The sequence below is a fragment of the Phyllostomus hastatus genome, unplaced genomic scaffold (assembly GCF_019186645.2).
Source record: "Phyllostomus hastatus isolate PE091 unplaced genomic scaffold, TTU_PhHast_1.1 phas_scaffold_1224, whole genome shotgun sequence".
Lineage (NCBI taxonomy): Eukaryota > Metazoa > Chordata > Mammalia > Chiroptera > Phyllostomidae > Phyllostomus > Phyllostomus hastatus.
In genome coordinates, this window is record NW_025334008.1 from 275948 (window position 1) to 332251 (window position 56304).

At 56.0% G+C, this 56304-nt stretch overlaps 2 protein-coding genes across 2 annotated transcripts; one reads left to right on the forward strand and one right to left on the reverse strand.

The window, feature by feature from the left end:
- The first annotated feature begins 871 nt into the window (after positions 1–871).
- CYTH2 (cytohesin 2) lies at positions 872–8534 on the forward strand. The gene is made up of 12 exons (XM_045856484.1): positions 872–1072; positions 1833–1980; positions 2074–2140; positions 2820–2938; positions 4091–4171; positions 4669–4781; positions 4900–5048; positions 5512–5623; positions 7641–7717; positions 7855–7926; positions 8026–8180; positions 8273–8534. Exons 1-12 carry the CDS (start codon positions 1054–1056, stop codon positions 8358–8360), a joined length of 1200 nt encoding a protein of 399 aa, XP_045712440.1. The 5' UTR covers positions 872–1053; the 3' UTR covers positions 8361–8534.
- A 3989-nt stretch (positions 8535–12523) lies between these two features.
- On the reverse strand, positions 12524–33013 carry LMTK3 (lemur tyrosine kinase 3). Its single transcript, XM_045856386.1, has 16 exons — positions 32919–33013; positions 30833–30945; positions 29810–29943; positions 29396–29546; positions 28834–28910; positions 28174–28292; positions 25079–25166; positions 24636–24784; positions 24305–24389; positions 24087–24208; positions 23814–23963; positions 20778–23314; positions 17534–17940; positions 16233–16368; positions 15942–16079; positions 12524–12982 (listed from the first exon to the last, which is right to left on the reverse strand). The coding sequence occupies exons 1-16, from the start codon at positions 32945–32947 to the stop codon at positions 12966–12968; spliced, it is 4452 nt and encodes a 1483-aa protein (XP_045712342.1). The 5' UTR covers positions 32948–33013; the 3' UTR covers positions 12524–12965.
- Positions 33014–56304: the final 23291 nt, after the last annotated feature.

Below are 56304 nucleotides of genomic sequence, written 5' to 3' on the forward strand. Positions count from 1 at the left end.
GAGGGGTAAACCTCAAGTGAGGTGAGCTAGGGAGGAGGGAAAGGACTCTGAGAAGGTGGGAGGGTGCTGAGGAAAGGGGAGTTGTCCTAGGGGGTGGGGGGAGGATGCTAAAATAAGGGGAGGAGTTCCATGAGGAGAGGGAGGGGCTTGAGGTACGAGCGCCAGAAAGGCCAGAGCCTGAGCTTTCACTATATTTGGCCTGCCCCTACTGTCCCATTCTCCTTGACAGATGCCAAATAGCGTAACATTTCAAAGTAAGAATGTCTTTGTTCCACCACTTAACTCTGAAGAGGCTGGGGTAGATAGGATGATGGGAAGGGGTAAGAAAAGGGTCTGCAGATCAGAGAAGCCAGAAGGCGGAGAAAGGAGGCCGAAGCAAGGTGAGCCAAAGCTGCTCCCGGTTGCGCGGCAACCGCTGCGGTCAAAAGGCAGCTTGATCGCTAGGAGGTGTGGTTCATGGGAACAACTCCCAGCTGTGGCCCTGCCCTCTGGCAACAAGACTAATAAAGTACCGACCCCCAGCAACGTATAAACTAGCAGCCGGGCTCGGCTGAACTAGTATCCAAGTGTCCATAGGTCTGGCACGGGTGCAAGCCTCTACGCTCCCGCGTAGTCCCACCTCCGTGCAATTCCTTTCCAAGGCTTATTATGGACGTGTAAGCCAGCCAAGTGGACTTCTTTTGTTTCGGAGGCGGTGCCCAGCTCCCGGCCCGCACTCCGATTGGCCCCACAGACCGTCTTCCTCCGGCCAGACCCCGCTACGTCTGCTCCTTGAGCGCTTATTGGCCCTGGTGAACGGTCCTTTGGTGCTGAGGGCGGAGCAAACGAGAGGGTCCGCAGTGGATTGGACAGTGTCAAAACGAGGGGCGGTCCTTACTGGCGGGGCGGTTGGGAGGTGAAGGGAGAGTCTTTTCAGCGCTGAGGACTGGCGCTGAGGAGGCGGCGGTGGCTCCTGGGGCGTTTGAGCGGGCTCACCCGAGCCCGCGGGCCAACGCGGATCCAGGCCCGACTGGCGGGACTGCCCCGGACTCCCCGCGGGCCTTTCTCGCCGCCATGGAGGACGGTGTCTATGGTAGGTCGGTGAGGGGTGGGGCCGGCTAGATGCGGATGGAGCCCTTCGTACCGAACGTTCCACCGCGAACGTTTCTGTTGGCGCGCGCCTCACGGAGCTATTCGGCCACGTCGTCGCTGCCTCGCTTTTGTGGGGCACGGGATGGGCTTCCGGCGGGGCCCGAGAGCGGGCGTTCCAGGCCATTGTTTGGGCCGATCCTGTTTCCGGTGGCGGCGGGAGGGGGCGGGATGGAGCGGTGGAGTCGAGGAGGCCGGGCTGAACCATTCCCCGAGGAGGGGCCGGGCGAACCCAGTGCCTGCTGGGAGCAGGGAGGGGGGATTCTGGGGGTGGCGGGGTGAGGGAGAAATCTGGGGTCTACAGAGATCACACTAAGACCGTGGCCTTTGCTGCCCCGCCCCCTTCCCCAACTCTTAACAAGCTGTCATCAGCTTCCCCTGACATAATTACTTTTCATGGACCCAGGCGTCCTTGCACCCAGGCCTCCAGCTACACCACCAGGAATAGAAGCAGAAATCCAGGGCCTCAGCCCCCTTTCCAAGTAATGAACCAAGAGTTCAGGCTTCCAGCCCATTCTTTCCCAGACGTAAAGAGTTAAGGCCTCTAGTCCCTTTTCCTGGCAAACATAGGAGGCTCGACCCTGATCTTCATCCTCCCCCTAAACCTAGGAGTCATGCCCTCCCAGTGCTGTAATTCCCCAGATTACAGGAAAACAGGCTCCCAGTCCCCAGAACTGACCTCCAACCCCTGCCCCCCCCCCCAGAGCCCCCAGACCTGACCCCAGAGGAGCGGATGGAGCTGGAGAACATTCGGCGGCGGAAGCAGGAGCTGCTGGTGGAGATCCAGCGCCTGCGCGAGGAGCTCAGTGAAGCAATGAGCGAGGTGGAGGGTCTGGAGGCCAATGAGGGCAGGTGAGGGCTAGGGTGGAGAACCTGGGGGTCACTGGGCCCGGCCAGGGATGCCCAGGCATTGACACCCCTATCCCCTGTCTTTCTGTTATGCAGTAAGACCTTGCAGCGGAACCGGAAGATGGCAATGGGCAGGAAGAAGTTCAACATGGACCCCAAGAAGGTGCTTAGGGCCACAGGGCTGGGGTCAGTCAGGCAGACCTCCTGATGGGGTTTCTGGCACCTCGAGGTTCCAGAAACATGATGGTGAAAGGCCTGCTTTAGGTGGACAGACTTGGTCCTAATCCCTGGAATTAGATAGTGTTCGTCTGTTCTCTGAATACTGACCAAGTTCTCCAGCCTCCTGACCTTTGCCTGTGCTATGCCCTCTGCCTGGGAAATGCTCTTTTCCCCTTTTGTTCATATTTCTGGACCCACTTGGTGCCACCTAGAATTTCAGGAGGAGCTCCTGTCTGGTAGGGAACGTTTACAGTGATGTGCACAAAGGAGGGTTGGCCACGGCCATCACAGGGAGGGACAACAGCTGTGGACTCTCAGCGGAGCCCTCGCCGTACTTGAAGGACTGCTGTTTACTAAGTTTCTTGCTTTATTCTCCCTGCCCCAAGCAGTGTAGTTTGTTCATTCAGCAAACATCCACTGAGCTCCTGCTCTAGGTGCTGGAATTAACCAGGCAAAGGCAGAGGGAACTGTAGGTGCAAAGGCCATGAGGCAAGAGGGATGGTATTTAAAGACCTGGGAGAAGCTTGCAAATGACACGTGGCCCTGCTCTGGTGGCACGGGGGCAGGTGGTGGGAATCGTGGTCTGGGCACCTTAGCACTGAGGCCTGGTCCCCACCCACCAGGGGATCCAGTTCTTGGTGGAGAATGAACTTCTGCAGAACACACCTGAGGAGATCGCCCGATTCCTGTACAAGGGCGAGGGCCTGAACAAGACGGCCATCGGGGACTACCTGGGGGAGAGGTGAGGTCTGCGCAGCCCCTCTGTGCCTCCCCCAGCCCTGCACCAGCTCCTGCCTGCACTGCCAGCCCCTCCCCCAAGGAAAGGCCCTGATAGACTAGCCTTCCAACTGGGCTGCGATAGGGTGGACTGACCCAGGGGTGTGGGGAACCTGGGGACTATTTGTGAGCATCTTGCTGGGTGAGGACTGTCCATGGACATCTGGGAAGTGGGGGGCCATCCATTCATGACTGAGGACAGCGGAGGAAATCAGGGTTGTGGGAGTGTGAGAACCAGGTGTAGACAGCCAGTGCGCATGGGAACTGGACAGATAGGGAGTATGGGGATCACCGGGGGTGCCATGGAGATCTGGGAGCGTGAGAACCTCTGTGGACTTGGGTGCATATGGGGACTGTCTACACGTCTAGGGTGCATGAGACTGGATGTGAGGATTGTAGGGGGTCATCTTTGGGCATTGCGGATGTGGGGACTGTCCAGGCACCTAAGGTGCATGGAACCTTCCGTGAAATCTGGAAAACTTGGGGGCCATCTGTGAGCGTCTGGGGTGTGTGGAGACCGTCTGAACATCTGAGTGCACAGGACCACCTGTGAAGCTCTGGGGGGCTTAGGGATTGTGTGGACAGCTAAGGTGTGTGGAACTTTCTGGACATTTGAGTATGTGGAAACTGTTGATGTCTGGGAACCTTCTGTGGGCATCTGGGGTTGGGGGGCGCCCTCTGGAGGTCCCTGGGGACCGTCTGTGGACAGCCAGAATATGTGGAGACTGTCTTTGGACATCTGGTATTTGGGGGATCGTTTTGTAGGCATCTGGAATGCAGGGCTGTCCGTGGATGTCGGGGGTCTGGGGGCCATCTGTGGACGTCCGAGGACCCTGGGTGTTACCCGAGAGAGGTGGCAGTGGGCAGAACACACGTTTGCTGCATCTCTCCCAGCGGTGCAAAGGACCGGCCAGACCGGGGTTCTTGCCACAGATGGGCCTCCCAGGAGCATGTTCTGAGTGCCCATGCCCTGGTGCCAGGCCTGTGATGAGGCCAGGCCAAAACTGCCACCCGCCACGGAGGCCACTGAGGTGCAAAAGTGGTGACACAGCCTCCCCAATGCTTTGTCTCCTTCCTAAGCTACTTTTTGTGAATGACTTTGTCCCTGTCCTCCCAGGGAAGAGCTGAACCTGGCCGTGCTCCATGCCTTTGTGGATCTGCATGAGTTCACCGACCTCAATCTGGTGCAGGCCCTCAGGTGAGAGGGCCTGAGTTGGAAGGGCAGGAATGTACCTGTCAGGCCTTTCTTTACAAGTGGTGATGCCTACTCAGAACAAAAACAGAAACAAAAACTAGGGGGTTGCCTCATGTAACACAAAAGCCCATGGTAAGACCTTCTTCAGGCATAGCTGTATCCAGGTGTTCAGATGGTGTTGGAAGGTCAGCCTTCTCTGTTTTTTGGTTGTGTTCACCACTGTGTTGACATTGCCCTCTGGAGGCCCTCCTCCCAGATGATATCAAGCCTCGGGCAACCTCTAGGCCTGTTTAGCAACCTTAGCAGAAAGAGTGCTTTCCTTAAATGCACCGCAAGTCCCATAGTTGGTGCTCGTTGGTCAGATTGGATCATGTGTGTACTTGAAGCAGCTGCTGAGGCTGCAAGGTTTGGTGCTCTTATTGACCGGTTCCTAACACAGGACGAGCGTGGGAAGGGGCTCTGTCTGTCCCAGCAGCCACACCGGCCCCTCTCTAACCCAGGCAGTTTCTGTGGAGCTTCCGCCTCCCTGGAGAAGCCCAGAAGATTGACCGGATGATGGAAGCCTTCGCCCAGCGATACTGCCTGTGCAACCCCGGGGTTTTCCAGTCCACAGGTGGGGGCCTGATGCTGGGGGCTCGGGGAGGACACACTGGGGGCCTGGATTCCTGGGGCCTTGGGGCAGGAGGCGGGGTGCCAGGTGCCTGTGTCGTCACTGCCTGACTGTGCCGCAGACACCTGCTACGTGCTGTCCTTCGCCGTGATCATGCTGAACACCAGCCTGCACAATCCCAACGTCCGGGACAAGCCGGGCCTGGAGCGCTTCGTGGCCATGAACCGGGGCATCAACGAGGGCGGGGACCTGCCTGAGGAGCTACTCAGGGTCAGACCCCCTCTACTGGCCCCACAGTGCCGCAGCCCTGTCCTCCCACCAGAGGCCATGCCCCACAGGTCTCCCGGTGCCTAGGCTGTCCACCTGGGGTACCGCCTTCCCACAGACACCGTGTCTTTCCTCTCTCTCTCCGGCTGCCTCTTTGTTTCTCTGTCTTTCTGGCCCTCTGACTTTTGGAGTCTTGGTCCATCTCTTCCTCCACCTCTCCACTTCTGTCTAAAAACTGAGCAGCTGCTTGCAACTGTGTCTGTTTCCTCTCCATCTTTCCTGTCTCTCCTCCTGGGGGCTCCCTCCACTCTTCTGCCTTCCACTTCCCTTCCCTCCGTAGCCTCCTCCCTCCCTTCCTCTCCCTCCATGGGCTGTCCCACCTGTGGCCTTATCACCTCCTCACCGCCAAATAGCCCCGGCAGGGTCCCTGGGGCCTGGAATTACTGACCAGGCCCTCGACCCCCAGAACCTCTACGACAGCATCCGAAATGAGCCCTTCAAGATCCCGGAAGATGATGGGAATGATCTGACTCACACCTTCTTCAACCCGGACCGGGAGGGCTGGCTCCTTAAGCTGGGTACGTCCCCTCCTGACCCCACTGGCTGCCCTTGCAGTGGGGATTCAGTGGGCCTGGGCTCTGGACTCAGCTTCCACACATACCTGCTGTGTGACCTTAGGCAAGTGACTTGACCTCTCTGGACCACTTTCCACATTTGACTAGTGAAGCTGAAAAGATCGGGCCTGTGCACTGGGCCCAGGCCCAGGGCCCCGCATAGAGGGGCTCCATAGACATTTGTAGGTGAGGAGAAGGGGCTCAGGAGCACCAACTACATGCCAGGCCCTCTGCTCAGGAGTAGGATCCCTGGCCGGGATGGGAGGGGTGGGGTGGCACCAGCAAACTCAGTCAGCAGGAGTCGTGCAAGGGCCTCTTCCTGAGGACAGCAGTGGTCTCAGTCCTGGCTGCGCATGGAGGCACCTGGGCCCCTCCAAAACCCCAATGGCCGGGCTATGCAGCCGGGCACCGGGGCAGGAGAGCCGTCAGGACGAAAGCTCTCCAGGCGGTCAGATGCAGCACCAGGGCTGAGAGTGCCCGCTGGCTCAGAGCTGCGCCTGGTAATGGAAGGTGCCATGGGAGTGTTCACTGTGGTTTTTTAATGGAGAAGCCATGAATAGCCGCTCTGGGAGACAGACTGGCGAGGAACTACAGCCCAATGGGGACAGCCAGGGCAGCGGGGGCAGGGCCCAGTGTGGGACCAGGACAGCGCTTTGCTCCTCCGAGTCTCTGTCTCCTCCCCGAGTGTGGGACTGTCCTCTGAAGCCGGGGCATCCTCCAGCACCCAGAGCAGGCCCCTTCCTGGGGCACGTAAAAATGCAGATCCCCTCTTCCAGCCAACATGCTGGGCGGAGGGGCTCCAGGGGGGGACGCAGGTGCTGCTAGGCCTGTGGTGCCCGGCAGTGAGGGCGTGCTGAGGGGGGAGAGGCACCAACCTCACCAGGAATGGGTTCCCCTCCCAGCCACCCCGACTTCGGGAATCGTTCCGTTGCCCAGATGAGGAAGTCCAGGCTCGCTCACCGTCCAGCAGCCAGAGGGCAGAGGTGGCCTCGGACCGAGATCTCTGACCTGAGCACTTGTCTGCTTTGTGGCCATCAGGGGAAGAAAAGGCGCCGCTTAAAACACTGAAATACAGGAAGGGGAGCCTGGTGGTGGCTGTTTTCACAATGGTTAACAGGTGGTTGACAGAAGCCGTGTTACCATTACTGTTTAATCCTGCATCACAGGGAACACAGAAGCAGGAAGGTGGCCTAAGAGGCTGTCCTGAGGTCACACAGCCAGCTTGTGCAGGAGCTGACGCGAGTCCTCAAGCCCACCTTGGGCCAAGGACGGGGATTTTGGCTTCTCCCTTGTGGGGATGACACCCAGGGGAGAGCCATGCCCACCGAGGCGGTGGAGGGCCCTCCGGGCCCAGGACCTGTCTGGGGGGCGGGCTGGAGTGGGCGCTGGTGGAAGAGGTGCTCCGGCCACTCTGCCGGGGCTCAGGGCCTTCCGCTTCCCCGGGAGGGACAGGGCCTGGATGATCCTCCCTCGTGTGGATGTAACTGGTTTTCTTCCCTCTCTCTCCCTCCCTCCTTCCCTCTCTGCGTGTCTCTCTTTGCTGTCTCTGTCTCTCCGCCCTGCCCCCTGCGCATACCACCCCTCGCCCGCCTATTTCTGTTGCCTGCGGCTCTCGGGGGCACCCCATTCTTCCGCCTTCCCTTCTCGCCTGGTCCTGCCTGCTTTCTCGCTGTCTGCCCCAGGAGGTAGGTACACGGCCGTCCTAGCTCCCCGCCACCACCAGGGGAGGGGGCTGGAGGCTCAGACTCCCGGGCCGTGGGCTGACAGGCTTAGAAAGTGTGAAGCCCCACGAGGGGGGTGGACCGCTGGGGGTCAAGCACGCCTGCTCCTGCTTGTCTGTCTCTTCCCGCGCACTGCTTCGTCCCAGGCCCCGCCAGCACCGCCTCCCACACTTGCTCTGCCTCTCACTCCCCTCTGCGCCCCGCCAGAGGCCCTGTCCCCAGTGCTGAGCCCGGGCCCCCTCCCACCCCTTCCCTTTCAGGGGGCCGGGTGAAGACGTGGAAGCGGCGCTGGTTCATCCTGACAGACAACTGCCTCTACTATTTTGAGTACACCACGGTGAGCAGGAGCTGAGCCACACTCTGGGTCCCCGGGGATGGGCGGGGCCTGAGGGAGCTCTCCCGGGGCAGGGCGGAGGGAGTGTGAGCTGGGGGTGAGGCCGGCAGGGCTGAGGCCTGCCCGACTTGCCCTTTCAGGACAAGGAGCCCCGAGGGATCATCCCCCTGGAGAACCTGAGCATCCGGGAGGTGGACGACCCCCGGAAACCAGTAAGACCCTCCCGTATTCCTTCCTGCCGCAGCGGGGCCCCGCTGGCCTTCAGGCCGGCCCTTACCCGCCACCACGCCTCCCGTTTGGTGTCTCCCCAGAACTGCTTCGAGCTTTATATCCCCAACAACAAGGGGCAGCTCATCAAAGCCTGCAAAACGGAGGCAGATGGCCGAGTGGTGGAGGGGAACCACATGGTGTACCGCATCTCAGCCCCCACACAGGAGGAGAAGGATGAGTGGATCAAGTCCATCCAGTGAGTCCAGGCTCCGGGGACCTTGGGGAGGGAGGGTGCAGGGGGGGCCCAGATCCCTTGGCCCTCACCCTGAGGTCCCTCCCCTTCTGCAGGGCCGCAGTGAGCGTGGACCCCTTCTATGAGATGCTGGCGGCCAGGAAGAAGCGCATTTCTGTCAAGAAGAAGCAGGAGCAGCCCTGACCCCTTGTCCCCAACCCCGTTATTTATTACTGAGCCTCCCCGCCCGGGCGGCCGGCCCCCTGGGACGTGGCGCTATGGATCCTGGTTCCCTCTTTGGAAAATGCACCACCTCTAGTTCCTCTCGCATTATTTGTAATTAACACGCTGTTGGTAATCTTATTAATTATTGAAGCACTTACAGCCTGCTGACCCCCTCATTTCTTGGGGCTGACAGAGTTGATGTGCTTGGCAGAGGCGGCCAGTCGGCCCTATCTGTGATGGTGACGGTGACTGTGACCAGGGCCGGGAGTGCTGGGCTCTGCTGGGGGCTGTCAGTACATGAGGGAAGTGCTGTCCCAGCGGGTGGCCCCATGGGGGCCCCTTCAGGGCAGCCCATTTCTGGTTCCGCCCCACACCTGCAGGGATGGGGCAGAGGGAGGGGTGAATGCGGCCGTAGTTAGAGGTGCACTGGAAGGCAGGCATTCCCAGGTGAGGGCTCGAGTCCATAGCACACATTCGTCCCCCCAGCAGCAGCCTGGCTGCTGCTGACCCCTGCCTCTGCCCTCATGGGGCTTGTGGCCTTTGATAGGTGGCAAATAATAGCCGACAGGATTGTGAGCTGGGCTCGTGCTGGTGGGGAAGCCGGCGAGCTGGAGGGGCTATGAAGCGGACCCACTCTGGGAAGGAGGAAGCATGAGAAAAAGGAGGAAGCCCCATATTGGGCACAGCAGATGGGAGGCCTTGCTCTTGGGATCTCCCTGGGGCTCTGCAAGAAGCTGCTGGAGTTGGGAGTGGGTGGCCCAAGAGGGCTGGAAAGCCACCGGGATCATCCTCCTGGAGAGCACATTTTACACCAGGAATATCACTGAGAACCTGCGTTTCCATGACGTCCCATTTGCCAAAAATCAGTCTCCAGAGATGTAAGAACCACATTCTTTGAGTATGGCCCTGAGCCCCAGGTCTGGGCCTGTTCGCTTGGGGCATGCGCAGTGTCCCACGGGGCAAAGAGATGGGTTGGCAAATAGGAAGACCCTATGGCATTCTACGCGCGGATCTGCAGCTGGGGTGACAGGAGAAACCACAGCTCTGGCAGGCCCCTGGACTCAAACCCAACCAGAATGGAAGCCCCGCCCCCGGACTTGCTGGGTGCAGTTCCCTTGCACGCTGTGTCCTCCAGAAGTTGAATCCTTAATTGTTGAGTACTCACGGTGGGATGGGTAGCGTCTGGGATCTCGGGCCTAGGTCCTGGCCCATCCTGTGATCACAGGCATCTGTCCCCGTACAGGGCTCTGGAATGCAGTAACACTGACACTCTCCTAGGTGGCGCACCCCGCTCCTGTCAGACCATTGGACTACAATTCCCAGCAAGGTATGCGGTGCCAGGTGCCCCAATGACAGGAAAACTGTTCTCGAGGTCTCCTGGGAGTTGCAGTTTCTCAGGACAACGCTGTCAGATTTACCATATCCTGGTCCCCAACTCGTGTGTGATTTGGGAAAAGAGGCCCTAACAGCTTCGACCCCCAGGGGCTGATGGGAATTGGAGTTTCCAACTCCTCCCAAAGGTTGCATGGAAATGGAGTCATCAACCCAAGAAGGTTCTGGTAAATAAGATCCCTGAGCAAATAAAGGGTCCCATCACTACCTCACCCTATCCTGCGCCCCTCCATGGAATAAATCCATAGGTACTGAGTGCCTGCTAGTGGGGAAGTTCCTGGCTCAGTGGAGATGCCTGGGAAGACCATTCAGGGCCAAAGGTGCAGAGGCAGGAAAAGGCATAGTGCATTGGACTAATGGACAGCAGACCGGTGTGCCTGTCTGGTGGTGGTGGGAGGAGGGGGACAGAAAAGGAAGGGGACGGATGGGCCTGATTGTTTGGGCCTCAGACTTTGAAGTATTCTCAGCTGATGGAAGCCAGCCAAGGGTGAAAAGCAGCAGAGTACGCATTTGGATGGAGGTTGTAGAAGCCCCGGGCTGCTGCAGGGGGAGAATTTGGAAATGAGCCCGACTGATAGCAGGCAGATGAGTTAGGAGACTGTGGAGTCATCCAGGTGTGAGAGGGTATGGCTGCAAGGGGAGAAAAGTGACCCCGTGGGAATCACTTTGGAAGAGGAGCCGGGCGGACATGTTGAGAGCTGGGTCAACTCTGGGACTCTGGCTGGAGTATCTGGGGAATGGCAATGCATTTCCTGAGATGATGGAAGAGGGAAAGTTTTTTTTGGTGGGGGTGGGGAATCAATGGTTCTGTTTTAGCCAAATGAAGCCAGATTGTCAGTGGAACATTCAAGCTAGGCGCCAGTCACCTCAAAATTGTCCTGCACACCCCCCAATTCACTTCTCCAAGGACTAAGAATTCTAGCTTCTAGTCCCCTCCTCTTCTAGGACCCTAAGCTCCCAACTCCCTTGTTACAAGTGTCCCTCCAAATTCCATAGGTTAAAGTCCGAGCCCCCAGGGCCTCAGAATTTGAAAATAGGATCACTGCGGGTGAAATTTGTGAAGATGAGGTCATCGACATGGACCCTACTCCAATGTGACTGATGTCTGTGCACAAAGGGGAATTTTGGATGCAGAGACACCCGCACGGGAGGACGTATAAAAATAAAGGCAGAGATTGGGGTGACGCATCTCCACACCAACGAACCTCAAAGACTGCCAGCAAAAGCACCAGCAGCTGGGAGAGAGGCAGGGAACAGACTGTCCCCTCACAGCCTCAGAAGGAACCAAGCCTGCTGGCACCTTGATCTTGGACTTCTAGCCTCCAGAATTATGAGACGATCAGTGTCTGTGGTCTAAGCCACCTGATTTATGGTCCTTTGTTAGAGTAGCTCTGCCACACTGATGTGCCCTTCCTCACGCAGACGGAGGAGTCTGGCCCTCACTGCCTTGTCTGGCTCAGGTCCATGCAGCCCCCACCCTGGGCAGGCATGTCCCAAGACCAGTCCAAGCACCATGGGTCTCCTAGCGGTACAGCAATGGGAAGAGGCAACAACCTCACCCTCTGTCTCCCTCTCACCATCGCCCAGACTCAGATGTGACCCTAACGCCCTCATCCTCTTGTGCTTGGAGTCCACAGCTTCCCAGCTGGGTACCCTCTCCTGGCCTCTTCCCTCCTCTCACATCCAAGCGACATCCCTCAGATATGCAAATGAACCTGGTCCCAAGGTGATGGCTGAAACCAGGAGGCCAGGGACAAGAAAACAAAACAGCCCTGGCTGGTGTGGCTCAGTGGATTGAGTGCCAGTCTGGGAACCAAAGGGTTGCTTGTTCAATTCCTGGTCAGAGCACATGAATGGGTTGTGGGCCAGGACCTCAGTAGGGGGGCACATAACAGGCAACTGCACATTGATGTTTCCCTCTTTCTCCCTCCCTTCTTCTCTCTCTAAAAATAAATAAAATCTTAAAAAAAAAAAAAAACAAGACAGGAAGGTAACTGGGAGACACAGACCAGGGGGAAAAGCAGAGACAGAGAAACTCAGATAGACAGAAACAGATGGAAAAAGCAGGCCGAACAACAAAGACACATATGGAGAGAATGGGAACCTCCAAGACAGGAGGTGGCCAGAACCAGGCCGGGGGGACGGAGTTAAAAGGACAGAAGCGAAGGGGGAGACGCCAATGGAGAGAGGTAGTTAGGGGAAGGTGAGGGTGAGAACCTCAGGGAGGTGGGTGGTCACCTGGAAAACAGGTAAACCAAGGCAGAGCCATGGGGGGCACGTAGATCGTGACCTGAGAGGCCGCAGGCAGTGCCATTCCGAGGGGCCATTGTTAGGTGTTGGCAGGTCACTCTGGGCATGCCCTCACCAGTCCTGGCCCTGGGACAGCAGCTTCTGGCCACGGCCACAGGTCTCTGACCACAACCTGTGACCTTCTCCAACCCTCGCCAGCACCTCGTCGCTGCATGAACTGTAGGTTGAGGCTGCAGCTGAAGTCAGTTGGGCAAACACCAGATGTGAAGCGGGGATCTGGAGAAGCAGAGGCCCAGGCGTCTCCCAGCGCTGCGTGGGTGTTTCAGCCTTTCTGAGCCTCGACATTCCCACCGGTCAAGCCAGGTGCTGAGGATGCAGGCTTCTCCTGGCTGGCACCTTCTCCTGCATCCTCCCCTCTTCGTCCCCGGAAACACACACAGACCCCGCATTCCTCCAAAAAGTTGTTTTTGTCTTTTTTAAATAATGTGAAAATGCCACGCGAAGGTTTGAACCAGAGGCCCCTCCAGGGGCCAGGCTGGGGCGGGGAAGGGAGACGCGAGAGGGGGGTCCAGGTCCCCGAAGCCTGCGGCCCCTGTCTGAGGCGGGGGGTGGGGGAAGCAGAGGCCTCCGCTGTGCCTAGGGGCGCCGGGCCCAAAAGAGTTCAGCTCAGTTCCGAGAAAGGCGGCTCTCCAGGGAGGGGAAGGGGCTTCCTGCCTCATTTGGCACCGAGGGGGTCAGGAGGGTCAGGGGAGCCATCCGGGGGGCTGAGGGGCAGGGGGCCAGGGCCTCCCGTTTGGCACATGGTGGGGGAGGGGGAGGGCCCAGCCTCGGGGGCCTCCCCGGAGGCGGTGTCTGTGGTGGTGGCAGTGGCTCCGTCGTCCACAGAGGATTCTATTCTCAACCCCTCTTCTGGGGGTGCAGGGGGGTTGGGTCTTCGGGGGATCAGTTCTCCACGGGGCCTGGCGATAGAGGGGGTGGAGAGAGAAACAGAATTAGAGGGCGGATGGGCTCACGGCTTCCGGTCACTGGGAGTGAAAGTGAAGCCCTTGCTGTGGCCCACAGGCCCCACCATCCGTGGGTCCCTTTTCCGGCCTCACCTTGTGCCTCCCCTCCTGCACGTCGCTCACTCTGCTCCAGCCACAGCGGCTTCCTCCAGTTCCTTCCAGGCTCCAAGCACAGTCCCACCCCAGGGTTCTTGCACTTGCTGCTCCCACCGCATAGCACCCCCTTTCCTGAGGCCCCTGCTGTAATTGCCCCTGTCTCAGAGGCTGCCCTGGCCATTTTTTCAGTTAAGCAGGTGCCCCTCCCCCACCAGCCATAGTCACCCTGTCACCCTGTGCTCTGGTTATTTTTCTTTTCCTCCCCTGAGATAATCCCAGTCGTTGTTGAAGAGCTTCCAATCTGCTTGTCCCTCTAGAATGTAAGCTCAGGGAGGACAGGCCTGCGGTCACTGTCACATCCCAGCGTCCAGCCAGGGCCTGCCACACAGCACCCTCTCACCAAGCTTTCCCATGACCCCTCCTCTCCCACTGGCAGGAACAACACCCCCTCTTCCCACACATCCAGAAAGACAAGGTCTCTCGGGGCGGAGGATCACTGGGCACCCTCACTCTCCACCACGCACCTCTTTCCTGAGTGGCTTCATTCCAGTCCCTGCCCCCATTCCCCATCCCTGAGCTTCCGTTTCCTTCTCTTTAAATTGAGAGCACGACCCTCGTGTCTTTTTCAGAGGAGTGGGGAGATTCTGGGAAACCTGGTGTCACTCAGCATCCAGGCGGCACGTGCTAAGTGGGCAGAGCGGAGGAGGCAGAGGGTCCCTTCCTTGGCCCCCGGCCACGGTCCCGCATCGCAGCCAGGCTCCACAGCTTCCCAGCCCAGCTGCAGAGGGCGAGCTGCTGATTGCATGGAGGGACTCTGGTTTCAGGCGATCTGGCCCTCCCTCTCCCTCCTGGTGAGTAACAGTGAAGTCATCCCCTCGGCCAGCCCTGCCAGCCTCAGCCCTGACTCACCACTTGGCCCCTGTCCCCACGCCTTGCAACCCACCCCGCCCTGTCCTCACGGGGGACCTCAGAGAAAGCCTCTGGAAGGAAGTGCCATTTGGGGCAAAACCTGAGAGTCAGCCCCCCTGCCCTTGGCTTGATGTGCACACACACCTCCCTCCTAGCCTGTGACCCCGCCTCCTTCCCAGGCACTAGTCAGCCCCTGAGGCCGGGGGCGCAGGTGGCCCTTCCTCTGTCACAGCCCTCCCGTGATTGCCTAATGCCCCCCAGGACTCAGCCCCCACCCCCAAGCCCTACATGGTCTTCCCTGGCCCCTCTCAAACCACCCCCTCTACCCTCCACCCTCTCTAAGCCACCCCCAGACATACCGCTTCCCTTCTGTCCCTTAAGTTGGCCAAGTTCTCTCCTGCCTCAGGCCCTTGGTGCAAGCTGTTCAGTCTGCTAGCTCCCCATCCCCTTCCTCTTCACCTAGCTAATGACGTCCACCCTTCAAGTCCCTGGTTCAATGGCACTTCCACCAGGGAGACAAAGCCCTTTCCTCTTGTCATCTGCTTTCTCAGAGGACCCTGGGGTCTGTGTCTGGGGGCGGGGCGGGGCGCACTGATCTCGCTCCGCGCGGAATCCCGCTGCCCAGCACAGCGCCTGCGCACCACCAGTGCTCATAGACACTTATTTATTGAAGCGCGGCAACAGCTGCCAGTTATAGACTGTGCACCGCCTCGGGCTCAGGCCCGTGCTTCGTGCACGGGGAGAATTAAATGACACAACCCCCTCAGCAATCTTCTGAGTCTCAGCTTGTTATTATCCCCATTCCACAGATGAGGAAGCCGAGGCACAGAAAGGGAAAGCGAGTCACTTTATGTCCCTTAGCCAAGAAGTGGCAGGGCCAGCTCCTGACCTCGGGCACGGTTTGCGAAAGCGGGAATGGAACGCGCCCTGAAAAGGCCCAGTTGCACCTTCTCCCTCCTCAGCCCCGTCAGGAGGAACACCTGTGCCTGCCTGGCGCCGGGCAAGCCTGGCATCCAGGGGAGTTCTCCGCATCCGCAGCAGGGGGCAGCAGAGAGTCCGAGTCTCATCCCTCCAGCCCCAGTCCCGTCCTGAGACAGCGCTGTGCCCGCCTCTCTGTGAGAATAGCCTAAGCTTTGGGACAGTCAAAAACGAAGGGTGACATGCCCCTCTCCCAAGGTGGCGGTGAGGACGAGCGGCGTGGCGTATGTGAAACACCGCAAGAAAGGAACTGGACAAACACTGACCGCTGGAGAGGGCATGGGCGCGGGCCAGGCAGCTGGTGTCTGCATCGCGGCTCCTCATTCCCCTCCACGCCTGGGTTTTCTCTTCTGTAAGGTGGGGCTGAGGCTAGCATCCACCCCATGGGATCGTAGTGAGGATTAAATGGGTTAAGATGTGGCAAGCACATGGTAGGTTCTCTCTGAGTGCCTGCTCTTCCTCTCAGCCGCGCACCGTAGTGGATACTGACGTGGGCCCCCCGGCCAGGTGCGCTCTGCTCAGGTTCGCACCAGCTGGGAGCCTGCTGGAGTCTCTCTCCTAGTCTGTCTGCCTCTGAGCGGGATCCTCCCCAAGGGAGGCTGGCTGAGGATGCTGCAAGTGCCAGGGAGGAGCCTGACCCGGAGATAGGGCAAAGACGGGGAAGACTTCCAGGACGTCCTTACAGAAGGGAAAACTGAGGCTTAGGGAGGCCCATCTGATGGACACCGCCCGGTATGCGCTGGTTCCAGAGTTGGGCGGGGTCTCAGGGACGAGCAGAGTGTGCACAGCGAAGGGAAGGAGACTTGGGAGGGGACGGCAGAGAAATTCAGAGGTGGGGACAAGAATGTGGAGAGAGAGAGATGGAGACAGACGGGGGCGGAGAAAGCTTGATAGAGGTCGAGGCAGGCCCTAGGATCTGAAGCACACGTACCTGCGGGCCTGGCGTCGGGGGCCCGGGTGGGGGGCCCCGGGGTCTCCAGCGCAGGCGAGACGGAGAAGCGGGAGAAGCACAGGGGGGGGCCTGGCGGGGGGAGGAGGGGGAAATCCTCCGCCCACTCGAAACTGCCTCCTAGCCGAAGGGGGTGAGGGGTAACAGGAGAGGATGAGGTCAGACCCTCGGACATCTCGGGAGTCCGCTTCAGCGGCCTCCCTCAGACCCCGCCCCCTGCTCAGGCCCCACCCTCAACTCTGCCCCACCTCCGGGTCCCGTTCCACTCCTCACCAAAGCCGCTGTCGTTGCTGGGAAACCCATCGCCGGGGGTGGCGGGGTGGGGAGGCGTCGGGGGCGCTGGCGGCGTTGATGGGTCCGTGTCCCCCTCGGGGGGGCCCTGGACGCTCAGCTCGTTGGTTGGCGTCTCCTGTGAAAACAGGTTAGGGGAGGCGAGAGGGGGCGAACGGTCACAACCTACCACTGCATCCCAGCCAGCAGCAAACCTCTCTAACATTTCGGAGTTTACTATTTCTTGCTGTGGAGATGGCCGACCCCCTAATCTCCCTAACCTGCCTTAGAAACCTCAGTTCAGCCTTAACCCCAGCCCCGCCCGAGGCTCCTTCCCCGACAGTGGAGCCCCGCCCACACACACCTAAGCAGCCCACCACAGGAATTCTCTCCTTGCTCCTTAACGTGATGCCTGCATGAGAGCCCCAAACCCAGAACTGTCTCCGTAAATCCTGCCCCGTCTCCTGGACCCCAACCTACCTCCGAGATCTCGACAGCAAAATCCAAATTCGGGCCCCAGAACTACCTGCTGCTGCGGGAAGTTCGGAGAACTACTTCCGAACCCCTATCCCATCTTGCACATCTCCCGACCCTCCCCTGGGCCCCTAAGCCCGGCCTTCCAAGCCCTATCCTTTAGTTTCAGTGGCTCAGGTCCCAGCTCTAGACCCTTCCTCACGCATCCCAGGACCTCAGCCCGTTTGGCCCGTCTCAGGTTCATTTATTTAGAAACAGCCCTAGTCCACAAGCACCACCCCTCCCTCCCTTTTTCCCTTCTACACTACCTGCCGCCTCCCCAAAGACAGTTACACAATCTTCAACCTATTTCTTTAGGCCCCGCCCCAGTCCTTTAGCTCAGCTCGTCCTTTAACCTGCTCCAAACCATTTTCACACAAGCCGCATCTCTTAAGCCCTACCTGCAGGCTCTCCGTGGCCCGCCCCTAGTGGGTAAAATCCATCCTGAGCCAGCCCCTTGGCCTCTGCCACTGGAGCGCTGGCGTATAAAACCCGCCCCAAACTTCACTAGGCTCCGCCTCCCATCAAGCAGCCCACCACGCCCCAATCTTTTCAAAGCTTTCTTCCTGGCCTCCTTCCAGGCTCCGCCCTCACAATCCTCCTTTCCAGATCCACTCTCACTCTCCACCCTCGCTCTGGGCTCCGCCCACTCCCCTGGCCCCGCCCCATGGTCAGGCCCCGCCTTCACACTCAAGGCCTCATCTCATTCTCCAATCTCGCCCCATTCCCCCGCCAGTCGGTCCCCAGGCCCCGCCCCCCGCACGTGCTCCCCGCCCCCCAACCCCGCGCACCTGGTCGAAGAGGTAGACGGTCACGTCCCCGTGGAAGGAGACCATCTTGCGCTTCCTCTCCAGTTCGCTGTCCTCGGGCTCGTCGGCCCCGCGCGGAGACTTGAGCAGCCCCCGCAACGGGCGGGCCGCGTCCGCGTCGGCGCTGCTCACCACGACCGGCACCGGGGCTGCCCGCGACCTCCCGGGGCCCCGCGGCCCCGCTGCCGCGCCCGACGCCGCCTCCTCGTCCTCCTCCTCGTCCTCGTCCTCCCCGTCCTCCTCCGCCGGCCCCGGTGCCCCCACCCCGCCGGCCTCCCCGCCAGCCGCCCCGCCGTCCGCGCCCTCCCACGGGGGCCGCCGCGGGCCCGGTCCCGGGAACGGCGTGAGCGTGAGCGGCGGCAGCGCCAGCGACAGCCGCGAGAGCTTGGCTGCGAGGAGAGAGACCAGGTGAGCCCCTGTTCCTGGGGAAATTGAGCAATGCCCTCCCCCCTAGCTATGTGGTCCCAGGTCATGTCAGACCACAATCTGAGCCTCAGTTTCTCTCCTTGTGAACCCGAGGGCTGCACTGGGACCTTGCTCCACTCAGAGCGGGAGAGATCTTCCCCTGACCGCAGTGCTTAACCCTCCCCATGGCTCTCCAGTACCAACTTCTCCCCACGGCCCACGGGGCCCCAGAGCCCTGGCCCTGCTGACCTCTCCAGACCCTTCCCCACCTCATTCTGGCTTGACTTTCATGCAGCCACACGAACCACCTCCCTGTTCCTGCCACCTCTGAGCCTTTGCATGGGCTGTTCCTTCTGCCTGGAACTTCCTGTTCTAACTCCATTCCTATTCCTCGTCCATCTATCTCTGGGCTTTCAAAGCCTTCAGAGATCTGCCAGGTCATCATCAGGCCACCAGCCCTGCACCCCATGGCGCCAAGCACCTCTCCTTCCGAGCAGATTATCTCAGTGTGTAACTATATTGTTGTGGGGATGTGATCCACTGAACAGAGACTGAGCCCTGCCCTGCTGGCCACATCCCTGCGCCCCAAGCACACGGAGGTACTCAGTCAATGTGTGTAGAATCACTGAGTGAGTTAATCCCTGCCGTGTGATGTTGACCAAGGTGCTTTCCTTCTCTGGCCCTCACTCAGTCAGGAGACAAAATTGGGTTGTCTAACCACCTCTTAGGCCCTTCCCTGCCCTTGGACTCCCTGATCTCATCCTGCTGGGAAGGAAGGGCTTCGGAGCCCCCAGAGGAGGAGACCTGGCCTTGAACCCCAAGCCCAGCCTGCTCACTTGCTCTGTGCCCCTGGACAAGGAGATCCACTCTCTGAGCCTCTGTTTCCTTACTGGTAAGCGGACAGGGGCCACTCACCCCACTAAGGCATGTGTGAACTATGCGCCAGGCCCTGTGGGGGATGACAGTGAGGACCAAGGAGGGTCAGCATGAGGTGGAGAAAGATGGATGTGGACCACTCCTCCCCTCATTCACTACTCCAGTGTCACTGGCCTTTTGCTATTCCCTAAACGGGCCAAGTTAGTGCCCATTTCAGTGCCCTACTCTTGACGTCCACAGGGCTCATTTCCTTCATGTCTGCTCCAAAGTCACCTCCCTGACCACCCATCTCCGGGTGATGGGGTGGGGGGTGCTATATAGCTATCAGGGCCCGTGAATACCCAGAGGAAGGACAGGATGTGGCCTTTGGAAATCAGGAAGATTTCCCAGGGCAGGAGAATTTTGAGTGGGGCGTTGAAGGAAGAATAGGAGTTCACTGGTTAAAAAACAAAAAGAAAAAAAGCAGCCCTGGCTGGCGTGGCTCAGTGGATTGTGTGCTGGCCTGTGAACCAAAAGGTCACTGGTTCGATTCCCAGTCAGGGCACATCCCTGGGTTGTGCGCCAGGTCCCCAATAGGGGGCATGTGAGAGGCAACTGGTTTATGTATCTCTCACACATCAATGTTTCTCTCCTTCCCTTACCCTCTCTCTAAAAATAAATAAATAAAATTTTTTTTTTAAAGGAGGCTACTCCCAAACTCTTCTTACCCAGCAACACAAACCCCCCCATTCCACCCCAGATCCCGTGAGGCATCTTAGCTGCCCATCGCCTGCCATTTTCATGCTGCCCTGGGTCTTTCCTGACACAGGTGGTGGTAAGCTCCCCACAACAGCCTTAAGGAGTGTGCTTATACCATGGGCTTTGAGGAAGGAGCCTTCTCTGCTGAGACCTCTTCCTGACCTTTCTCTCCTGAGCCACAGGCTCCCCCAGTAGACGGAGATGTGACCCTTCACTCCAGCGTGGCCGTGAGTTTGCCAATATGAAATAGGGTGCATCACTTACAACTTTCATACCAGCATTTAAGGAAATCCGGCCTGTGGGTGGTTCCAGTGGAACCAGAGTCCCTGTGGCTACATCTGGGTAGGGGCTGGACGTCCATCCGGCCACATGGACCACCTCCCCATCCCCCCACCTCTGAGCCTTGGCACAGGCTGTTCCTTCTGCCAGGAACTTCCTTTTCTTACTTATCTATACTCTTCATTTATCTTCGCCTAACGCACCCCCTCTGTGATAAAACACCTCCTGTGTTCCTATCCAAATTCAATGCCCAGAAAAGGCATTTCTGCAGCTTCTGGGCCCCCAGCCCCACGGAGACAGGGCAGGTCTGAGACTCCCTGGGTCCCAGCCATGGGCAGCTCCGGGCCTGGCACACTCCACAGATGCCTCAGCTTGTTGGAAAGCTGAAACCAGAGTTCACACAGATCAGCTTCGTTTGAATTGGTTTCAACCTTTGAGACACCGAGAACTCTGGTATGAGAGGGAGAAGCAGCAGGTTTGGCAACCCTGAGTGGACACCCCTGAATGGGGCCGAGAAGTGGCTGCATTTCCTCTGTAACGCCCACCTCACCTCTGCTCGCTGACCTAATGAGGTCATTTTTCAATACTGTCTGGCCCTTGTGAGCACCTGAATTTAAGGCTCCCGGTCTATGAACTGCAATAATAAGAGCAGGTATTTAGGAGGCACTGAAAGTCTTAACTTGCAACCCTACTAGGTAGGTGCTGTGCTTGTCATCCATTTTTTGGAAGATAGGAAAATCAAGGCCCAGAGAAGTAAGGTCATTTGTCCAAGGTCACAGAGCTAGGGATGTGAGCCCCAGCGCTGTGGCTCCAGTGTGTCTGCACTTGTCACCGCCAGCCTGACTTGCCTGCTACCCAGGGGCCGGAGATTCTCAGCTGCGCTCCTGAGGCCCCAACCTCACTCCCATGCTCCCAGCGGCCTCCTCACCTTTGATCTGCTCGCTGTTCCCCTGAGGGGGTCCCAAGTCCAAGAACAGTCGTGGCATCTCGGGGCCCTTCCTCTCGAGCTTGGGGGGGTCCCCGCCTCCGCTGGGTGCCGGGTCTCCGCCGACCCTGCTGTCTAGGGCCCCGGGCTCTCCCTCGGAGGCCACCTCCGGCCTGGCTCTCTGGGGCGCTGGCTCCGGCCTCCTCGGCTGTGCTTCCGGCGGCGGCAGAGGAGGCGGCGGCGGCTGTGGCCTCGTGTTGTCTACCCATCCGGCCTTTGCGTCCACGCCGTTTCCGAGGCCGCCGCCGGGGGCCATCCCCATGCCCACTGGGGCTCGGCCCCCACTCCCGAGGTCCAGCCTCCCAGCCCCGGGGGCTCTCAACGCCCCCCCAATCTCTGGGGCTCTCCTCTTGGTCCCCAGTTCCGGCGCCCCGCTCCTGGGGGCTTGGCCAATGGGGCCAGGGGCTGTCTCCCCGCCGTTCTGGGGCAAGGCCACTGCTCCGGGCATGGGGGCTCTCTCCAGTGAGGTCTCTGGGGCTGGCTCCCCGATCGTGGGGGCTGGACCGCCATTCTCGGGCATCTTCTCCCAGGGTCCTGGGGCTCTCCAGGGCCCAGTCTCTGGCAGCCTCTCGGTGCTCCTGAGCAGTCTCAGGCCCCCATTCTCGGACACCGTCTCCTCCGCCTTTGGGGGTGTCGGGCCCCCATTCACCAGCACTGTCTCTTCTCTCTCGGGGGACCTCAGCTCCCCATTCTGCAGCACTGTCTCCTCCCTCCTTGGGGGCGTCAGCTCCCCATTCACCAGCACTGTCTCTTCTCTCTCGGGGAACCCCAGGCCCCCGTTCTCCACCACCTTCTCCTCGATGTCTGGGGCTGTCTGCGCCCTGTTCTCCGGCACTGTCGCCCCGTTCACAGGGGGCCTCGGGTCCTCGCTCGGGCTTGAGGCTTTCTTCCCGCTGCCCGGGACTGTGGCTTCCCAGCTCAGGCCCGGGGCTTTCTCTCTGTGGCCGGGGCCTTTCCCTGCCTTCCTGGGCCCCGTCTCTGTCTCTCGGGGGGGTGTCGCCTTGTCCCCCAGGAGGTTCCTGGTCACGTCCTCCCGCAGGGACATCAACAGCTGCTCGGTGCTCACTTGAACTACGAAGGTTGGCTTCTCCCGGGTCCCCGGAGGTGGGAGGGGACCCGGGTCTGGGGGCGGCCGGGGCGCTCCCGGGTCGGGTGGCTCGGGGGGAGCCCGTGGCCGAGGGACCCCTTCCTCCTCGGCCGCCCCCCCACCTGGGAAGGCTCCCTCGGGGGAAAAAGGGGTCTCGGTCTCGTAGCCGCTGTCCCCCGGCTTGGGGCCCGGAGACGACAAGCCTGAGCCGGGACTGGCCACGGCCGAAGGGGGGTCTGGGGACACGGCGGGGTCCGTGGAGGCCCGGGGAGGTGGCGGCGGGGGGGGGGGAGCAGGAGGCGGCCCCCGCCCGGGGTACTGGGGCGCCGCCGCCCCCATGAGGGGGTCCAGAAACTCGGGGGGGACCGAAGAGGGGGGGGCCAGCGGCAGGTCGGCCAGGGAGCCCCGCTCTGCCCGCAGGGACGAGTCGTCCTCTGGGGGATGGGAGCAGCCAAGAGCGGGGTGGCCCCCCCAGCCAGAGACAGCGTCCCCCCGCTCCAAGGGCAAGCAGGAGCAGGCCCCTTCGCGGCTGCACAGGGGACAGGGCAGGGGTCCTCGGCGGCTGGGGCCGCCTCCGAGGCTGCTGCTGTCCTCTCCTGGGGAGCTGCCCTCCTCCTCCTCCTCTTCCTCCTCGGCCCACGCGGCCCCCCGCTCCCCCAGCACCTCGGCGGGGTCTCCCGCCAGGGTCTCCCCAGCGCCCCGGCCCTCGGGGTCCCAGCCGCTCAGGAGGAAGCTGCCTGACGCCGAGGACTGGGCCGGGAAGGGCCGGGGCGTGGGGAAAAGGGGGGAGGCCCAGGTCTCGGACACCAGCTGGGGGACCTCGGCGGGGGCCTGGGGGGCCTGGGGAGCCGGCACCCCTGTGTCCAGGGGGTCCCAGTCGTTGGGGAAGAGGGGCTCAGGTGGGGAGCCATGCTCCTCCAGGCGGATGTAGTACTCGCTGCTCACGGAGGGGCTGCGGGCGCTGATGACCGGCAGCACGCTGGGCGCGGACAGCGCCTCGTAGAACGGGTTGGAGGGGTTGGCGTGGGGTGCCGGGGGCGCAGATGCCGGCTGCCAGGGCGGCGCACCCCCACCCCGGCCGGCCCCCCGCCTCGCCTTCTCCCACAGGCACTCGAGGTTGAGGCCACGGCTGCTCTCGGTGACCGTGAGCACGTCGTCAGGGTCAGCCCCGGGGAAGCCATCCAAGAGGGGGAACGGCGAGGACAGGGTCCCCGGGCGGGGCGCACTGTGGGTGGCGGGCCAGGGCCACGGGAAGGGGCCATCTCGTGGCGGGGGGGGCGGGGGTGGGGGCCGAGGGGGCCGCTCGGAGAGCAGGTAGGTGAGCTGCAGCTGGAGGTCAGAGGCCGAGGGGCGCTGGGCAGGCGGCCGCCAGCAGGACTGCAGGATGTCGTACCTGAGGGGATGGAGGAGGCAGGCAGCAGTCGGGCAGTGGGGGCGGGGGGGGCCTCTGGTGTGGGCAGACACCAAGAAGAGAGGGGGACCAGAGACCCAGGGAGGGAGAGAGAGACACCCAGTAGAAAAGGACAGGGACCCTAAGAATGGAGGGACAGAGTCCCAGAGGGAGAGAGGACAGCGAGGCCGACAGGAGGCAATGATGGCGAAGGCAGCCTCCCTGTGCGGGCTTTGAGCTCTGGAGCCAGAGAAAAGCAAGCGGCCGGGCCCTTCTTGGACTGAAGAAATGCGGGTTCAAACACTAGCTCCACCACCTGTGCCCCAGCAGCAGATACCAAGCACCAGATGGTGGCAGAAGGGGTAGGGATGTGCCTGCACCACTCCAGGGGCAGTGGCAGGGTGGTGAGGTTGTGGGTGGTGTGTGCGGGGAGGTGGGGTGTCCTGGGGCCGCCCTGGGGCCAGGTTGGGGAGGCCAGGGTCTGGGTGGGCCCCACACTCACCAGTAGTCTGCATAGGGCAGCTTGAGCCGGGGCCGGGCCAGCTTGACGTGCTGCTGGCGGACGACAAAGGCCAGGACCTCCTCGTCGGACAGGTGGCGGTAGGGCTGTGCCCCAAACTCAAACAGCTCCCACAGAGTCACCCCCAGGGACCTGCAGGGAGCAGAGGACAGACAGAGGTCAGGGCCCCACCCCCACCGGCCTGGGGGCCGCCCCTCTGACCCCAGTTTCCCCATCCGTGGCCCTGCCCGCTGCCCTGCGGCCCGGGAGCCTCACCAGATGTTGCTCTCCCGGCTCTGGTCCACCACCATGAAGGTCCCGTGCAGCTCCCCGAGCAGCTCCGGCGCTGCCCAGCGCAGCGGGATCCACAGGCGCTCTGGCGTCAGATAGTAGTCCTCCTGGGGGCGGAGGAGGGGGGGCGGCAGAGGACAGGGTCAGATGGGTCGGGACACCCCCACTGCCCCCAGCCCGGATGGGAGGCGGGCAGCCCCCACCTTGTAGTTGCTGTGAGCCAGCCCGTAATCTCCGATGCGCACGGTGAGGTCGGAGGTCAACAGGCAGTTGCGCAGGGCCAGGTCGCTGGGCACGGGTCAAGGGGGCCAGGTGAGAAAGAGGCAGGCCGGGGCGGTCACCCCAAGGCCTAGGTTCTGCCGCTCTCCGGTCTCCGCCCCTTCCTCCTCTCCGGCTCTCCAACCCGACCCCCCACCTCCCTGGCTCCTCCAGGATTTTCCCCTTTTGTGTCCGTCACTCCAGCCTCCTCAGCCCCTTGAGCCCCTCCCCCTAAGTCACCCCCCCCACCCCTGCCCCGGGCTCCCCAGCCACCACCTGTGCACGTAGTTGTGGGAGTGGAGGTGCGCCAGCCCGCGGGCGATCTCCAGGCCCATCCTCTGCAGGGTCCGCAGGTCTCGTGGGGGCAGCTCAGGGGACAGGCCCTCCGGAGGCCGCTGGGCCCGAAGGTAACGCTTCAGGTCCCCCTGGGAGGGAGGGCAGGAAGGGGTCAGCGCCACCACCACACCCCCCCCACCAGGCATCCATCCACACCTCCAGCCAACCCAAGCGGAGGCAGGGCAGCCCCTCTGGGCCTCACAGGGTAATCACAGACACCCCCCCTCGTCCAGTGGCGCCGCCTGTGGAGGGAGTGCCCCCCACATACAAGAGCTGTTGGCACTTGTCACACAGGTGTTGCTGTGATGACGACGAGGTGTTTGCCTAAGGGTCCCAGGACCCCAGGCCTCCCGGCCCCCGCTGTGTTCCCCACAGACCCTCACCAGCTGACAGAACTCCATGATGAGCAGGAAAGGCAGGGTCTCCACGCAGACGCCCAGGCACTGGAGGACGTTGGGGTGCTGCAGGCTCCTGGGGGGAGGGGGGCAGTCAGGAACCAGCCCCTTCCCGGCCCCAGCCACCCAGCAACACCCAACTGTCGCTCCGACCTCACTGCTGCTTGGTCTCCCCCACCACACGTGCACACTCTCTCCCTACGGTCCTGTCTCAGGTCCACTGTCCCCCCAGTCCGTGGGCCAGAACACACCCCACCCCCGTGCCTCCTTGCCCCTCCTTCCTCCTCACCCCCAGCCTTCCCGCCCCCCCACTCCCTACAGCCCGGGCTCAAGCCTCCTCCTCACATCCTGGCCTCTCTTCTCTCCCCTCTCCTCCTGTCTCTCTTTCAGGCGGTTGCTGGCCATGGTTCCCCAGAATGCCCACGTGGCTTGTCCCTCAGTCTGTCCTGGCCCTCCAGCCGGCCCCACCCAGCATCAATTCCGATGCCGGTGTGGCCCTCCCCAGACACACACGGAGGCCCCGGGCCTTTGCCCTGAGTTCTCTCTGGGGATCACCCCGTCCCCAGACACAGTACTCCTCATTCCTCGGCTTTGGCTTCAACATCCTTTGCCCGAAAACCTCACTGACCCCCAATACCAGGGGTGCCCCTCCTTCCACTAGGCAACGAGCTCTACTAAGACTAAGGGTCTGGGGCTTTTTGTTCATGCAGCCACATCCCCAGTAGACCAGTGGGTGTTCCATAGAAATGTATGGAACAAGCCCTGGCTGGTGTGGTTCAGTGGACTGAGCGCTGGCCTGCAGTCGCTGGTTCGATTCCCAGTCAGGGCACATGCCTGGGTTGTGGGCCAGGTCCCCGGTGTGGAGCATGCAAGAGGCAGCCACGCATTGATATTTCTCTCCCTCTTTCTCCCTCCCTTCCCCTCTCTAAAAAAATAAAGATTAAAAAAATTGTGTGGAATGAAGGATTTCCCCTTGCTACACGGGAGATGAAAAGGTTCCGGGCTTGCAGCCCAGGGCCTGGCTCGCGGCAGGTGCTCAGTCAGTTATTTTCCCTCTGGCACTGGGCAGGAGGCAGGGGCCACGTGTGCACTGCAGGGCCCAGGGCCTAGGGCCCGGCCGTGCACAACCGGTGTTCGTTCCAGCCTCACCCACTTGAGAGAATAATGCCTCCCGTTCCTGCCTCTGCCGCGGCCCCAGTCTGTTCAGGGGCTTGAAACCTGGCGGGACACGTAGGTGGAAGCCTGGGCCCCCTGCACTCCCACTCGTCTGACCCACAGGCCACCGCTATGGCCGAACCCTCCTGATAGTCATGCAGGGCAGACTGGTTTCCCATGGGATCCACAGGGAACGCAGGCTCCGACGGGCGAAGCGACTTGCCCAGGGCACACAGGTGGGAAGGGTGGCAGAGCTGGGATTTGATCTTGGATCTCTGGCTTGCTCAATCTGCCGAGGGCCGATGGCACTTGTGCTCGCTCAGGTGACGGTATGGACCCCGAGCCACCAGGGTAGCCCCGCACCCTCCAACAGAGCTCTCTGTGATGGTGGGAGTGCTCCGGGCCTGAGCTGTCTCACGCGGGAGCCACAGGCCACCTGCGGCCACCAAGCCCCTGAAATGGGGCAAGTGTGGCTGGGGAAATGACTTTTTAGCTTGACTTTATTTAACACAAATCTAAGTGTCTAATCTATAGCCACATATGGCTATATATGGCTAGTGATTGCCAGCAGATACAGGCAAATAAGCAACTAAGCAAATTAAAAAAAAAAAAAAGACAACAAACTGGCCCTGGCTGGTGTGGCTCAGTGGATTGAGCACTGGCCTGAGAACCAAAGGGTCGCTGGTTCAATTCCCAGTCAGGACACATGCCTGGGTTTCGGGCCAGGTCCCGAGTAGGGGGCATGCAAGAGGCAACCACACACTGATGTTTTTCTCCCTCTCTTTGTCCCTCCATTTCTCTATCTCTAAAAATAAATAACATCTTTAAAAAATAAAATCTTTTAAAAAAAATGACAGACTGGATGCGTGTTATGAAGAAAACATGGGTTGGCATGATGGGGGAAGCCCAGGATCTCCCTTAGGGGTGCATGTGTGTATGGGGTGGGGTGTGAAGGCCTCTCTGAGCTGAGACCTGAGGGGAAGGGTCTGAAGCTGGGGTCGCTGAGCCAGGACTGATATCCCAGAGGGAACAGCAAGGGCCAACAAGGGTCCGGAGGCAGAAGGAGGCTGATAGGCAGGGGGTTAGTGAGCAGGGTGGCCAGGGTGAGGGGGTCCAGTGGCAGGAAGGGCATGGGGTCAGGCTGTGTAGGGCCGGTGGCCTGTACAGAGGAGCTGGACTTTATCGTGTGGGCAATAGGGAGCCATGGAGGTTTTAGAGCAAGGGAGTGATAAAGTCCACTGTCTGGGTCTCTTGGGGTAAATTCCAGTGTTAAACTGTCTAACAAGGGGTCTCTCTATTCTCATCCTTCCTGTGACAGTGAATGTGCTGTGGCCCAAGAAGCTTACTTAATATGTGTTTATCTAGAGGCCCTTGGAATAGAGGAGAGACCTAGCAGGGAAAGGACAGGATCCTGCTTTCTCAGACCTCCTAGGCCAGTGGGGGCGGGGGAGAGGGGCCAGAGCTCCTCAGTGGCCATTTGGGATGCTTGCTCAGGGCCCTGCTCTGTGATCTGGATCCTACCCTCCCTCACCCACAAAGCAGGAGCCTGAAGATGTACCACCCAATGCTTCACACAGGCTGACCTCCCATCCTCTCAGCGGCCCTCCACACGAGAACACTCGGGCTTCCCGGGCTCCCTTTCTAGACAGAGACCCCGAGGTTCAGAGTAGAGAGGGCAGGCCTCTAGCTCTGCTCCTGAGCCCTCCCCTTGCCCTCTCCACACGGCCTTTCATATAACTGGCTCTGTCCCCAGAAAGAACCTGAGGCTCAGAGAGGGAAACTCTCTTGACTGAACAGCACATCCCAGAAGAGGTAGATCCAGGATTCGAACCCAGATTATATGCCACACCACACTCTCATTCCCAAACGTTCCCTCCAGGAGGCGCACACGGGGATTCTTGGGCCTCCAGGACCCCCGTCTAGCATACCTGTAGGGCTGGGCTTCTGAGATGAACTTGCGCTGCTCCAGGGGCCCTGCGCTCGCCCGGAGCTCCTTCACCACCACCTGGGCTGGGGTGTAGTCCGAGAAAATCTCTCCCAGGATCACCTGGCCAAGGGGACCCAAGAGTCAGAACCTGTGGCTTCCCCACACCCCCCCCCTCGAGAAGTGCATTATGGGGATTGTAGTTTGGGGCCTTCTCAAGTGATTGGGGGAGGGGCCTTCCCCTGGGACCACCTCCACTCCGCCAAAGTCTCCCTACTTCCCCCTCTTTTCAGGCTGTCCCCTCATATCCCACCACCACCCTTGTCCCCCACCAAACACGGGGTGAGAGACTCACAGGCCCAGAGTCCGACGGACGCGGGGACGAATGGAAGGATGGACAGACGGGCGCGTGGAGAGCCAGGTGGCGAGGCGGAGTGATCAATGGAGTGAGGAGGAAGGCGCTGACAGACAGATGTGGGGAGATGGGGTGGGTGGGAGTGGGGGAGAGGTGGATAGAGGTGAGGGTGATGGGTGGGCTGAGGAGGCAGGGGGAGGAGGCAGGGAGCAGATGAGAAGTGGTTCTGGAACAGGGGAATGGACACAGAACGGCAGTACAACCCCGGGATTGCATGGACCCCCTGCTGCCCACCCCCAGTCCACTCACCTTCCCGAACCAGCCACTCCCAATCTCTTGTAGGTAGCTGAGGTGCTGGCGGCTGAGGCCCAGGGGAGTGGTCATGTCTAGGGAGGGGCAAAATGGGGAGGCTCCTGAGCCTCTCTCCCCTCTTAAGTGCCAACCACACCTCCCCACTCCTAGGGACTGGAGGGGTCAAACCAGACACCAGTCTCTCCCTCCATTGGCTGCTCCCAACATTCCAATGATGGGACCTCAGCCTCCTCATTGGCTGCCCACAGGTTCCAGTATCCAATCCACCCTTCTCTTTGGCATCCCAAGATCCTGTGACGTGACTTCAGCCTGCCATTGGCTGCCTCGGAGATTGAGACCTCAGCTGCCCTCACCATTACTGGTCCCACACAAGGATCCCTAAATATGGTTTTGGTGTAAGCAGTGCCTTTCACCCAGAGGATCTCTGACTCCCTCTCGGTCACGATAATGGGACTCCCACCTGCACTTTTCCCCTTGGCTGCTTGGGGTCTCAGCCGCCGGGCCCCTGAAGGGAAGACCCTCAAGACCATGGGATCCCAGGCAGGGCAGGGGGCGGCACCTGAGTGTGAAGGCTGCGGAGCAGGCATCGGCAGGGAGACCTCCGCCAGTGGGAGAATGTAGACATCAGGCAGCGACTGGGAGGAGGAGGTCTCCTCCGCTGGGGGAGTGTACTCCCCAGAGCAATCCTCCCCTTCAGGGTTCTCAAACTCCTGGGGCCGGGAGGGGTGAGGAGGGGAGAACACAGGGCTGAGACACGCCAGCGTCCTTTGTGTAAGTACGCCTCCCCATCTTTCTCGGAACTGTCTCCAGTCCCAGTCCAATTTCCATCCCAAGCCTCCGGACCTTGCCGTAACTTCAGGACCAAGGGAGCGCTCGGACTGACTGCCCGCTCTCCCTCACCAACCACCTGGGTTGGGGGCAAAGGCCTTGCTGGGGTCTTCCCTCCCACCTTGAACCCGCTCGTGCCCCTCACCTTGAAGCCGACATCGCCCCGTTTGCAGCATAGACAGGTGAGGAGGAGGAAGATGAAGGCCAGTAGACCGGAGCAGGAAATGAGGACCACGGCGTAGGGAGGAGCCAGAGGGGCTCGGCCCAGGGCGAATCCATCTGTGGGCACAGGGCTGGGCTGGGGTCCCGGCTTGAAGCCCCTGGCTCCGGGATTCCATGTCCCTCCCATCCCGGCCAGTACTGACTACAACTCCCATGACGCTCTGCAGCCACCAGCCCCTTGGCAGAGGAGCCGGGTGGCCCTGTGCATTGTGGGAGTTGTAGTTTGGAGCCTTCTCAAGTGATTGGGGGTGGGGTCTCCCCTCTCTCCCCAAACTGGGACTCCCCCCAACTCCGCATCACATCACCCCAGGCCTGGAAAAATTCCAGTGAACACTGAGGAAAAGAGAAGTGATAGTGGAGCCTGGAGCTCCCAGAATTTACAATTCGCTCCCACTGACAGCCTCATTACCCCCTGTTTGGGGAAGAGGATGAGCCCCCACTTGCAGGCTGGGAGAGGATTCTTGCCCCATGCTGGAACCCTCCGGTTAGTGAGGTTGAGGTATGTCTCTTTTAGGGACACTTGGAGCTCACACATGTCCTCTGTCCCTAGCCCAAGCCACAGAGAAGGGAACCCCAGCAAGCCTTGGGTCTCCCCAAAGCTAGAGACAGCCTCTGGTGCTGTATCTGCCTTAGAAATAGCATCGTTCCCTCGGCCCCCCGTTCTCCCAGAGGCCCTGTCCTTCCCCGGCTCGCTGCACACACCTGCGCGCACACACGCGCGCGCACACACATGTTGCCCAAATGGACCCCCTCCCCACCCAGCCCCCAGTCTTCCTCCCACAGGCCCTGTTGACCGAGGCTCGGTCTCCGCGGTTCCCCAGGCCCCGGCTCAGCGGCAGGAAGACATGCACACAGGTGATGAAGCCAGAACCCTGCGGACAGACCCCTGGGCAGGCCGAGGTGGAGGTGGGGGCCGCTGGACAGCCGGATGGCCAGACAGACTTACCCGGGTGGGCCGGGGACGCCAGGCAGCCAGAGGCGGAGACGGCTGCGAGGAAGATGAAGGCGCCAGGGGCAGGCATCTTGTCGATGATGGAAGGGAGGCGGAGGTGGTGGCGGCTGGGGAGGAGGGGGGGCGGGCCCTCAGCCCCCAGCCATGGGGACCCGTGGGACCCTGGCCTCCCCCCGGCCTAGGAAGAGGGGCAGGAGACGCAGGACTGGGGGAGGGAGGGGCTGCTTAGTGGCTCAGGTACCCCCCTCCCCCTCTTTGAAGGGACAGATAGATGAAGGGATGGAGAGGAGGACAGAGGAGAGGAGCTGGGGAGCCGGGGTTGCTGGGGTTGGGGGGGGCGAGGGTAGGATGGGAGGGGGGAGAATGAGGGCCCCGCCCCCGAGGGCAGCCAGGATTGGGGGAGCAGAAAGCCTGTCAGAGGAAGGGTGGGAGGAGGAAGGATGGAGGGAGGATGGAGCATCGTCATGGCAACTGGTTCCCCAGTAGCATTGGCTGCCAGGAGGGAGGGGAGGAGGAGGGACAGACAGGGACCAGAAGACCACGGGGGATGGGGGGCGCACAGGGCCCACAGTGCCTGTCCCAGACACCACTGTGACATGCCACCAGCATAGACACGTGTGCTTCACGCCAAGATGCAGATGTCAGGCAGGCATACGCAGCTCACGCATGGCTGACACACGTCGCAGAGACCCTCATAGACAGGCACATCACATACAAAGGTGGACAGCCATCGGCAGATGAGGACACGTCCACGTCACACACAAAGACGCAGGGACGACAGGCTGCACTGGGGACACAGGCAGGCTGGCCCCCAGCACAGATGCACCCAGCCAGCAGGAAGGGTAAAGCAGCACAAAGACCCACACAGGCTACGGACGAAGTAAAGCCCCGAATACCAGACACGCACACCACAGACAAAGGTCCACGCAGACACCACAGTGACACACCGGGGCACACGTTCTCGAGCACAGACACCCCACAGACAGATATGGGCAACAAAGAGCACCTCAAGACACAGCATCATGTACACAGACACAGACACGCACTCCACACAAACACCGGCACCACTACACAGAGACATGTAAACACACGACACACACTAACACAGATATGGACCACACGCAAAAATAGGCACAGGCACACGGCAGATCTGCGGAGAGGCAGGCATACCACGCATGCACACACACAAACACAACACATATACACACACACAGGTACATAAAAGGTACACAGCCCTCACCGACCCACATTTCACCCACCTGAATACACCCCCCCACACACTTTGCACACTCAGAAACACAAGGACAGGTACAACTCCTACATGGTCACACACACACACAACCCATTCAAAGAATCACAGACACATACCAGCTCCACAAATCACATACAAAATACACATAAATATAGCACACACCTATCCGGGCCACATGTAACATACAAGTACACACACAAAAACACAGACACAGCACAGGCAAAATAGAGAATACATACACACATGGACAGACACTTCACAAACATACACACAATTCACACAAAGTTACAAAAGACTCATCACCCCACCGTAGTCACACATCGCATGCAGGCACACGTAACACAACCGAGATGCCAAACACCTACAAAGATGCATACACAAGACCCACATTGCCTATGAAGTTACACAGCCACAGACACTTGCCTCACGCAAAAAATGCATAATCATAGTTTATTTTACATATTTATTCACTTGAGCCTGTACTCTGCGCCAGGCATTGTTCTCTGCGCTTTGCACATATTACCTTTTAATCCTCACAGCAGCCCTCTGAGACAGGTACTTTTATCACCCCCATCGCACAGATGAGGAAACTGAGGCACAGCGAGGCACAGTCGCCTGCCCCAAGGCACATAGCCAGGAAGTGGCAGAGTGGGGACTGGAACTCGGCCCGTCAGGGACACAGACAAAACAGACAAGGACGCACACATCACGTTCCAGGCTGCCGCCGTCTGGGGGGCCACACCGCACCCCACAACACCCCCCGCCCCGCACACACACCGGAAGCACCAACTCCCTCCCCGCGCGGGCGTCTCCAGGGTCTGTGAGCACCTGTGAGGCGTCGGCCCTGCACCGCGCATCCCGGACGCAGCCTCACAACACACCGCGGAGACGACTCAGACACCCCCTCCGAGCCTGGCCCTCCCCGCCTCTGCCTTCCAGCAGGGGTCCAAGACCCCAAGGGGTCCGAAACACGCAGCCGTGGCCTCTCCACGCACCCAGGACCAGTGGCTCACAAACGCCGCAGTGCACAGCCTCCTCATTATGGGCCCTAGGGGAGGGGCGGGGGCTGCTGGGGTCGTATAGGAAAAACTGAGACAGGTTCACTGCTCCAGGAGGGGTGGGAGGGAGGGGCTGCCCAAACCAAGGCTGCGTGGGGTCTGACCATTATGCACGTAGAGAAAACGGAATTAGTGGGTAGGGGGTAGCAAATACACAAGGATCTGCCCCCTTGGCTGAAGGGCAAAGAACCTGGCGGGAGCAGAGGCTTATGGGAGGTGTAGTCCCAGACCTGAGGCTTGTGGGAAATGTAGTCCTGGGTCATCCAGCAAGGAGTCTCGATTTAAGCATTTACCTGGGAGGAAGAAGCGGAGGGATGACGGTAACAGGAGTCAGGAGGACTGCTACCATGGTCTTTGAAAATGATGTGGGCAGAATTCTTGAGTCCTAGAGAGAGACACAGGCAGGGCTACAGACCTAACTCTGTCCTTGGTTCGCAATTTGTTCATTAGTCACTGAACATTTATTGAACACCTACTGTGTACTTAACCAGGCCCTAGGTGAGAAGCTGGAGGTGCTGCAAGGAACAAGTCAAACCAGTTCCCTGCCCTTCATAGGTGGAGGGTGGGGGTGTCACCGGGCCTCATGGAAGGTCCGCTGCTAGAGGTCTTCAAACTATGAGCGGTGAGCCATTGCTGAGGTGTGACTTCCAGCTTGTGGGTCATGGATATATATACACACACCCACATATATAATGCTGTATAACATACATATATATTTTATATATACATATACCCATTGTGTGTGTATATTTATATATACATATATAATTATGTTATATAATATACAGCATAAATATATATTTATATATATAAAATAAAATAGAATAAATAACCTAGAGCATATTCACTGTGCAACAGCTACGTCAAACTCATTTTCACTGGGGGCCACATCAGCCTCACGGTTGCCTTCCAAGGACCAAATGTCATTTTAGGACTGTATAAATGTAACTGCTCCTTAACAGTTAAGGGAGAGCTTGGCACTGCCGCCCAGTGGAAACAAGGTACTGGGCCGAATAAAACAGGGTAGAAGGCCTTGTGTTTGCCACCTGTGCTATAGGGGAAATGCCCATGTATGGGGACTTTTATTTTTGACTACTCTCTTACTTGAAACCTTGGAGGCCAGATGTGTTCTGGACTGGGGGATTTTTAGATTTTTTAATACGGGCATAGAAACATATACTGTATATTCTGAGGAGCCCTAGTGGGGTCTGGGGCAGCCTGGCTGGCACTCAACACTTCAATACTTCGTGGTGCAATCTATTGGCAGGAATAAATAATTTAAGATTGGGCATCTGTTTAGGTCAAATTCTGCTTCCAAATGTATGGTAAAACTTTTTGGTTTTGCAGACTCACACATACAGAGAACAGACTGACAGTTGCCAGATGGGAGAGCAGGTGGGAATGGGGTGAAAAAGGTGAAGAAGTTAAGAAGCCCAAATTGGGCCTTGGCTGGTGTGGCTCAGTAGATTGAGCACCTGCGTGTGAACTAAAGGGTCACCAGTTCGATCTCCAGTCAGGGCACATGCCTAGGTTGCAGGCCAGGCCCTCAACAAGGGGCACATGATAGGCAACTACACATTGATGTTTCTCTCCCTCTCTCCCTCGATTCCCCTCTCTAAAATAAATAAAATCTTAAAAAAAAAAACAACAGGTACTGTCAACCAACAGGAATCCCCAGTTTGGGATGTGGTAAAGAAGGAAACTCATTGCAAAATGGCTGGGTTATAATACTACAGCACAGCAAAAAAAAAAAACGGCATGGCTGCGGAACGGCTCAATCGTGATGCAGCACGGCTGTGCAACAACCCTGGGGCTGGTGCCCCTTAAGCCAGACAGCTCTGCTCTGCCCTGTGCTGGTGTGCTCTAGTGGGACATCTTCCGAGTGTTTTAGGTCAGTCAAAGAGATCCAGGCCTCACACTTAGGCATAATAAGAAAATGCTTTCAAGGCAACTGGCTTATATGAGCAGAAGTCCCCGCCCCTGGTCCATGATTGGTTTGTCCTCATGCAAATAAGGGCTCCAAATCGTCACAGTTTGATTGGTCCAAAAGGCACTTTCTCTAACTGGTCAATGTAGACGTTGACGGGAATACAGCTGCTCAGCTCCAGCGGAAGGGGGAAAGCCTCAGTCCTGTTGCAAGAAACGGGATTCCGGAAACCGCTCTGTAAGGGCTGGCGCAGGTGGCGGGAACACAGTGCGGGCCCGGCAGTGCAGAGTCCTGCAATTCAGGGCAGGCTTGTCCGTGAAGTGTGTTTGCCTGAGAGGCCCCTCTGCAGAGATGGCTGGTAGGCTCTTTTAATATTGGAGTCCAGTTAACCACCGGGAGCCCATCTTGGTAGGTATCTTCTTTCTCAGTGCCCACAGTAGTTACCAAATAGTCACAGGGATGCAAAAAATAGGGAATATAGTCAATAATATTGTGACAATCATTATGGGGCCAGGTGGGTACTGGGAATATCTGGGAGATCACTTTGTAAAGTATATGATTGTCTAACCACTCTGCTGTACACCCGAAACTATACAAAATAATATTGAGTGTAAACTGTAATTTAAAATTTTTGTTTGTTTGTTTTTTTGAGCTTTGTTAATTTTAAAACTGTGGACCTGTCCATCAGGGCGAGTTTTCAAAGTGTGGTTCAAGGTGTCGTAGGGTTTTCCAAAACCCTTCCAGATCATTCGAGAGGTCGGAATTATTTTCATACTAACCCTGAAACGTTGTGTGTTCTTTTCACTCTTTCTGCCTTGAGTGTGCACTGGAATTTTCCAGAAGCTACCCAGCATGCAATGTGGTGACTAACACAGAAGTGGCCACAAGGATCCAGCTGCCTTCCGTTGAGTCAGACATGAAAGATTTGCAAAGTGGTAAAAAAAAAAAAAAAATGTTACTCTTCTCACTAAGTTTTTTTTTGGTTTGGAAAAATTATTTTTATTCAAATATTTAAAAATGTTAACTGCAATGGGTTTACTATTGTTATTTTAAGTGCATTAATAAATATTTTCACATGTATCAGTTTTGATTTCTAACATGGTAAACATGAATGGACATAAGCCACGTAAATAATAACCCTTTGTGGTCCTTAAGGATTTTGAGAGTGCAAAGATTTGAGGACTGCTGTTTGTGTTTAAATATGTCTTGGCCAACACACACACACACACACTGTGGGGCAAAAGAAGGTTCACAGTTGTGAGTATATGAAATAGAGTTTATTCTTGTTTATTAATTATAGTATTATTGTCCATATATATATATATTACTATGAGTCACAGCAAAAACTGAAACATGAAAGAACAGAGTTGCCCTGGCTGGTGCAGCTCAGTGGATTGAGCTCAGGACTGCAAACCAAAGGGTCACTGGTTTGATTCCCAGTCTGGGCACATGCCTAGGTTGCAGGCCAGGTCCCCAGCAGGGGGTGCTTGAGAGGCAACCACACATTGATGTTTTTCTTTCTCTCTTTCTCCCTCCTTTCCCCTCTGTCTAAAAATAAATAAATTAAATATTTTTTTAGATTTTATTTATTTATTTTTAGAGAGGGAAGGGAGAGACAAAGAGAGAGAGAGAGAGAAACATCAATGTGCGGTTGCTGGGGGCCGTGGCCTACAACCCAAGCATGTGCCCTGACTGGGAATCGAACCTGCGATGCTTTGGTTTGCAGCCCGCGCTCAATCCACTGAGCTACGCCAGCCAGGGCCCTAAATTAAATCTTTAAAAAAATAAAAAAAGATAAAAGTGTTCATACCTACTGGTTCTCCACAGTTAATTGAAAAACTTAACACCAAGGATGCGAATGAAAGTTGGAACTAATGTGTGGGCATACAAGGTTGGAAGGGAATGTTTGTGCTGGGGCAGAGGCTGCGGGTCATTAAGGGAAAATGCCAGACAGATAAAAGGGCAGATGGGAGGGCTTTCCAGCAGGACACCACGACAGGTGCAAAGGAAAGGAGGTAGGAGAGAGCAAGGAGTGGTTCGGAGCATCCAGCATAAAAGGTGCAGGTGTGATTGAACACACAGTGTGGAGTGAGGGAGGAAGTGGGGCAGTGAGAGAGGGGCACCTGCAATGCCAACAGGACCAGCATCTTCTAATGTTCTGCTCCACTGATTTATGTATGTGTCTGCCATCATCAACATTTGCCTCATGGTCCCAGGTGGCTGCTGCAGCTCCAGCCTTCAGTCTATAATTCAGGCATGAAAAAGAAGGTGGTGGTATAGGGAGGGGAAACACCTTAATCAATCAAATAGTAAGTCCAACGAAGGATAAAATAGTAGGTCAAACATTCCCTAGAGTAGGAAATGGCATATTAGGTCCCAGTAGACCACTCTGGCCTTCCACCAGTTTTTTTTTATTATTATTTATTTATTTTTAGAGAGGGGAAGGGAGGGAGAAGGAGACAGAGAGAAACACAAATGTGTGGTTGCCTCTCACACATCCCCCACTAGGGACCTGGCCCACAACCCAGGCATGTTCCTTGACTGAGAATGGAACCAGTGACCCTTTGGTTCGCAGGCCAGCGCTCAGTCACTGAACCACACCAGGCAGGGCCCGCCGCCTGCTTTTGTAAATAAAGTTTTATTGGAACACAGCCATGCCCATGCTTTTATGTGCTGTCTGTGGCTCTTTTTGCACCACAGCAGCAGAGGTGAGTCATTGTGATGGAGAACATATGGCTACAAAGCCTACAATACAGGATCTGGCACAAATAACACCCCCGTTTCTATTACAAAATCATAAGCATGTCATTCTGTAACATAACAATATCCCACTCAAGCACACCCTATGACCTTGTAGGTGAAATGTTCAAATGCAAACTATAAATTATTACACCCACATTATTGCCCCACCAGCCACGCTCGAGTGGGCCCTCCTTCTGCTGGACCCTGTATTTCCCTGGCCCTCTACAGGCAACAGCTGGCCATTCCATGCCTAGTGTGTTGGATGACCACTGAGTGGCTCATTAGTGTCCTGGAGCTACACTGTCCAGTATGGTAGCTCCTAGTCACTTTGCTATTTAAATTTTTTCAAATCCTCACCCCAGGATATGTTTATTGATCTTAAAGAGAAAGGAAGGGGTGGGGAGAGAGAAAGAGAGACACAGAGAGAGGAACATCGATCAATTCCCTCCCACATGCACCCCAACCAGGGATCAAACCTGCGACCTTTTGGTATAGGGGATGATGCTCCAATCAGCTGAGCCACCTGGCCAGGGCTATTTAGATATAATTTAATTGTGTAAGAGCCTACACAAAGATGTGAACTCTAGGCAGTGGGGACTATGGGAGATCGTTTTGAGGGTGCCTGCTGCAACTCGGGACCCATATCTCATGGCAGTAAAATGACTAATGTCCTGCAGCCAGCCCCGTGTGTCTGTGACACGGGACTTCGCTTTCAAAGGGGTAGCTGAAATGTTCCCTGCTGGCCAGTGACATTGCTCACAGCCCGGGGGGACCTCACTGCTCTGTTCCTGTGACCTCACTGCCCTTTACACACCCATCCCATCCCCATGGTGCCTCCGGGCTTTGTGCTGTTGGTGTAAGTGAGACAAAGAGCTGACACTCTTTGAATGCAGAGACGGAAAAGCCGTGGGTTTTATTAGCCTTTAGCACAAAGGGATAACAGGAACAAGTGTGCATTTCGTAACTACGCCTTTTAGGAAGTCAGAGCCAGCAGTTAAAATGTGAAATGTTTGTCAACCCTGGCTAGAGTGGCTCAGTGGATTGAGCACTGGCCTGCGAACCAAAGGGTCTCTGGTTCGATTCCCAGTCAGGGCACATGCCTGGGTTGCAGGCCAGGTCCCCAGGTGAGGACATGCAAGAGGCAACCACACATTGATGTTTCTCTTCCTCTCTTTCCCCAATCTAAAAATAAATAAAATAAATTATTAGACAATAAGAAATATAGAAACATGCAAAAGCAACCCCAAGTATACATTAGACACCAAAAAATGGAACAGAACAATTCTGAAGATACTATTCAAGAAAAAAAATGTGCTCCTCAGATATGAGAAGCCCTGGCCACAATGACCTGGCAGAGGGAGATGCAGAACACAAGGGCCTGGGCTTTTTTTTTTTTTTTAATCTGGGTGCTGGACAATTGGTACATCCATTTGAAATTAATTCACCAAGCAGCCTGCTTCTGAAATGTATTCCCATATATATATGCACACACACCTTGGAGTCCTATCAAAACCTTTCAAAAAATGTCCTAGCTGGTGTGGCTCAGTGGATTGGATGCCAGTTCAATCAATCCCCAGCCAGGGTACATGCATGAGTTGTGGGCCAGGTCCCCAGTAGGGGGCGCACGAGAGGCAACCGTACATTGATGTTTCTCTTCCTCTCTTTCTTTTTCCCTTCCCTTTTGTGTAAAAATAAAATAAATAAAATCTTTTTTTTTAATCTAAGCAAAAGAAAAGGAAAGAAAAGCATTTATCTTCATTATTAACTTTCTTAATACGACAAACCACAAAATGGTCTGGTCCATGAATTTATTTCTTTGCTTGTCGACTATCCATCTGGTGTCCCCTCACCCACTAGAACATGAGCTTCCCAGGGCAGGGGCTCGTGTCTGCTTTTGTCATTGCTTCACTCACTGTGCCTGTGACAGTGCTGGCCGAGCAGCAGGCGCTCACTAAATGTTTACTGACTCCATGAATGAATACACAAGTGAAAATGAGATTCCCTCTCTCGACTTTTTTTCACAGCACTCTGAATACAACAATGCAATGAGACCAACCCTGTGGTACAGTGAACCAGCGAAAATCATTTTATCCTTTCTAGACATCAACTCAGTCCTCTTACCCCAAAACTCCATTTCTGGTACTCGAGAACAAATATTTATAACAACAGGCTTTATACAGTCAATAAGAATGAGCTTTAGAGAAAAGGCTTTGTAAATTAGGGAACAACAACATTATGGATATTGTGTGACCGTTTTTTAATGTAATGGGGAAAATGTTTTGTGATATATTAAATAAAGGTAAGCGGGCGCGGAAATGCCGGGTAATGCACTCTCGACAAGAAACTGGAGACGTTGTGTGGAAGGGCCCCACAGCCAGTCATGGGGATGGAACGGCCAACGGTTTTGTTTTTGTCTTCGGTGCGTCTGTAGTTCCCAAACTCTCCGCACCAACACGGATGAGATTTGACAAAAGCACCGAGAGGAGAAAGCATTTGCAGACTGAAAACGTTACTTCCTGTGCCTGGTCAGGGACTCAGCCCTGGAGATGGGGGAATCTAACCAAAATGCACACACGCGATAATCCCTGTGAAAACTCGGATACGAAGCGAATGCCCAAGAGCAGGGAATGGGGGAAGCCCAGTCCAGCCCTCACAGACTCTTGGGCAGGCGTGGAAAGTTGTGTTTACAAAGAACGTGACGCATCCTGGCAAGTGATTGTTTGTCCTTCAAATCATGTGTAAAACCACAAGATGTAGAATGACAAGCAAAGCCCAGCCATGTAATCCAGGGAGCTGAAGCACTGTCCATATCCACCAAGGTTGAGGGTTCGATCCCCGGTCAGGGCATGTATAAGAAGCAACCAGTGAGTGCATCAATACGTGGAACAACAAATCGATGTATCCCTCTCTCTCTCCCTCTCTCTCTCAAATCAATAAAATTACAAAATAAAATGGAAAAAATAAAAGTGAATTAATAAGGAAGAATTAGTTTTAAAAAATGACACGCAGTATCATCCTCTCTGTGTATGTTTGTGTCTATGTACGTGTGCATATTGTATATAATGTATATATGTATACAGTCTGCTCTGTGTTATACATATACACACAGAGACGGAGAAGCTCTCACATAACACAGAGGGCATTTTATACACACAGGCGAATACACTATACACATGTATACTTATATACATATTGTACCGTGTCTACATAAAATATCCATGTGAAAGTGAGAAAGAAAAGCAGGGGCTAACACCACAATTTTTACAAAGCTAAAACCTGGAAATAAATGTGTCAGAATGCTACTACGATAACCATCATCCTCATCGTCACCATCATCATTTTCATCATCATCAAGACAAGGTTTGTCCACGTGAATTTAGGAAGCTCACAGTCTACCACTGAGACCATCCAGAAAATCTTAAAGACTCCACTTTAAGTCTGAGAGGCATAGGAAAAAGCATGAAAGCACAATAGTATAAATCTGACTTTTGAAAATTTTTCATTTATTGATTTGAGAGACAGCGAGACATCGATTTGTTGTTCTGCTTGTTTATGCTTTCATTGGTGGCTCCCTCTTTGTGCCCTGAACAGGGATCGAACCCAAAACCTTGACGATATGGGGCGATGCTCTACCAATGGAGCTCCCCTGGCGAGGGCCCAGTCTGACATTTAAAGGTAAAATACAGCTGTATCTAAAAATATATAAGCAATGTGGAAAACCAAACAGTGATTAGCAGGAATGTTCTAAAACCATATGATAAAAGCTAATATAGCCACTGAAAATGATGTTTATAGAGTTATGATATTTATAGTTTCCTGATGGGTTGGGAAATTTATATGTATTATGCTAAGAAAAAGCAAAGGACGAAAAAGGAAAAAGTCTATATTAAAATTTCCACTGCGTAAAAAAATGACTGCAAAGAAAAATACCAAAAATTGAACATCCTAAAATATTCAACATCACTATCTTTGCCTGGTGGGATCGTGATTTATAGTTGTTTTTTTTCTTTGTAATTTTTTGTTTCTTAAAATGTTTTTTGGGGGAAAAAAGAAAAAGAAAGAGCTACTGCTGGTTATTTCTTGAAGGGGGAACCCTGGGGGAAAATCTTGCCCCTTGAACTTCATAGAGAAAATCCTTCGGCCACTCCTGGGGACCCACTCTAATCTGTGGTGTGTGTCTCCTTGGAGTTTTTGCCTATAACCCACATATTTAAACCTTTATAAATATATACTTTTTAAAATATTTTTTAAAATTTATTTTTAGAGAAAGGGGAAGGGAGGGAGAAAGAGAGGGAGAGATATATCAATCAGTCGCCTCTTGCACGCCCCCTACTGGGGACCTGGCCTGAAACACAGTTATGTGCCCTGACTGGGAATTGAACTGGCCAGCTTTCCCGTTCTCAAGCCAGCACTCAGTCCACTGAGCCACACCAGCCAGGGCTAAATATATACTTTTGTAGATTTTTTTCACCTAAGCACTGCATCTGGTACTGTCTGAATCGCTCTACAACTTGCTTGGACCACTGACTATGCCTCCAAGAGCTTACTGCCACGGGCACCATCTTGCGATTTTACCCTGCGTTGCATTTCAGCCAAGGGCCAGTCCCAGCTTATTTAATATCGATTATTCCCCTCCTGAGGGCATCGAGGTCCTGTCCAGTTCTCTCGTGATCAGCAGCACTGCGATGAGCACCCTCACGTGTCCCGCCTCGGGTTCACGTTCAAGCACGTCTCTGGGAAAGTCTGAGAAGGGGCTATGGTCCCCAACGCACCACCCTCATTCTGCCAGTGACCCTCCACAGTCTCAGGAAACTGAGGCGGGACTCGGGCTGCGTCTTTCCTTAGATTCCAGGGCTGGATCCCCTGGGCTGCAAGTGAGATGAGACAGTAGGGGAGGGGACAGGGCCCCAGATGCCAGAGACCGTCATCATTAACCGAGATGAGTCGAATCTCTCATCCATCACATCTCCTGCCAGGTGGCCGGGTGGCCAAGTCTCCTTCCCCATAGGGACCCTCTCTGGACCCCCTGCGATAATCCAGGATAATCTCTCTGGCTGAAGAGCCTTAACTTAATCACGTTGGCAAAACCCCTTTTGCCCCATGAGGTAACACGTTCTCAGGCCTGTTCATCACTTTTTAAGTTTTTTGTGACTTAGGCTGTTTTGACATTTTGGGGGAGTCTTACAGAACCGGGGCGAGACTGCCCCTCCCAGGGCTCGCTGGCTCCCAGCTCGCCTTCCAGAAACGCAAACCAAGCAGCCCTGAACCCTCACTCCCATCACCCCTTTATCTGATACACACCAGCCAACATCTCCCCTGCCCTGAGTCACCCCATGGTGGGGCATCCAGCGACTCGAGACCATCCCCACGGCCCAGACCCCCCAGAATTCGTACAGAGTAGCCAATTCCAAACCGACTGCCCTGCCTGACTTGCCTTTCCCAAAGAACCCCCAATAAAGGCTCTGACTAGGGGGCTTCCCCACCACCCTCACTCCATCCCCGCCCCACACCTGTGCTGCCTCCAGAGCCAACCCGATGCTCCCCGCTGTGGCCCTGCCGGCCTGGCGGCCCCCTCCTCTGGGGAAATGTAAGTAATACAAACCCTCTTTGAAGAAGATTGACACTCTTGTCACCGCTCCACCGCCTCCACGCATTAATATCCAAATTTTAGAACAAGGGCTTCTGGGTGGCAGGGCCCCCCAGGTCCTGTTAGGGGCCATTCTTCAGCCAACCACGGGTGGTGAGGACAGGAGGGGGGCCACCAGGGGCCAGGGGAGCGCCCAGAACACTGAGATTGGGGGCTGCGGGAGGGGTGGGGGTGGGGGGACAGGACCAGGGCGGTGAATGTGGGAATGAGGCTGAGGAATGGAGCAAAGAAATAAAACGAAGCCGCTGCCATCAAGCTGTTAAATTACTAACATCAGGCAGGTTGGGGTATAAAGGATATGATTTTATTCCTGAGTTAACTGGCCTGGGAACTTAAATGTTGGCCTTTCCCAGCCCTGTGTCCATGCCTGGGGATAGGTATCAGACCTCTACACAGCCCTCTGGTTACCCCCTGAGGGACCCACAGAGCCAGACCCCCCAACAACGATTATCGAGACACTGGGCATGACCAGACCTCCTGGCCACAACCGTCCTAAGACCTTGGACCAGTCCTAAGGGCTCCACTCACAATATCTCTGTCACCAAAGGTATAGGTTGTGTTGCCCCCCACCCCTGCCCACCAGCCCCCCAACCAGTTCTCTATGTCTCCAGATACCAGCTGGGTGCCCGACCATTCAGTTCAGTTCTGACACACCCCAGAGTGACCAGAGTTGCCCGAGTGCCCTCGGATCCCACCAGCTGGGGGCTCGGTCCACAAGACTGCCCCCACTGCACTGCAGACACATGTCCTCCTGGCCGACTGGCTGTAAGTAGGGAATTCCCATGACCCCTTTCTCGGGCTCAATCACTGGCTACGGCACTCACAGAACTCAGAGAAACACTGTAGTTGCGTTTATGAGTTTATCACAAAAGATGTGGTAAAGGATAGCGACGAAGAGCCAGGTGAAGAGGTGCCTAGGGCGAGGTCTATCCATCCACTTTCAAAAAAGAAAAGTGCCCTAGCTGGTGCAGCTCAGCGGATTGAGTGCCAGCCTGTGGACCATAAGGTCGTCAGTTCGATTCCCTGTCGGTGCACATGCCTGAGTTATAGCCAGGGTCCTGGGTTGGGGACGTAGGAGAGGAAACTGACTGGTGTTTCTCTTCCTCTCTTTCTCCTCCCTGCCCTCTCTCTAAAAACAAATAAAGTCTTTAAAAAAAAGAGGGAGAGGTCATTGACATACAAACTCGTGTTTATGGTGCAAGCAGGGGTGTCCTACCCACAGCCCACAGGCCGCATGCAGCCCAGGATGGCTGTGAATGTGGCCCAACACAAAATCGTAAATTTACTTAAAATACGATGAGGGTTTTTTTGTGATTACGCGTTGCAATATATTTAACGCGTTGTGGCCCAAGACAACTCTTCCAGTGTGGCCCAGAGACGCTGAAAGGTTGGCCGCCCTTGGACAGCACGGCCTATCACCTTGAAGCATCTGTATATTTCCATCGGATTACCACCAGGGGCTGGCCACCAGCGGGATCACCTCCCGTCATCGAGATTTGTTTCTTGTGATGAGAACAGTGAGATCTCGACCCTCGGCAACACGGAAGTTCATAATATGCTATTGTTGCTTATAGTTGACGTGATAAGGCAGGAGATCTCCAAGGCTTCTTGCTTGGTGGTGAGTTTATACTCATCTTATTTTTACAAGTCAGGTTTATTGAGGTATCATTTACATAAAATCCAATGACTCCAGATAATAAAACCCATCCTCTTAAAGTACATGGTGCAGTTTTGAAAGCATTCTGGTCATAGTTTGTTTTCATTTTTTATTTTTAGCTTTATGGAGGCATAATTAACATAAAATAAATTGGACATATTTGGAAGTGGTCACTTGGGTATGTTTTTAAAAAGTTATTGATTTTAGCCCTGGCTAGTATGGCTCAGTGGATTGAGCACTAACCTGTGAACCAAAGGGTCACCAGTTCGATTCCCAGTCAGGGCACGAGCTTGGATTGTAGGCCAGGTCCTCAGTGTGGGGCACCATAAAAGCAACCTCACACTGATATTTCTCTCCCTTTTTCTCCCTCCTTTCCCTTCTCTCTAAAAGTAAATAAATAAATATATTTTAAAAGTTATTGATTTTAGAGAGAGAGAGAAATATCAATTTGTTGTTCCAGTTATTGAACATTCATTGGTTGGTTCTTGTATGTGCCCTGGTCAGGGATCGAACCCGCAACCTTGCTGTATCAGGAAAATGCTCCAACCAACTGAGCTACCCAGCCAGGGCTAATTTGTTAAGCTTCAACATATGTGCACCCTTGTGAAGCCATCACCACAACCAAGATGGTGAACAGGGTGTCACCCCCTAAAGTCTCCTGTGCCCCTTGTAATTCCTCCTTCCTCTCCCTTCCCCAGGCATCCACCTACCTGCTTTCTGCCAGGGTAATTAGTTTGCATTTTCTAGGCTTTTCTATAAATGGAATCGTATGGAACGTTCTATTTTTTCCCTGGCTTCTTTTGTTCAGCAGAATTATTTTAAGGTTTGTCTACATTGCCACACACTTCCTTGCTTCATTCTCTTTGGAGACTAGAGGTATTTCACAGTCCGAATGCGCCAGTTTGCTGGCTCCCCCACCTGTTGACGGACATTTGGGTTGTTTCCAGCATTCGGGTTGGTTATAACAAATAGAGCAGCTGCGAACATGTGTACAAACCTTTGTAGGAGCACAATGTGCTTGCTTTCCCGGCTGAGTGCCCAGGAGCATGACTGCTGGGTCAGGTAAGTGTGTGTTTGACTTGGTCAGAGACCAGGCATTTTCCAAACCGTGCTGTGCCCCCGGCTGCATGACAGAAGCTCCGACTGCTCCACCAGGTCTAGATCTGTCCCATTTGTGTCACTCTAGTGGGTATGTGACATTCAGGCATCCACCGAGGCTCCGGGTCCCCCCCCCCGCACCAAGAGATCCCCCACCGCTAGCTGGGTGTTCCACAATTCAACCCGGTTCTGCACTGCTCACCGGCATACAGCGTCAGACCCCACAGGCCGAGGGAGGGCTCAGTCCCACGTGGTCACCCGGGCTTCTGAGGAGCCGATTGGAGATTCCCACAACCCCATCCTCGGGTTTGATTCCTTTGGGAGACCGGCTCACAGAATCAGAGACACGTATTACTTACTAGATTACCGATTAATTATAAGAGGACAGAATTCAGGAAGAGACAGACGGAAGAGACTCACAGGGCCAGGTGCGGGGAAGGGGAGCGTAGTTTGCGCGTGCTCTGCGGGCGCCGCTCTCCCCAATCGCCACGTGTCCACCAATCCGGAAGCTCTAGAATGCTGTTTCTTTAAAATATTTTTTTTAGATTTGTTTATTTTTAGACAGAGGGGAAGGGAGGGAGAAAAAGAGGGAAACATCAATGTGTGGTTGCCTTTCACATGCCCTGACTGGGAATTGAACCGGCGACCTTTTAGGTCACAGGCTGGCACTCAACCCACTGAGCCGCACTAGCCAGGGCTGTTTTCTTTTGTTTGTTTTTAATGGATGCTTCACTACATAGGCATGATTGAAAAAAATCACTGGCCATCGGTGTTTGAACTCCATCCACAGCCACTCTCCCATCCCGGAAGGTCGCTGGGGAAGGTCGGAGGTGGGAATGAAAATTCCAACCCTCTAATCACATGGTCGGTTCCCTTGGCAACCAGCCTCCACCCTTAGGTGCTTCCCGAAAGTCACCTCATTAACAAAGGGGTTTGTTGTGAGTAAGCGTCACCTTTATCACTCTTACCCCATAGGAAATTCTGGGGGCTTTAGGGGCTCCATGCCAGGAGTGGGGATGAAGAACAAACATGTAGTATAAATCCCGACAGCTCAGCAGGCAGAGGACTTCGGGATGCGCTTCCAAGTGGGTTGCAGAAGCCAGGGCACTTCACCCCTCAGTGCTCCAGCAGCGTGTCACTAACTCAAGTCCTGTGCCTGTTCACAGTTGTGTTTTTAATGGGCTGACACACACGTCGTTACCTGCACAGATCTTCATTCATGTGTCCTGAGAAAGACTTGACTTGTGTAGCTCTTCACCATTGCTGTCCTCTGTCTGAGGAGCCAAAGAGCCTGGCATACTGGCCTGTATAAAATGTCCCGCCTTCTGTGCTGGCCAGTGTGGTTCAGTTGGTTGGGGCATTGTCCCGCACACCAAAATGCTATGGGTTCGATTCCCGGTCAGGGCACATACCTCGGCTTGCAAAATTACCCCTGGTTGAGTACCCTTGGGCTTGACGTTTGTGGTGTGAAGTGTTCCTGGTTTGTTTAGAGAGCAGTGGGTCTCTTTTTTATTGCAATTTTATAAAAATCTCATTCAAGGATGTGTTCATTGAGTTTTAGAGAGACGGAGGGAGAGAAAAACATCGATCAGGATGGGTACCCAAAACCTAGGCGTGTGCCCTGATTGGAATCAAACCGGCGATCTTTCGCCCTGGCTGGTGTGGCTCAGTAGATTGAACGCCAGCCTATGAACCAAAGAGTTGCCGGCTCAGTTCCCAGTCAGGGCACATGCCTGGGTTGCAGGCCAGGTCCCTAGTGGGGGATGTGTGAGAGGCAACCACACATTTGTGTTTCTCTCCCTCTCCTTACATCTCTCCCTTCCATCTAAAAATAAATACATAAAATCTTTTAAAAAATGCCGCCCCCCCCCAGCTTCTGACTTCCCCTAGGGACTGGCTTTTGAGAGAGCTGTCCAGGGATTGTGATGAGCCACTGGGATGAGGACTGGCTGCCCCAGCCACTGTGGAGTAAGCAAGTAAGCGTGTACTATGTACTAAGAGATGTTGAAACCAGGTTCAAATCCAAGCGAGATGAATGACATTAGCCCTCTGTGCCTCAGCAAAGTGAGTAAAATAACAGCACCCACCTCATAAGGTCACGCTGAGGATTGACTGAGCATATGTGTAAGTCTCTTGTCACCATGCTGGGCCCTGAGTAAGTGCTACGTGTTTGACAAATGCAGCAAAACTATGACTCTATATCTTGGAATGACAAAGGTGTCGGTGGCAAGGCGTGTCACCTCCCCTGAGCCAGGAGACAGCTTGCCACATTGGGGATCAGTCCCAGGTCCCAGAGGAAGAGTGGGCTTGGATCCAGCTCCCCCCATCTCTCTAATCTACCGGCTGGAAGACACCGTCCCACCTCCTAAACCTTGTCCTTCCTTCTCTCACCGCCGTTGGTACTTTCTCGGGTGTCACCACCCTGGTTTAAAATTACAGTTCAACCCAACACCTGCCCCAAGTCTCCCAGTCTCCCAGTGCCCCACCCTGCCTCGGTCTCTCCCCTGGTGGGATATTTACATGTTTATCTGAAAAGCTCTCCCTGCGGGACAGCTATACGCCATCATTAAGGCTGTTTGATAATAAGGTGGCTCAGTTGGTTGGAGCTTCATCCCATACACCGAAAGTTTGCAGGTTCAATCCCCAATTGGGGCACATTGACACTTTTTTCTCTCCCTCTCAAGTCAATAAAAAACATAAAATAAATTAAATTAAAAAAAAAAAAGCCGGCCCTGGCTGGCGTAGCTCAGTGGATTGAGCACAGGCTGCGAACCAAAGTGTCGCAGGTTCGATTCCCAGTCAGGGTACATGCCTGGGTTGCAGGCCATGACCCCCAGCAACCGCACATTGATGTTTCTCTCTCTCTCTCTCTTTCTCCTTCCATTCCCTCTCTAAAAATAAATAAATAAAATCTTAAAAAAAAAAAAAGCCAGCCCTGACCATTGTGGCTCAGTTGGTTTGAGCATCATCCCATACACCCAAAAGGTTGGGGGTTCGATTCCCAGTCAGACATGTATGGGAGGCAACCCATCGATGTGTGTCTCTCTTTCTCTCTCAAACCAATAAAAATATTTTAAAGCAAAAAAAATCATATTTTTGGGTGAGAATTTTTAAAAAATTCTCATACTTTCAAAAAAATTCACTTGAGAAAATGAGGTCTTCCTTTTTTCTTTTAAAGATTTAAAAAAAAAATTTTTTTAGAGAGAGGGAAGGGAAGGAGAAAGAGGGAGAGAAACATCAATGTATGGTTGCCTCTCACGCGCCCCCTACTGGGGACCTGACTTGCAACATAGGTATATGCCCTGACTGGGAATAGAACCAGGGACCCTTTGGTGTGCAGGCTGGCACTCAATCCACTGAACCACATCAGCCATGGCAAGAAGGTTTTTTCTAGTGGACACAAAAGTGCCATATAGGCAACCAGCTGCCCTTCACAAGCTGTGTTCCAACTACACTGGCCAGTGGTAGGCAGGTTTTTAGCTGCCTGTCATTTTTCTCTGTTACTTTTACCTTCCTATGGCCGCTGTACCAAATGGCCACCTGTGGCTCCTCCATCACACCGGGCATGCTCCCAGCACAGGTCCCTCTGCACTGGCTCCTCTGTCTGCAACCCTCTTCCACCATCTCCACCCAACTCACTCCCTCACCTCCTCCAGGCCTCTGCAAAATGTCACCTCCTCTGAGAAGCCTGTCCTGACCACCCACCTAAAAGAGCCCCTCCTGCTGTCTCAGCCCCTCTGCCTGACTTAAGTCTTCTTCCTAGTACTTGTCACTCCTTACCATTATGTGGTTTTTAGCTGCCTGTCATTTTTCTGTTACTTTTAGCTTCCTATGGCCGCTGTACCAAATGGCCACTGATTTAGCCACTGGTTTAAAATAACACAAATGCATTATCTTACAGTTCTGGAGGTCAGAAATCTAAAGTGTTCTTATAGGGTTAAAATCGGGGCTAGTTCCTTCTGGAAGCCCCAGGGAAGAATCTGTTTCCTGGTCTTTTCCATTTCTAGAGGCTGCCTGCCTTCCTGCCTTCCTTGGCTCATGACCCCTCCGTCTCCAAAGCCAGTGGAGGGACATTGTCAAGTCTAATACTGACCCTCTGTGTCCATCCTCGTTTCTCCCCCCTCTAACTTGGACCGTCCTGCCTCCCTCTTTCCCTTCTAAGGACACTTGAGATGGCACTGGGCCCACCCAGGTAACCCAAAGGTATCTCCCGTCTCGGGATCTGCAAAGTCCCCGTTGCCATGGGAGGTCACACGTTCACAGGTTCCAGGATTGTTTCGAAGACATCTTTGGGAGGGATAGTCCTCCAGGCCTTCGCAATACATCCTCATTATTTGCTCAGCGCGGTTTCTCCAGTGCCTGGGGCAGCGCCTGGCCCCAAAGAGACCTAGTCAGTGTTCTGTGGAGCTGCCGAATGAATGAATGAATGAATGAAACACAAGGAGCAGGAAGGGCAGGATGTCTATTTGGCGGAGCCGGTTTAGGGGGCCTGGGGGCCAAGGAGGAAGGGGCAGTCCCAGAAGGAAGTGGGGCGGCACCCATTGCTCACCGCAGGCAGGCAGGCAGGCAGGGGGAGGGTGGAAGGGGCAGGAAAGAGCGGGCCAGTGGGAGGCGGGAGCAGGGATGATGAAGCAGGGATTGGGGCGTTCTGTTCTACCTCTTGAGCCTGCCTTCCGCCCACCTGCTCACCACCCTCGGGGCTGGGCTCAGGCCTCCCTGGAGCCACTGGAGAGGGAAGAAAGGTGGGGGGAGGGGGCTCACAGGAATGTCCCACTGGAACAGCTGGTTAGGCAGGTCCTGGCATCTTGGCAGAGAAAAGTGCTGGGGACAGGTGAGGATGTTACTGGGAGCGTCCGGGACAACCGGAAGACGCGGGGGAGGGCGGTTCCTTTGAACCCTGTGGACCGAGACCCCCACATACAACACCGCCCCCTCCCCCAAACCTCACTTGATTCTGTCCATCCGAGAACCAGCGACCAGGAACATCACTCGCATTCCTAACCTTCCCCCTCGGACCGGGAGTCCTGGTCTCAGGCTTTACCTCTGGGGGACCCCTGCTCTTCGTACCTGAATCTCTCTTCTCCTTTTGTGACCAGGCCACTGATAAGGACCCAGGCTCTCAAGTTTCCCTGTCCCCCGCCACCCAGCATCCCTCTGCAGCCCCTGTCCACCTCTGATCCTGGGGTCAGGCTCCCCAAAAAGAGGCCCCCCCCCCCGCCCCGCCCAGCTCCAGAGCAGGGTGGGCGGGGCGGCCTGAGCCAGTGTGTGGGTGGAGCTGGGGCCACAGTATCGGCCCCGGGGGCGGGCTCCTCGGTCGGGATGGAGTAATGGGGTGGAGAGCCGAGAAGGAGGTTTCTGCAAGATGCACACCCCAAGATGGACCCACTGATTAGAGGGGAAGGCTGGGGGAAGGGAGTCCTGTGGGCTTGGAGGTGTTTGCCGCCCTCCTCCCGCCCTACCCACCGAGTCTGTTTCCCTCCCAAAGGGGCGGTCAAGAGCCTTTGGGACACTGGCACCCCCCACCCATGACCCACCCTTGTCCAGGTCCAGTTGTCTAGGCGACCCAGTTTCACCTATGTCTGGGTCACAAGAATCTTGGCCACCACCCCCTCCTCCCTCAGACCCAGGCATTCTGGCCACCACCCCCTCCTCCCTCAGACCCAGGCATTCTGGCCACCACCCCCTCCTCCCTCAGACCCAGGCATTCTGGTCACCACCCCCTTCTCCCTCAGACTCAGGAGTCCAGGCACCCAGCCCCTCCCCCCTCAGACCCAGGGGTCCAGACCCCCAGGCCCCTCCTCCCTCAGACCCAGGGGTCCTGGCCCCCAGTCCCAGCATTGTCACCCGCTCTCCCCCCTTTCAGATTCCTTGATTGGCACCAGATTTTGGGAGCCCTGCCCAACATCTCTGCCCTCTCGGGAACCCTGCCTCTAAGCCACCAGAGCTGGCCCATCCTCAGCTCTCCCAGAATTCCTAGCAATTACTAGCTTTTAATAAAAAGGTTGAGCTCTAGAGGTGACAATGGCCCCAATTCTGTGGAAACATGACCTCGTGACCCAGTGACCTCCCTTTGCCCCTGTCTAAGCTCTGAGAGCAAAATAGCTCACAGTGGGGCGTCCCATCCCGGGGCCCAGGTGGGCTCCTGGAGAGAGGCCAAGGAGTTGCTGGGGGTGCTGGGCGGGAGGTGTGCTCCAGAGCTCCCGGCTCCTGCTCCCTGCCCTCATCTGGGCGGCAGAGGGCTCTCTGCCCTCCTTTGCCGTCCAGTCCCTGAGGTTGAGGCGGAAGGAAGAGGGAGCCGCTGCTGGTTGGGGTGACACTGTCGGCCTCCCCAGGGGCTCACTGACAGTATCTTACTGGGGCAGAGGGCATGTCCTAGCCCTGTGTGGCACTGCTCCCTGCTACCCTTAAAGCCCCCAGGGACAGGTGAGAGCTCCCACCCCGGACCCCAAAATGCCCCCCTAATCTCCAGATGCCCCCTCTCCGGCCTGGAGAACCTTCCAGCTCTCTCTCTGGCTTCTAGGCCTCTGCCTGCATCAGGCCCTCCACATGGACGCTTTCGCCACTCTGGTCCCTCGCCTGGCTAGTTTCCCCACTGGGGCATCCTTGCCTATAACCTCCAAAGGACGGGGAGTCCACAGGCAGGACACCAAGCAGCTGGGTTTACTCCAGGCCTGCAGTCAATCAGCTAGCACTTAGCCACGGGTATTATCCTAAACTTCCTAGTAGCCAGATTTAATTTTTTTTTTATTTTTAGAGGGGAAGGGAAGGAGAAAGAGAGGAAGAGAAACATCAAGTGTGGTTGCCTCTCACATGGCCCCCCACTAAGGACCTGGCCTGCAACCCAGGCACGAGCCCTGACCGGGAATCGAACAGGTGACCCTTTGGTTCACAGCCCACGCTCAATCCACTGAGCCACACCAGCCAGGGCTAGTAGCCAAATTTTAAAAAAAATTATAAAGTGTCTCTTTTAGTTTTTACTCACCTGGTGGTGAGATTGACTATAGATGCATGCTTTCTTTAATCCAATATGTCCAAAATATCATCCTTTTAATATGTAATCCATATAAAAAGGACTCGGGAGATACTTTTGCAGGCTGTAGCTCAATTCCCATGCTCGGTTTTGGCACTCTTACCACAGGGAGGTATTTTATACTGTTTCTGTTCTTAACGTTAAATGTACAATCAAAATTAAATAGAATTGGAAATGTTCACGTCTTCGGTCACACGTGCCACGTTCCCAGTGGTCAGTAGCCATGTGGTCAGTGGCTCCTGTGTAGGACAGCACAGCTCTAAGCCGTGTTTACTTCCCTGTCTGATTGGGGGACACAGTGCCGGGTCCTGACCCAGAGCAGCCCCCCCACCCCAGATATTAGTCAGAGGGATAGATGGTGGGTGGATGGATGGATGGATGGATGGGTGATGGATGGATAAGTGGATGGTTGAATGAATGGATAGAGGGAGGGAGAAAGGGAGGGAGGGATGTATGATGGGTGGGTGGAGGAAGGGAGGGAAAGAAGGAGGGAGGAGTGGAATGGATGGATGGGGGATGATGAATGAATTGGTAGATGGATGGAGGGAGGGATGGAAGAGTGGATGGATAGATGGATGGAGGGAGGGATGGAAGAATGGATGGAGGAAGGGATGGATGGATGGATGGACAGACAGACAATCGCTGCTCCTCCTGGTGTCCCTGCCATCCAGCTGGCACTGGATGTTCCACTTTTTTCTTCCCATTTCCCTCCAAGTCCCTTCCCCCTCCTACAGATGCTTCAACCCCCCAGATCCCTTTTGGTGGGGTCACTGGTCCCCATGACTCCCCCCTCCTGTCATTAAGATGCTGTTCTGGTGTCTTCTCTTTCTTCCTGCTACCACCTTGGGAGCCTGGGCGCCTCGCCCTCAGCACCCAGGCTTTCCACCTTCCCACCCCACCCCCACTTCCGAAGAGATTAGGCTCTGCCCCCACCACCAACACGCACTCAGGACAGCTCGTTTCTTCCATCAGCAGCGAGGACTGAACACCCACGGCATTCTGGGAGCTCTGCCCGGCACTTCCCGCCAGATACAACTGGGGACAAACGTCTCACAAGCCCGGCCTTCACGGGGTTGACCACCTGATGAGGAGACAGTCAACAAGGCCAAGAATGGAGACACTTGGGGTGCCCTTGGTGATGAGCGTTGCGGGGAGAAGCCCAGTGGGAGGTGGGAGGGGACAGCGGCGGCGGGAGAGCTCGGAGGGGTGCGGCGGGCAGGCCTGGGGGCAGCTCCCCAGTGTCTGGGCAAGCGCATGTCGGAGAGCAGGCGCCGAGGCCAGAGGTGGGAACTGTTCCTGGGCCTCCGGGTCCCCTTGTTGGACAGAGCCCATCCCACTCACAGCCCCCAGGCCCGTCTCCTCCCTTCAGCGTCCTCCTCTATGCTCTCATGGGTCCTCCGGATTTCTTTGTCCCCCAGGACTGTCCCCCACCTTTCCCGTCTGGCCTCCCTCAGGGACCTGGGAGTTCCGTTCCCCTCAGACTCTCCCTCCCATCCACACTGTGGGGGGCCTGGTGACAGAGTTCCCTGGAGGTTCCAGTGCGAGGGACAGAACAGGCCTGTCACCTCCTCAGCCAGGAAAGGAGTTTTTTGCTTTTCTTTCTTTTTTTTTTTTTTAATTTTAGACGAGGGGGAAAGGAGGAAGAAGGAGAGAGAAACATCAATGTGTGGTTGCCTCTCATGTGCTCCCTACTAGGGACCTGACCCACAACCCAGATATGTGCCCTGACTGGGATTCAAACCTGTGACCCTTCGGTCCGCAGGCCGGTGCTCAGTCCACTGAGCCACACCAGCCAGAGCCAAAGGGCCTTTAAAGCAGAACAAGGGTGAGGAGGCCCAGGCCCCAGGGCCAGGCGAAGTGTCTCCACCCAGCCCCCAGCATCCTGACATCAGGGAGGGCTGGCCCTCTTGATGTCCCCCCTCCCTGCAAGGGAGCCCTTTTCAGGATGAAAACACAGAGGTTAACACTGAAAGGAGCCGAGTCAGGACTTGCACTCAGTCGTGTGTGATGGGGTGTAGGGGGAGGGTCCCCAGACCACCGCACTTAGAGACGGGCCTTCAGGCAGACAAAGTGAGGGGTCTTGGCACCCCAGGACCACCCGTTGTCTGCCCCCCCTCAGAATGAGGGTGGGCAACGCTGTGTGACTTTGGGCAAGTCACCCGGCCTCTCTGAGCCCCACTTTTGCATCTGTTACCTGAGTCTGACACGCCCCACCTACCTCACCCTGCAGCGACACATGCAAACTGTGTTTGGTCAGCAAATAGGATTTTCAATAGTGATTTTTTTGTTTTCATTCATTCCATCAAAATTTCTAGGGTACATACTAGAAGAATGAGGAGAAATTTCTAGAAAGCATCCACCAAAATGTTAATTAATGATGATTACCTCTGTGGGTAGAAGGAGGATCACAGAGATCCTTATTTTCTTTCTAGACTTATCTGCTCAGACAATTGAAAAAAAAAAAAAGGAAGGTACACACACTCCTTTTGCCCTATAAAAAGAAGTCACTTTTGGTGAGGAAGTTGGTCTTCATGATCCAACTCCAGGTCTCTGAGGGTTGGGGGGCACAGCCGGGTTTGGGGGGCTAGAGCAGATGGAGACGCTGGTTCTCTTGAGCCTGCCACTTGAGAAATGTCTCACTTGGGTCATCACAGTTGGGGAAACTGAGGCACAAGGGGCCGATGGGACTGGGTCCAGGCGCCACAGCTGGCAGGTGCTGGAGCTGGGGTCCCCAGCAGGTGCTCTGGTCTTCGGGCGCCCCCACCAACCACGTCTGGCGTCACCTGGCACCTCTGGGTGCCTCTGTGTGTCCCTGTCTCTAACGCTCTGTGACCCTCTTGTTTTCCTGTCCCATCCTCGGTCTCTCGCTCTCTCCGTCTCTGTGTCTCTCGCTGTCCCTGGCCTTCTCTGCGTGCCCCTGGCTCTCTGCTGGTCTCTCTCTCTCACTGTGAGACACTCCCTGGCTCTGGGAGTGTCTCTGCCCTCCCTCTGTCTCTCTCTCGCCCGCGCCACTGTGGCCCTGGCCGCATCTCTCTCTGGCTCTCAGTCTGGTTCC

What these genes read in the sequence shown, in the direction of transcription:
- CYTH2 (XM_045856484.1), top strand. An exon ending in TCAACATGGACCCCAAGAAG is followed by an intron (nt 2,141 to 2,819) that starts GTGCTTAGGGCC and finishes CCCACCCACCAG; the next exon opens with GGGATCCAGTTCTTGGTGGA. An exon ending in CGGGGTTTTCCAGTCCACAG is followed by an intron (nt 4,782 to 4,899) that starts GTGGGGGCCTGA and finishes ACTGTGCCGCAG; the next exon opens with ACACCTGCTACGTGCTGTCC.
- LMTK3 (XM_045856386.1), bottom strand. Translation starts at nt 32,947, where the DNA reads ATGCGCGGTGCAGGGCCGACGCCTCACAG. An exon ending in GGAGTGGCTGGTTCGGGAAG is followed by an intron (nt 28,293 to 28,833) that starts GTGAGTGGACTG and finishes CCCCTTGGCCAG; the next exon opens with GTGATCCTGGGAGAGATTTT. An exon ending in AGCCGGGAGAGCAACATCTG is followed by an intron (nt 23,964 to 24,086) that starts GTGAGGCTCCCG and finishes TGCTCCCTGCAG; the next exon opens with GTCCCTGGGGGTGACTCTGT.